This window comes from Melospiza georgiana, chromosome 24 (assembly GCF_028018845.1).
Source record: "Melospiza georgiana isolate bMelGeo1 chromosome 24, bMelGeo1.pri, whole genome shotgun sequence".
In the NCBI taxonomy this organism is placed as follows: domain Eukaryota; kingdom Metazoa; phylum Chordata; class Aves; order Passeriformes; family Passerellidae; genus Melospiza; species Melospiza georgiana.
This window is the reverse complement of record NC_080453.1, coordinates 5,861,088-5,929,589: the sequence shown is the minus strand read 5'-3', so window position 1 is coordinate 5,929,589 and position 68,502 is coordinate 5,861,088. Positions and strand designations below refer to the sequence as shown.

Below are 68,502 nucleotides of genomic sequence, written 5' to 3'. Positions count from 1 at the left end.
TGTGTTGTGTCTAATAACAATGTGAGCCATATGGTGCCTCCAGCGCTGGGACTGCAGCCATGGGGTAACAGATGCAAAATGGCCCAAGATAATAGATGGAAAAGTTTGTATTCTCACTTCTGAGGAGCTTGAAGAGCTACCAAAAACATCAACATGAAATATTCAGCAAGTTAAACATGGCTGGAGTACATGAAGTCCAGCCCAGCTGGAAATTAGTTCTTCTGGGGAGCCTTTCTAGGACACTTTGGAGGCACAGCTCCAGAGCCATGTCTGCAGGATGCACTGCCTGAGAGCTGCTAGAACATCTCCTTCACTGATCCTTTCAGGAACTACCCAAAAATGTCCTTCAGAGCCAGCTGGGCAGGGCCTGGAGCAGGGAGAGGGCTGAGGTGGCACTCTGAGGTCCTTCCCTTGGCTGGATTTGAAACTCCCAGACTCTTTCCCTAGGCAGATGCTGGCCTTGCCTACAGCACACAGCTGAGCTCTGCAGAGTCCTGCCTCACCCAGACAGCCAGATCCCATCGTCCAAGAATTTCCAAATTTGTTGGCACAAAATGAAGTAAAATGAAAGTTAGATTCCAAGGGATAACTTTTAGAGCTCCTGCAAAGAGCAGAACTGGTAGAGGACAAGTCAAAGCAGCTCCCAGCCCATGTCAATACTGCGCTGAGACCCCACCAGGGCTTGGCTTTGCTGGCAGCTCTCTCAGCCCCTTGGCTGCTCTGACACAGGGAAAGGAGTGGAGTGGAAGGCAGGAGTGTATTGAACACCAAGGAAAGCTCCTGAGGATGCTGTGTTTGGGTTCACTGCTCTCAGGGCACAGCCTCAGTGCTGAGGAGCTGGTGTTGCTCATTAGAAAGGCATTAAAACACGATTTCTAATGACTGCGGAGTTCCACAAATGCCACCGCCCCATCAAACAGTTATTCAGTTATTGATTTGCATTAAACAAGTAGATAAATACTTAATCTGAGTAGCAGCAGCACTCTCATCATAAAGTGAATTAGTGCCTAAAACGTCTCAGGCTCATTAGCAGGCTCAGAGCTGTGTCACTGCTCCCAGAGCTGCAGCCAGAGCTGTTCATGACCCACATCCCCCCAGCCCCATGGCTGAGCCCCCCAGGCTGCAGGACATGAAATGAACTGCAGAAAGATTCTTTTTTAGAAGGGTAAACTGACTGAAGGTTTTTTCTCTTTACATTGTTGGTGGAAAGGAAAGAAGTGCTGGGGGGAGAAAGGTGTTCTAAAAGCTTATTTAGTTCTCATCATTCTTCTTTTCATTCTGTTAATAAAGTTTTCTTTATATCCTTTAAAGTTTTGAGCCTGCTCTGTCCCTAGAGCATTTTCTCCTAATCCTTATCTCAACCCCATGAGCTTTATTTTAACTAGTCTTCCCCTCCTCTTGTCCAGCTGGAGCAGAGGAAGATGAGTAAATGATTTTTGTGAGTGCACAGGCCTTTGGCCAGAGGTCAGCCCACCACACAACCTGCTTTGTGCAGTGCCTCCAGAGGATCCATGGGCAGCAGGAGCAGCTTGGGGGGACACAGCCTGCTGAGGCACCTCCCATCCTGCCTTCTCTGAGCACCCCAAATCTGCTGTAATGAAGTGTGGAGTGCCAGGGCAAGGGAACAGCCTATAAGAATCAGCCTATAAGAATCATTACATGACCACACTGGGTTACATTTTAAACCCTAAAATCTCCTCTTTGGGCCCTTCTGCCAAGCTGGCAGGGTCTGCTCTGAGCCTTGGGCCTGTCTGCAAGCAGAGGGGATTGTTTGATCCAAAGGGGATCACCTTCAGCTGGCCATGCCATTGTTTTCCAGTTGTTCAGTAACTGAAGGATCTCGAAGCTTGCTTTCATTTCAATCTTGCTTATAGTTTCTATATTCTCAAAATCTTTTCCAGACAATCATATTTATAAGGCTTTCTTGTTTCATCTTCCCCAACAGGGTGGGATGTTCCCCACACTGACACCGTGTCCCGGCACGGGGCAGGAGCAGCCTGTGCTGATTTACTCCAGATTTGAGCTGGGAGTAAATTGGAAGGCATGAATCATCCTGACGCAGCCGCTGCGGAGATGGATTACCTGCTTTGGCAGCTTGCTCCTCTCTTTCCACAGCCCTGCTTTTCTCCTCTCAGTGAAGTTTCATTTCCCAGACACAGAAGCTTCCTGCTCCATGCCCATGACCCAGGGAGCCCTGTGTCACTCTCCAGGTGCTCCCATGGCCAGGCTGGACCAGTGGTTGGGAGGCACTGGGTGATTCCTGCTAGTTGAAAGCTGGTGTCCCACTCCAAACCCAGGCTTAGGGCCCCCTCCTTCCATTGGCACCTTCAGACTGTCAGCCACAAGCAGCATTGGGCTGAAATAGTGCCACATTAGCTCTGTCTGCTACAAAAGTGGGTGCAAAGCGCACCATCTCTTTCTGCCCAGGCTGCTACAGTTGTTCAGCACATTCCTTCCCAACTTTCCCCCCAAGAACTGCATCTTCTTTTGTCCCAGATTGCAAGGCAAATTGTATTCTATTTACCATTTATGGCAGTTGTTTTCTGTTCAGTGGGCAGTTTTCCTTATCTCTTCCACAACTGGGGAGACCCCTGCTGATAACAGCTATTGAATGTCCCTGCATGGCTGATAAGAACTACAGCATCCCATTGGGAGATGGGAGCCCAGAGGGAGGAGCCAAGCATTCCTACCCGGATAGAATCTGGAGATTCTGGAACACCAGCACGGCTTCTGCACTGGATTGCCCAGAGGAACAGCAGCTGCCTCTGCCCCTGGATCTTCAGAGGCAGAGACTGCACCTTTCTCCAGGATCCCTGCTCCAGCAGAACCAGCCCTGACACTGCAGGAGGGCTGAGCCACAATTCCAATGGCACTGCTGCCACCAGCCTGACCCACAGGGTGTCAGGTTGGGTTCTGACTCGGGCAGTGTTGGTTTAGTTCACTGCATTGTTTATTTTATCCTTTTATTTTCTTCCCTAATAAATAACTGTTATTTCCTGCTCCCATATTTTTTGCCTGAGAACCCCTTAATTTAAAACTAATAACAATTCAGAGAGAGGGGGCTTACATTTTCCATTTCAAGAGAAGCTCCTGCCTTCCTTAGCAGACTGCTGTTTTTCACAACCAGAACATCTTTCAAGATCTGCAGCTGAGCAGCCACGTGCAAGGCCACTTCCTTTGCAAGTGACTTTTGCCTTCTCCATCTCTGTGGAAAGCAAAGCTGGGTGCACAGGGAATAATGCTGCTCCACATTTCATTCACCAGGCAGACTTACTCTCCCTCTGTGATCCCCGGGGCTCCAGCAAAGGGCAGCACCCCTGAGAGAAATCTTGACTCACTTGTATGATGAGGCAGGGCTCAGCCTTGCTCTGGTGCAGTAGGCCTAAATTCCCACATAAATACGGTCCTGACACCTTCTCACCTTAAAGAATTCAGCACTTCAACACCACAAATTATGAGCTAAACAGGCAAACAAGCCCCAGCCCCTTTTTGCAGTGATTGCAGCAATCAGAGCCCAGCTCAGGTTGGCTCCCAGGGACTGTAAATCCTGAACTCTGCAGGCACAGCCCCGGCTGATGGTTGATAGCAAGTGATTAGCCCTAATTCCACTCTTCCTCTCTTTTAGGATGGTTCATCTGGAGCCCCCACGGTGTTCCTCTTTTCACAGCCCTGTGCAGGAGCAGCACAGGGGGCAGAGACACCTCCAGCCTCCCCTTCCTGCTTTCCTTCTTGTCTCCAGCTTAACTCCTCCTGGAACAGAGGTTTTCCTTGGTGGGAGGGGATTTGGAAGCAGAGGGAAATCTGGGGATGGAAGCAGCCCTCTCCTGAAGGTGTTAGAGCAGCCCTGCACCCGACACAAGCTGCTGCTCAGGGGCAGGTACACTTTGGGAATCAACTTCTCCTGGCACTCACAGCATCCAAGCCCTGGCTTGGGACATGCCCAGCTCTCCCCAAAAGCTGGCATTCCCAGACTATGCAATCCCCCAATGTTCCCACCTGGCCTGTGCAGCTCTGGAGTTAACAAGCAGGTTGGCTGCATTTATTTTTAAGAGGTGGTGGATTTTTGATCACAGCCTTGCTTCCACCCTCCTCTCCATCCCCTTCCCAGCTTTCTTTGAACAAATCATTCCATTTGCAGAGTCCTGTTGTTTAATTTTGCCAGTTGCTGAGTCTCAACCTCCCGTTAATTGGTTTTGCCCGTCTTTGTGCATTCCGTTAAATGAGAAAATGCCACACATAAAATTTTAATTTTGAAAGCCGCCTTGTTTGTTTTATATTGAAATTACCCACGCCACGTCGGCCCACAGAAACAGACGCTTTCTCATTTCATTAAAAACTCTTTGTGATGATAAAAAAGCAGCAGAAATGAGATAAAGAGTGGTGTTTCCTTAAAGGCACATGAAAGTGAGAGAGATAAATCCCATGTATTGTGGGGATCAAATGCAGCGCGAGGCTGCGAAGTGGCGATACCACGAAGGAGGCTGTGCCAGCAGCAGTGCAGCAATAGCTCCTCTCCCAGGATGCTGCAGGCTCTGCCTGGCCTGGCCTCTGTCACCTGCCAGTGTTTCTGCCCCCTCTGTCACCCACCAGTGCTTCTGTCCCCTCTGTTTGCCCCCAGGTATCTGCAATGAGACACGCGGGAGCCCCCCAGCTGTGTGTCCCCAACCCTGTGTGTCCCCAACCCTGTGTGTCCCCAGCCCTGCTGATGGCTGGCATGGTAAAACCACCAAAAGAGGGGCCCTTTTCTGCCTGGCAGGTGGGTATGGGGAAGAGGGAGCAGCTCCTTCCCCACCAGCCTCGTGTTTCAGACCGGCTGTGTGAGCACACACAGGGGATTTAACCAGCTCCTCGTGAGGGATCCTCAGCAGGACCAAAGCCCTTGATGCTTTAAGTTTTAGGTTTTATATTTTTCACATTCTGTGCTGCTTTAGTGTGTACTTCTGAGCTATTAAGGGATGGTGAGCTCCCTGCACAGAGCAGGGAGACAAAACAATTCCTTCTCCAGCTGGGGACAAGGCCAAATGATCCAAATCTCAGGCTCAAGAGCGCAAACAACGTGGGCTGAGAGAAGAGAGAAAAACAAGAAGGATGGGACTGCCTAACCTAAAGCTGTAATTAGACAATTAACTACAATATGCAAATGGACCAAAACTTATAAAATGAGAGACCCCGTGACCGGGTGTCCATTTTGTGACCATTTTGGTCCATCTTGGGTGTAGCCCTGGCTGGGTTCTTGTACTGCCAAAGTGGATCCATTGAGGCCTTTTAATAAATCCCTATTTATCCTTTAACTCAATCTAGCCTCTGTTCTAGGTCAGCCTTCACCAGGCATCGCCCTCAGCACCTTCAACACCTGCTGGTCACGGCAAAGCAAATTTGTTGTCACCACTCTGCTGTCCCCTGCTCTGGGGCAGATGTGACCACTGAGGGAGATGTGAGATGTGAACACAAAGGGAGCCGAGGCCACTGGAAGCTCCTGTGTTCACTGATCCCTTGGGTGCTCAGTGTTCCCATATTTATTCTGCCCAATGGGATTTGTAAATCAGCACAAATGAAGAACAAACTTCCAGCTTCAGACTTGATTGCTTCACTTCCCTTTACATCAAAGTGCGTTTTTTCTACTCGATTTTCAATCTTCTTCAGCAGTTGCTGAATTGCTATTCAGCTTTGCACAATTTTTCCACCCACTGCCATTTTAAAGGTCATTTAATTATTATTACAGAGAACTACAAAAAGATAGAGAATTGTTTAAATACCTTAAGCTACAACAGGTTATTGGCATGGATTTTTTTATAGTCATGTTAAATGGATCAGTATTTACTGCTCAGGAGTCTTTCATTGGAAAGACTAATTTCATCAGTATATAATTGTGTCTGTTAAAGCAAACTGAAATGGGAAGCAAAAGCCTGTTTTTTTTCCTGTTTTCATGAAAACGTTTTCTACCAAAATGAGCAACTTTCCACCCTCACAGAAACACTGCATGGAGCAGGGAGGAAGAGAAGGAGGTGCTGCTTGTCCTGGTTTGCAAAGAGGCAGGATTGCAAACAGGGACAGGGGTGAGGCACACCAGGTCCACCTCCTGCTCTGAGCAATCAGAATTTGGTGGTAGTTGCTGTAGAGAGAATTTAAGATTATAAACCTAAGTTTCCATTTCTGCACATCAGAATGGACAGACAAGCCCAGCAAAGAGCATTGGTTTGCCAGCAGAACTGGAAGAGACATTAACCTGCCTTGGCCAATCATTAATTACTGCTTTCAACTGCTTTTTGCATCTCATCATCCTTCTCATCCCAAATGCTCCTTCCACAAAGCTGAGACGTTAAATCCGAACATTTAGACAAAGCTGTAAAGCCTCGCTTAGGCCTCTAGGTGGAAGGCTGAGAAAGCAAATCTGATTCTTGGGAAAAGGGGTAGTTGTCCCAAAGAGGGAAACCAACTTGCAATCGCTTCTTTGCCCCTTTTCTTGATGTCAGCTGTGAATCAGGTGTGTGGGCTTGGGAGGATGTTAAGACTGGCAAGGTCTTAACAGAAACTGTCTGACAAACAGACCTCAGATCCCACACACTGAATATTGTGTCTCCTGAGCCTCTGCTCCAGAAGCTGTTTTGCAATAAATGCATCACTCCTGCACACGGTTGTGTAAAAGTGGAAAGACAGGCTGGGGCCGGGCTGGGCTCTCCCGTGGCACAGCAGGGGGACCGGGATTTGGGCTGGGGGCGGCAGTGTCCCAAGGCTCCAGCCACAGCATCCTGAGTTCCGTGCTGTGCCAGGGCAGCTCCCGCGGCCCGGCTAGCGCACAAACAAACACCAAACCCACAGCTCCGGCTCTGCTGCCGCCCCACAGGAGCCCCACACGCCTCGCAGCGGGGAAATCCCCAGCCAAGGGAGCGAAAGCACGGTGTTGCCTCACTCCGCTGGGTGTTCCCGGAGCAGGACGGGAGGCCGGGGCTGCTCGCTGGGCTGAGCGGGGAGCGTTGCACAACTGCGGAGAGGGCTGCTCCGTCCGCTCCGGCACTGCTCAGCCCCGCTGTCCTGCACGGCTCGGCTCGGGTGCCCGGCACGGCTCATCCCTGCACGGCTCATCCCGGCACGGCTCATCTCTGCTGCCCGGCACGGCTCAGTCCTGCTGCTGGCACGGCTCGGCCCCGCTGTCCGGCGCTGCTCTAGCCGTCCGTGGGCAGGCTAGCACACTCACAGGTGGAGCCGGAGCAGGTGGGAAGCGCCTCCCGGCCCCTGCCTGCCTCCCCTGAGTCACAGCGCAGCGGCCGCTGGCGCTGACATCACGGCAGCGGCGAGAGGGCTGCGGCTGTTTGTCTGTCTGTCCCGCTGACACACATCCGTCCCGACCCGCGGGACGCCCGCCGCTGCCCCACATTGCGCAGGCCGGCGGGCAGCGGCACGGCCCCCACGACCACACGGACCCCATGACCCCATGGCTCCCATGACCACACGGTCCCTACGATCCCACAGCCCCCATGACCACACAGATCCCAAAACCACACGGTCCCCATGACCACACGGACCCCACGACCACACGGACCCCAGGACCACACGGATCCCATAACCACATGGTTTCCATGGCCACCCAGACCCTATGATCCCATGGCCCCCATGACCACACAGACCCCATAACCACACAGACCCTATGATCCCATAGCTCCCATAACCACACAGACCCCATAACCACACAGCCTCCATGACCACACGGATCCCATAATCACACGGTCCCCATAACCACACGGAACCCATAACCACATGGACCCTATGATCCCACGGCCCCCATGACCACACAGATCCCAAAACCACATGGCCCCCATAACCACATGGCCCCCATGACCACATGGCCCCCATGACCACATGACCCCCACGACCACACAGATCCCAAAACCACATGGACCCCATAACCATACAGCCCTCATGATCCCCGCTCCCCATGACCACACAGACCCCATAAACACATAGCCCCCATGACCCCACAGCCCCCATGACCCCATGCCCCATGGCTGGAGTCCCCACTGACCCCGCTGGCCCACAGAAGGAGGAAATAAATTTTCTGACGGCCAATGTGTGGTGAGAACCAGGACCTTGCATTCCTAAGAAAAGCATTGGGGAAGTCCAGCCTGTCCCCCAAGTGATTCACCAGCCAACTTTGCCAAGAAGGCCCCATAGTTGTCCAGGAGTTACTTTGGGTTTGGGATTTCGGAGGGGCTGACACGTCCTTCCCTGAATTCTTGGGTGCCCAGGGCAGACCCTGCTGCTCTGCTTTTCCATTCCTTAGAGAAAACACTTCCCAGATGGATGTGACTTCTTAGGACGTATTTGCTTAGCAATAGGAATAAATCTTCTGCTCTTCACATTGGTCTGGGTGAGATAAAATATTCTGTGACTGTCTATTTAAACATCTTATGTTAATACCATGAAGTGTTTGTTCAAGTTTCATTATTCTTTTCGTTCTGAAGTCGCGAATGCTCCCAGGCATGTCAGAGTACAGCAAACCCAGAGCTGCAGACACTGCATCCAAACTAACCTGGGGTTCAGCAGGCAGGATATTTCTGGACAAGGGGAGCACTGACATTTTCCGGCAGAGAGGCCACGGCTGGGAAGAGCTGAGCAGAACAGTAAATGCTGCTGTCACGTCCCCTTGCGCAATCACTCGGTTTTCCCCAATCATTTATTACTTGAATTTGTTGCTTCTCTCTGCTCTTGATCAGGCTGCTGGGAAGCTGAGGTTGCCTGGTGAGCCAGGAGCGCTGCTTCAGAATGGAGAGGGTGCTGCTGCTGGACACGGTGCTGTGGGATGAGGTGATCACAAAGGGAAAGTATCACCAGATATTGAACCCCTGATGCAGCCTGGGCAGGGACACTGGGACTGTTCCCCCCGGGGGTGTCAAGGAACTGCTTTCAGCTGAAAGTCCAGGTGATGGTGGGGCTTCTGCTGCCTCTGTCACTTCAGCCCTTCCCAGTGACAGATTTATAGCCCAAAAGGCTGTCAAAGGACAGCTCTTTTCCTTGACAAAAGCACATGAGAAATAATTGTCAGGGTGTGCCCAATCCATCTATCATTGAGGAGATAGGCTCATCCTATAACTTAATGCCATCAATCACTAAGAGCAAAGGCAGAGATCAAGGCTGCTTACTCAGAGGAGTACCTAAGGCCGTGTCTAGTCAGGCACACAGTGACAGCCAAATAAATTTCCTTGGTATGGTCCCTGGGGAGCCTGCACTCTCCTCCAGAGCTCAGAAACATGCCTGCTCTGCAAGGAGCCCTTGGGCCACTCAGGGAGTAGTTACTCTGCAGAGTGCTTACAAGGATCTCCTCAAAGCCCATGGAACAAGTTTAAAATAGAATGTTTCAGAGAAAAATCCATCTACTTGTCTGCAGCTGCATAGGAATCCCATACTCATGGGTGAAGGCAGCACTGGGAGGACCACAAGCAGTGTGACAAGGACTGCAGGTATACAGGCTCCAAACATGAGTTCTGCACACTCTTGATAAGCTCCTCCTCTACTCCTTCTTTCCTACATTTACCTGTTTTCTGAGCAGAGCTGAGCTTTGTTTCTCCTCTGGAATCACTACAGCACACAGCACCAGGGTCTGGAGGCCAGGAGCTCTTGCCCAACACACGAGTGGGAGGAATCTTCACTCAGTGCCTCATGGCACTGGGCACGTGTCCAGCCTGGCTTTGCTCAGCTGGCAGCTTTCCCTGCAGCAACCCGTGATGGTTCTGCCACCAGACCCTTGTTCATCAAGGCCAGTCAGAGCAGCAGATCCCTCAAGTGCCATCTCCATGAACCTGAGTGGCTGCACTGTAAAAAACAGCCATAAAGGGATGACGTTGCTCAGCTTTGCTTCCAGCATTACTGCTCAGCTTTCCTCGTGAGGCATGATGACCCTCTTCCAAAGAAAGGGATTAAATCATCATTTGTTTTCCCTTTCATTCCAGGATGTGCTGAGTCCTCTGTAATAAATTATACTGCTCGCTGTGAAAGAAAACCCAGAGGCAGCTCTGTGAGCCTCTTGAGTTGCAGGTGATGGGAGAATTCAGTTCATCACCAGAAGCACCTGTGGGTGAGTGCAGTGAGATGAACCATCAGGTCACTATGGATGAGCAAGGCATTGAGGACACCAAAGCTGCTGGAAACACACAAATCCTAAGGCAGCTCCCTGAAAAGCTGAGGAATGAGCTCAGCTTGAAGCAGGTGCCTTAGTAGATCCCTCATTTCTCAGGGTTTGTCTATACAGGATTCTTAAGAAAATTAAATTGAATTAACTAATTCTAAAGTAGAACATTAAAATTCTGCATAAAATTCTCATTCAGAATTAAAGCAGCCTTAATTCAGTTTAATTTACTCCCAAATGCTGCTAAATAAGGCCATTTAAGTTGTCTTTAATTAACATAATGGTCCCACATAGGCTTTTATAAATGAGATTTAATTAGGCCTTTTTTAGAAGTGAGTTAGCTGCCTTGAGCTTCCATAGGAAAGCAGCCAGGTCCAGGGCCACTGTGCTTACAGGGCTCCTGGTTGTGGCTGGTTAGCAAGGAACTGGCACAAGGCCAGTTTCTACCCCACCAGCAGATAATGGGAGCCTTGAATATCAACTATTTTGGCTGTGTTAAATGCATCAGTGGGAGATGAAAGGCTCTGCCAGAGGATGAGCTCTTCCTTTAAAATGTGGGACATGGGGGTGGCAATCCCTAGGAAAATGTGACATCAAGATTTTGAGGACTTGTTCAATGAACAAGGAACCAGGCTGGAGGAAAGTCAGCAGAGAAGGGGATGGAGGTGGAGGACAGGCAGGGACTGACCCCATCCATGGGCTCCTGCTGTCACAGAGCACTTTGGGGTCCCTGCTGTCTCTGGATGCTTTGGTTCCTTTTTTGCCTACCAGAATTCCCAGCTCAGCAGGAGGAGATGCTGCTGGCTGCTCTTAATGACCATCCTGAGAGCATCTGGCCCTGTCCTCCCCTTGGCGTCACAGGTTCCTCCTTGGAACAGCCCAGGGCTTTCTTGTGCTCTGATGGGGACTTCCACCTCTTTCCTGTGGCCACAGACGTGTCACAGAGGACAGAGGTTCAGCAGTGCCAGGTGGCAGCCTGTCCCACCACAGAAAGGGCACGATGCAGCTGTCCTCCTGTTGGCACTGCATCATCATCATCATCATCACTGCCTGAAGCTGGAGAGCCTCAGTGCATCTGCAATCCCAGCAAAGTTCTGTGAATCTTCACATCCTCAGAAACTGCAGCTTCCACCATAGCCCTTGCACTACCAAAAAAAGAGAAGTACTGTTCAAAGCAGTTTGCAGCTGTGGAAAAGGAAAAAAAAAATAGTCAAAATCACCCATGAGGAGCTCTGAGGTGTGCCAAGCATGTGACTCCCTCTGACTTTTTGGGTGGAGAAGCCAACAGCCTCCCTCTCTCCTGGCTTCTCTTTCACCAAATTGGAGCCATGTGGCTGCTGCCACTGCTTTGCATAAATCTGGAGATTCAGCTTTGTTCCTCTTCCTTGGGGTATGGCCTATAGGAAGTACGTCTGTGGCCATACTTTCTGGTGCAATAGTCTTTAGCCTGGAAGCAAAAGCACACAAACAATACTAAATTCATGCTGACTGGAGTAGATTCCAAGGGAAAGAAGTGTTGGGAAAGCACCTACTTAAGAACTGAGTAAGGATTATCTCTGATCTGAATCTCGCTCTGTGTGTGTGTTACTGTTGAGCACACAGTGCGGTTTCAGACACGGCCAGAGACAAGGAAAAATGATTGTTTCGGGGTAACCACAAGGAAGATGAATGCAAATGCATTCCTGTAACTGGGAGAGTTCCTCGCTCCTGAGCTGGGCTCCGGTACATGGCCTGGGGGAAGCAAATTTGCAACTACCTTCATTAAATTGTTTAGGCATGATTAATCAGAAGTCAGAGATGTGAAGTTTTTGCGCGTTTCACAATATAGATTTAACCCCTGCGTTTCCATACAGGTGCGGTTTGGCAAGGCACAGGCACCGGTGGGTGACAGATGTTTCCTGCCAGCTCCTATCTCCGCACGGCCGCGTTGATAAACCACCAGCGGCTGAATCACGGCCGCCTGCATCGCTGGGACCCAGGCGGTGCAAGGGCCGCGCGTCACGGAGCCACAGCCCGGCAGCACAGAGCTGGGCTGGGCGGGCCGGGCCGGGCCGAGCCTGCCGCTCCACCCCTCGCTCTGCCCTTCCGCCCTGCGGTGCTCGGTATAAATAGCGGCCGCGCCCGCCCTGCTCCGGCCCCATGGAGAGGCAGCGGCAGCCCGGCGGTGGCAGCGGCCCGGTGAGCGCGGGGGGCTCGGGGCGGGGGCCGAGGTTGGGCCGGGAGCGGAGTGTAGCCGAGGCCGAGGTTTGGCCGGGAGCAGAGCCGGGGTTTGGCCGGGAGTGGAGCCGGGGATCGGCCGGGCTGCTGGGCCACTGCTAACGCCGCTGTCGCCCCGCAGGTCCCGGCGGCGAGCGGAGGCCGCGAGTCCCCCGCCGGGAGCCATGAGCGCGGGCAGCGTCGCCCCGGGCTGGCCTGAGGCGCTGCCGGCCGCGGCCCGGCCCGCAGCGGGGATGAGCGGCAGCGAGAGCCCCGAGGGGCTTGGAGACGGCCCCGAGCTGCAGCTGAAGGTGGATTTTTTCCGCAAGCTCGGCTACTCCTCGGAGGAGATCCGCGTCGTGCTGCAGAAGCTGGGCCTGGGCGCCGACACCAACACGGTGCTGGGGGAGCTGGTGAAGCACGGCCCGGCCGAGCGGGACGGCCCCGAGGCCCCGCCCGAGCCCGGCGAGGCCCCGCTGGTCCCTCGGGGCGGTGCCGGCAACAAATCCCCCGCGCCCGGCCCTGAGGAGACGGAGAGCGACAACCTGAAGCCCATCGTCATCGATGGCAGCAACGTGGCCATGAGGTGCGTCCGGGGTGGGCGCGGGGCTGTCGGATATGAGCTCTGCCAGGGCTCGGAGGTGAAAAGCGGTGAGTGCCACGCTCAAAGCAGCCGCTTCTGGGTGCTGCGAACGGGGCTGGTAATATTTTCCAAAGTTCCTCTCCGACACACGAGGACGAGCATCACGTTTGCGTTTGCGGGCCCGGCTTGCACTGCTCTGCCTGCCCAGAGCCGCCAGTCACGGGGCAATGGTGAGGGCAGCAGTGCTTCCTCTGAAACCAACACTTCCTCCTGGGCTCTGGCGATCAGGGGATAACTGAGCAGACGTTGTCCTCTCAGCTAGTGGCTTTGTGTAAGTTTCCGTAGCAGGAAGTTGCTCAATAAATAATTACAGGGTTAATTAGGGAAGGGTTTGTAATATGGAGCTCCGTTGGAGGCTTGTCTCCGAATTGTGCCTCTTGTATATTGGTGAAATTCTGTACGAGGTAGAGCACGATGAGATGTCAGAGGTGTCACCAAGGCAGGGCTGTGACTCATCCTCGCCGTTTCACGTGTCCCAGTGTTGCTGGAGCAGGTTCTCATGGACACTCACCAGAACCCCTAGTATGCATGAAGCATTCAGAATTTCAGGGCTAGATATTTATGGGTGTGATGTTCTCATTTTCACCCTGGCTTTGCTCCCACTTTGGTGAACATTGCTTGCCCTCACCCCACCCCCAGCAGTATGTGTTCCCCACCTCTGCATAGCACACACTTGAAATTTAACACACCAGCTTCTGAACTGGGCCCTGAAAGCGTTTTTCTGTTGCAGCTCAGAAGCCGCCTCCTTTATTGTTTATGTTTGTGTATGCAGATTTTATAAAAAATAACCCTGGGTGCGGGTGGAGCTGCCGTGTCGGTTGCAGTAGGTTTGTCTGGGGTGAAAGTGCTGCGTGGAGGTTTGTTTGCAGGTGTGGTTTTTGCCAAGCCCTGGCTGACAGTTCTGAGAACAGAACAGAAAAGATGGGGCACAGGTGAGCCCCAGGGTGAATGAGGAATGGTGGTGGCAGTGGAACAGGGCAGGAGAGTGAAAGCCGTGCCTGGCACTCCTGAAGAGAACCTTTTCCAGTTCCTACCTTCTCTACAGCTCTGGGAACACTGTGGGAAATTGCCTATTGTGAGCCCAGGCTGATAAGTGACTCTGGCAACAAAGTTTACCTTGGATAAGTGCTTGGGCTTTAACAGCAGGATTGGCCGTGTTTGTTGGTGAGGAGCCTCTTAGTGGTGAAAGTTACCCCAAACTGCAGAGGGGAAATCACAGCAGCTGTGAGTCAGGGCAGGCCAGAGCCCAGGGTCTGACATGAGAGAAGCAGTCTGGCTTTTTTTAAGCAATTCTCTAGAAGGGGAATTCCATTCTGAAACTTCCTGTATTGATGGTGTGATGTTCCCTGCTGATTCATTTGCAGTATGTACAGCGGCCTCCCTCAACAGCTCTTGACAAACTTATGCAAATCATAGTGGAAATTAGCTTTTACTTCCTTCTAAGGGAATTTTTCCTTGGCTGCTGCCAAATCAGATCAGCCCAATTAGCTGCCTTCTGGAGGTTTGAGGTTGGTAGCAGAGACTCAAAACATAAAAACAACCAACAACCCAAAACAAAGACAAACCAAAAAAATCCACCAAAAGGGATTTTTCTTCCACACTTGTCTCTAAAAAATTGTAGTAACCTGTGCTTGGCTATTTATAGCTAAATCCATCTGATATTGGAGAAAACTTTTAGAGCATCTTCTGATGGTGATTTTCGGCCTTTTGTAATTTAGGATTCTCATTGAAGGTGTGTTAGGTGTCTCTTTAGGTGTTAGTTCTGTTGCCAAGTGTTTAGTTCTTCTAGAATAAGTACTTTTGTACAGCTCTTCAACTTCCTTTGTAGTTTCAAAGAAAGGGTGAGGCTGGGAGGGGAACTGAAACTTCTCTGTAGTGGTGCTGCAACAGTGCCACTGCAGGAACGGGGCTGACGGGGGCTGAAATGCTGTTCAGGTGCTGATGGAAGGAGGAAAATTTGGGACAGGTAATGCCCAGGTGAGGAGAACCTTCCTGGATTGTGAGAGCAGCTCCCCTTTTGGTGTAGTGCATTGTCACAGAACATGGATCCCCACAGTGACATATCAGGCAGGAATAGAAATGTTGGAAGTTTGCCAAAACCACTATCAGAAGAAGAGCTGATTGCACTGTAAATACTACTGCTTGTAAAACAGGAGGGGTAGTTTCCTCCTAGAAGTTCTGGAAACTTATTGATGTGACTTAATGAATAATTAAGAAGCTTTTTGCATCAGTACATGGCTTCTGACAAGGTTGTCAAACTTTGTTCTCTGGCTGCCGTGAGCTGTTCTCTCATCCAGCACTGATGACAGGAGATGATGCCATTTTGTGCAAATAGTGCATTTGTAGGTGAGGTTTGGAGCCATCATGGAATGAATCATCTTTCCTTGGGATGGCAGTGCACATAAAATACCTTGTTTTGCTGAAGTGATCAGAACAACTTTGCAAGAAAAGGCCCAGTGCGGGTACAGTGGCAGGAAACAGTCACTGGCGTTGGCTGTCAGAGTAGCACAAAGCGCTTTTAGGTCACATTGTGCTCTGGGCTAAAAATAACATCAGAAGGCTTGAAGCAGAGACTGTTTCAGAGCAGCTGCAACAGTTCCAGCTGCTGCCTCCCTCCCAGTGAGTATTTGGGTGTTTACTGGTGTCCTGAGGTGCTGACACGAACAGGGGTGCTGGGCAGGTCTGAGTGAGGGTGTTGTTACACAAGAAAAGCATCTGTGTTTGCTGCCTGTGCTCCTCAACACTTCACTGAAGCTTGTCCTAATTGCCAGTTCCCTTTGCTCTGTGCACTGAATCATGAAGGGATTAAAGTCTTAATTTTCTCCTTTGCAGCCATGGGAATAAAGAAGTGTTCTCCTGCCGAGGTATCCTTCTGGCTGTGCAGTGGTTCTGGGACAGGGGACACAAGGACATTACAGTGTTTGTGCCATCATGGAGGAAGGAGCAGCCCCGACCAGATGTACTCATAACAGGTATGAAAATATGGAAACCAAAAGCAGCTTTTCAGGCTGACTGCTCTGTCACTTAGTGAGCTTGCAGAGTTCTGGCTAAGTCAGTAATTAACTTCAGAATGGAAAGTCTGAGTAGTAGGAGCTGCAATGAGCTGAACTGACCAGGGATATTAGTCATTAACTTCTCCCCTAAGCCAGCTTTTGCCTGGATCAGTTGCAATAATTCAGAAAACAAGGAATGTAATACTGCTCTGCTTCCTAACTTCTTGTCTTTTATTTCTTGATGTTTTTCCTCTTGCAGGTACATGTTTTGTATTTAACTGAAGCATATTTAGCCAGAATTATTCAAATTGAGGGGAGCTTGCAGAGTGCTGAGATTTTAATAACTCAGAACAGCGATGAACAGGAGGAATGATGACTCTGACTCCATGTTCTTAGAGGCTAATTTATTATTTTATGATACTGTATTGTATTAAAGACTACTATACTAAAGAATAGAGAAAGGATACAGACAGAAGGCTAGAAAGATACTAATGAATCTCGTGACTCTCTCTCCAGAGTCTGACACAGCTTGGCCCCTGTTGGCCAATAAGTTGAAATAATTCACAGCAGAAACAATGAAACAATTACCTGTTGGATAAACAATCTCCAACCACATTCCAAAGTAGTAAAGCACAGAAGTAAATGAGATAACATTGTTTTCCTTTTTCTCTGAGGCTTCTCAGCTTCCCAGGGAAGAATCCTGGGCAAAGGGATTTTTCCAGAAAATATGACTGGCACAATAACACTATTTCATCTGTGTGAAGGGCTGTGCAGGTGTGTCACTGTCATATTTTCTGGAAAAATCTCTTCACCAGGATTTTCTCCTGGGAAGCTGAGAAGCCTCAGCTTTTCCTATTTTGCTGCTTTGGAATGGGGTCTGGACATTGTTTACCAACAGGTGCATGTTTGATTGTTTTCATGTGAATTTTTTACTTAATGACCAATCACAATCAGCTGTCTTGGACTCTGAGGAAGTCAGTCATGAGTTTCTCATCACTCTTGTTAAGCCTTCTGTCTGTATCTTTTCTCTATTCTTTAATATTGTTTTAGTATATAATTCTTTAATATTGTATAGTATAAAATGAAAATAAAATGAAAATAAAATGAAAATAAAATGAAAATAAAATGAAAACATTAGAAAAATAAAATAAATTAAGCATTTATATATAATATATACTTTATTTATATTTAAATAAAAATATAATGAAAAAATAAAAATAAATAATAAAATGTAGAAATAAAAATAAAGAATATAATATAAAAGTAATATTAAAAATATAAAAGTATAAAAAATTAAAATAATATAAAGGTAATATAGAAATAGAGAAATATTAAATAATATTAAAATAATGTGGAAATATAAAAGTAGGATAGCTGCGTCAAGGGAGATGCAAGTTAGAATTAAGAAGGAAGTATTTTACAGAAAGAGTGGTCAGATACTGGAATCATCTACCCAGTGAGGTGGTGGAGTCATCATCCCTTGAAGAGTTCAAAAAAAGACTGGATGTGGCACTTGCTGCCATGATCTAGTTGGATAGTTAGAACATGGGTTGGACTTGATGATCTTATAGCTCTCTTCCAGCCTTGAATTTCTGTGATTCTGTGATTCTGACATCAATGGAGTCGGATTCCCTCCTCTCTTCCCTCATCCTGTGTGGGATCTCAGCACCTCAGGACTGAGGTGCAGAGTGACCGAGACCACCCTTGGGGGGCTCGGGAGTCCTGGAATGTTGCCAGAAGTGTCTGGTGGCTGGACTTTGATCCTGCACAGGAGACGACACCTGTATGAGGATGGGAGGATTTCACTGGGTGAATGGTGAAGGGATAAGTTAATTAGTGTAAGACACAGGGTTTAGGATTTCTGTACAGGGGGGTCTAAAGAAGTAAGATGGAGGAATTGGGGCGTGTCCTGTTCTTCTTCTTCTTCTTCTTGGCCTCCATCTTCTGTGGTGATGTTGGCACTTTGGGATTGGTTATTACTAAAAGTGCACTGGTCAATAAGGGTAAAAGGTATTGGGGAAAATTGATAAATATTGTATACGTAGTTTTGGGTATAAAGATAGGTGACCGCCCCAGGGGCTCTCAGTGTGCTCATGGCTGACATGCTGTGCAGACCTCTGTCGGGCCAAGAGAAAATCTTTTAGATAAACAATTAATAAACACCGAGACCGAGAAAAGATCAGAAGTTTCTTCTCATCCTTTGAAGCGCGGGCTGTCCAAGGCCACCTCGGGCCTTTCCAGGTCACCCAAACAGCCGAGAAACCGACGATCCTGGTGCCCCCATGAGTCCCCCCAAGGTGTGCTGACCGCTGTGTTTGCCCCAGACCAGTACATCCTGCGGGACCTGGAGAAGAAGAAGATCCTGGTGTTCACGCCGTCGCGGCGCGTGGGCGGCAAGCGCGTGGTGTGCTACGACGATCGCTTCATCGTCAAGCTGGCGCACGATTCCGACGGCATCGTGGTGTCCAACGACACCTACCGCGACCTGCAGAGCGAGCGGCCCGAGTGGAAGAAGTTCATCGAGGAGCGCCTGCTGATGTACTCCTTTGTCAATGACAAGTAGGGCTCCTGCCTTGGTTTTAGCTTGGGTTGTTTTATTTCTTGTACAGAATCAGCGCGTGACTCTAAACTCCGTATGGAGTGTTGGTAAGCTCATCGCGTGTTGGTCAGTATTGGAATATGAATCCCAATATTACCAGTTAGATTGTGCCTGGGCCAGTCTGACCCTTGCTGCTGGGCCAAAGGCAGCAACTGTGGTGTAATCACCCCAGAGATACCTTGGCTTGCTGGTGGTTGCAGCTGGGCACTGAACAAGTCCAGGCTTGTTAGGAACTCTGTTTACCTCAGGAGGAATGGCTTCAGGCGATGGTGAAGAGGAAAAGGAGAGGATTCTGCTGGAGGGTTTATATCCAGAGGTTTATTCCATGGGTACAGAGGTCTGAATGTGAGCAACTGCTCCAACAGAATCTCGACCGCATGGCCTGATCACCTTTTTAAGCTCAGGGACAGGGGGAGGGGAGGTACAGGTGAGCCACCAACCAGGTGAGAGGGGCAGGGTCTCAGGGGAAGATGACACCCAGACAGGCCAGTGACCCTGGGCCTGAGGGGCATCCTTTGAACTTGACCAACCACACCAGACACCTTGCTGGAATGTTCAGCCTGATTGACAGCCCAGCAAGGGGCAAGGGGGGAAGGGGAAGAGAGGCATTGGCACACCTGGGGAAGGAAGTTCACGACACACTGCAACAGGTCAGATCTTGTATTTGCAGGGTTCCCAGAAAAAGGGAGGAATGATGCGTCAGACTGTGTTCTTAGAGAGCTTTGTATTTAATTGAAGCATATTTAGCCAGAATTTTTTTATATATTTTAATATAATTTTTAAAATTTTTATATCTTTTAATATAATACTTTAATCCTACTTAGCCAGAATTTTTTTCAATTTTTCACATTGAAGAGATCTTGCAAGGAGCTGAGATTTGTATAACTCAGAACAGCGATGAGCAGGGTTGAATACAGTCGGGGTTGTGGAGAGACAGAATAAATGGTTTTGTTTATTTATAATGTCTTGTATTTGTGGAGTTCCCTAATGAAAGGGAGGAATGATGAATCTGACTCCATGTTCTTAGAAGGCTAATTTAGTATAGTACTCTTTAATATAATATAGATCATAAAACAACAAACTGTATTAAAGAATACAGAAGACAGAAGGCTAAAAGATACTCATGACTCTCTCCAAAGTCTGACACAGCTTGGCCATAGTTGGCCAATAAGTCAAAACAATTCACATGAAACCAATGAAACAATCTCCAACTACCTTTCAAAGCAGCAAAACCCAGGAGAAGCAAATGAGATAATATTGTTTTCCTTTTTCTCTGAGGCTTCTCAGCTTCCCAGGAGAGAAATCCTGGGCAAAGGGATTTTTCCAGAAAACATGATGGTGACAGGCAGACAATCCAATCATTCTGGGTCTGAGAACCAAGGGCACCCTCTGCCTCAGGCTCTGAAAAGTATAAGCAAAATTGAATTGGAGAGAGAGGAGCAAATTGGAGAATATGACTTCATTACCTGAAGCTGTAATTGGATAATTAACCCCTGATGTGCAAATAGACCAAACTTAATCTAAAAAACTCATGACCATGGTCCATCTTGGGTGTAGCTTGTGCAAGGCTTCTGCACTGCCCAAAGTATACCTGTTGAAGGCCTTTAATAAATCCCCACTTTATTCTTCTGACTCTGGCTAGCCTCTGTTTTAGGGAGCCACTCCAGAGCATCATGATCACATTTTCCTGGGCTTTTAAGAAAGATTTGTGTGAACACACTGGCTTGTTCTAATGAAGCAATAGCAAGTGCTGCATGAGAAGAGCAAAATGCTAGTGAAGAAATAATGAAAGCTTTTCATTATTTCTTCACTAGCATTTTGCTCTTCTACAAAGCATCATCTCAGCAGCTGCTGAGATGCCACCAGCTCCTTTGGCTTCTACAAAGGCAAAAGAAGTTGGTGGTATCTCAGTAGCTGCTCCTAATTTGGAGCTAGGAGCTCCAAGGAGAGCTCCAGGCTGTGATTTCCTCACAGGACAATTGTTAGCAGCAGGTAGTAATTCTGGTTGGCAATCAGGCATTGAGCCTCCTCTGTGCCTGAAGGGAAGCATTTTGTGCTGGTGTGGACTGGGTGGCAGGAGGATTATCTCTGCAGGAAATGGGAGAGCTTTGTAGGGCTCAGAGAGCTTTTGATCTTCAGTGATATGGGAGGCTTTGAGAAGAAACCAAACCTCAACTCAGGAAAGTGAACAGCTGCTGACTGAAATTTGTTTTTCTTTAGGTTTATGCCTCCAGATGATCCCTTAGGGCGTCATGGCCCCAGCCTGGATAACTTCCTCAGGAAGAAACCTGTAGTTCCAGAACACAAGAAACAGCAGTGCCCTTATGGTAAGACTTGCCCTTCTTAATGAGGAGAACAAGGTGCCTGTGCAAGTATCACTCATAATCTAATCAAATCCAGCTGGTCATTCCATGCTCTGGCTTTCCTTACAGGGAAAAAATGCACTTATGGAATTAAGTGTAAGTTCTACCACCCTGAAAGGATCAACCAGCCGCAGCGCTCCTTAGCTGATGAGCTCCGTGCTAATGCCAGGCTGTCCCCAACCAGAAGTACCAGTGCCAAGGAGGAGAAAAAGGGGAAACGGGGTTCCCAGGCAGAGCTCTTGTGCTCTGTGCCCGCAGAGAGTGACAAAAGCTCTGTACAGAAGGTCTCTGCAGAGAGGAAGAGCTTGGCCCACAAAGCCAAGCCCAGTGACGTTGTGCTGCAGGCCAAAGGCTGCGTGTCAGGCACTGTCTCTCCTGATAGGTACCAGCAGCCCCCCATGGATTCTCTGTCTTACATCTCTCAGGAGCACCTCGACTCAGGCATTGGCTCTCTGGAGAACCAGCTGTCTGACATGTGGCCTCACAGATGTACCAGTCACTGTGACCATTCCCACGGGGAGCAGGTGCCCGTGTGCACCTGTGGCAGGCAGAGACCCATCTACCCCCATTCCCCCAGCTTGGAGCAGAACGGGCTGCTCTCTTACAACCACAGCTCCCACAAATCCTCTTCCTCTGGTGCTAGCTTCTTGCAGTACAGCCCTGAGATGCCTCGCTCGGGGGCACCCCACTCTTTCTCAGGCTTTGGGGTGCCCGTGGGCGCAGCAGGGCAGTACAGCCTGCCCGGTGAGTTTGGCGCCGCCCTGCCGCGCTCGCGGGAGTTCTGGTCCGAGCCCTACCCCCTGCCCCAGGTGAGATCCCCAGGTGTGCCTGGCCCACACCCCATGCACGGGGCCCCAGGGCCCCCCTACGGGGACTCGGGGCCCTGGGCTGACCCGGAGAAGTTTGCTGAGGAGAGGGCCAGCGTGCACGTCAAGCTGTGCGGCATCTTCCACCCGCACCTGGTGAACGCTGTCATGAGCCGCTTCCCGCGGCTGCTGGACCCCCAGAGGCTGGCAGCTGAGATCCTCATCTACAAGGCCCAGAACCCGGGGGTGTGAGGCAGGTGCTGAGGGCAGGCAGGTGTGGGGAGAGCTGGAGGGGCTGGGATTGCCTCTGCAGCTGCCACAGATGCCTTCGAGTGCTCCTTATTCCTTTGGAAGTACTGGGTTCCAGCTGGAGGCTGGGTGCCAGAGCAAATTGTGCTCACAGCAAATTCTGCTCCAGCTATGACCATGTGTGTGTGGGAGAGGTGAGAACATTCCAGCATCCCACCTTCCCCAGGGGCTAAGCAGGAAGGGAGGCTGCAGCTCTGGAGCAGGACTGTTCCTTTGGGGTTCATGGGAGTCTGGCACACCCTGAGCTCCTGCAGTTGTCCATAACTGGATGTGAGAGAAGTGGGTGCTGCCTTTGTAGTGGCCTAAGGCTAGTTTCTGAGGACCCAAATACCTTGTCAGTGCTGTTGTTAGGTCCTGACTAAGCCTCTTTACGAAATCCCACCATTTAGATCTGTGGCAAATACTGGGTTCTAACTGTAATCTGGAGCTGGATTTATCTGACTGGTTTTACTGGTGTACTTCTTGAATGATGTTTTCCACACCTCTCCCACCTCAGCTGACTTTCCTGAGGTAGTTGTGCCCCATGGACCACAAGTGCTGGGTGAGCTCTGAGCTCCCAGGAGCGCAGTGCTGGCTCTGAGGAGTGGCTGGACACTGCTCCAGAGCTGGGTGTGGGTTGTGTGTTGGGTGTGTGCTGACAGCTGCAGTGTCAGAGCAGGTGGGTGAGCTGAGCATGCTGTGAGTGCTGCTCTGGAGCTGTCTCTGTCCCAGGCTGGCTCTGTGCAGCCCTGACAAGGATTTATTATGTGCCTTTTGCCTTCAGACAGCAATAGAACAGCTGCAGTCACATCTGGACTGCTGCCAGGGGCCTTCCCGAGGAGTCTTTAATATTTTGTGTTGTAAAGCTGTTGCTTTCTCTTCTTCCTTACCAATATTCCCCTGTCCCCTTTGGCTGTGCCCAACTAGAGCAGCATCCAGAATTGTAGAATAAGAATTATTTGGCAAGACTGTTTTTGTTTAATTTCCTCTTACTCTGTAAGATGTTTTCTATTGTAGGTACTGTAAGAGATTTTAAATATGCAAAACCAATTGCTGTAGTAATTGTTTCTGGTCCTGGAATTTTGCTGTGCCAAGGGATGCAGAAATGTTCCTGGCACTTGCAGGCCAGAAGCAGTTGATTTGTTGATACACATTGTATCTGTGTGTGTTGTTGTTTTCTAAATACAATACGCCCTTCTGTGGTTAAACCAAGGTTATTGAGTGGCAAATTAGGAAGGGGAGAGTGGAAGGCAGCTGGTCCTGAAGCCCTCCTGGGAGCAGGGTTGTCTGTTCTGCTCTTCCCTCTGCTGTCCAAGGAATGACCTGCCCAGACTGGCACCATGTGCCATGAGACCACAGGGACACAGGAACCTGTATACCTGGTTAATAATGATACATTACAAATGAGTAATGTTTCGTGTTAGTAAGCAAAATGCTTCTTAATTTTAAAGTAACCTGATACTTTGCATATTTGTAAATTACAGATAAAATGGTTTTTAATGTTACTGTTCAGCACCTTGCTGCTTGCAGTTTTTAATCAATGCTGTCCTCACCTCAGCCATGTGTTACTTGGCAAGGTGGGTTTGGGTTTCTGGTGGAATGCTGGTATCTGCTGCCTCTCTTGCAATGAGAAGATTTAACATTTTGTACTCCCCAGCTGACACTTGCTGAACTTTCTGTATCACTATGCAGTATAGCCATGTACTGAATAGCCATGTGACAGCCCTGGCAAAGAAAAACTGTGTTATATAAATAAAAACTGCTGAGTTGACATATTTGGTCTCTGGTGGCTTTGTGGAGGAACATTCAACATTCAGGGAAGCCAGAGAAATGATCCTTCCTCCCCGGGGTTCCTCTGACTGGCTTTGATCTCTGTGTGCAGCCTGAGGCTGTTATTGACAGGCTGGCAATCGATGCAGTGACACCAAAACACCCATGTGCTGTGGCAGATAAGGGCATGAGCTGTGTCTGCTGCTGATTTGGGCTTGCTCAGTGCCCAGGGCAAGTGGCATGGGCAGCAGCACTGGCTCTCACTCAGCACCACAGTGTGGGTGCCCTGGGTGCTAAAGCAGCATTTATTGCCATTTAAAGCAGCAGAAATGCCACACTCCTGGCAATTTGGGAATCAGCATGGCTTTAAGGGGCAATTCCACACTACAGCCTGGAAATAAATATGTATTTTATCCAGTTACAGTACATCTGTGTCAGATACTGACTGTGAAATACATGAATGGTAACATGTCCAGGTTTTGCTCTGAAGATTTGTTATGGACTGAAGTGCAGCAGGAATATCAGTGCTCACCTTGTGGAGTAAAGCTTTTCCCCTCCCACCTGCTCCACTGCAGCACAGCACGTTCTTATCTCACTGGTTAAATAACTTTATGGTCTGTATTGAAACTTGTGCTCTTCATTTACCACAGGGCAGTGACTCTGTAGTTAATGAGAAACCAGGCAGGCAGGTGCATTTCCAGGGACCAGCTGCATTTCAAAACAAACCTGCAGCTCTCACTCTGAGGTCTTTATTGACTGTGGGAGAGGAAGCCTCTGGGCTGTCACTGCAGTGACACAGCTCATGTGGGGATGGAGAGGTGTGTGGGATCTGAGCTCACCTTTAGCCAGGTGAGGACTTTGCTGCTGTCCCTAGTGGGATTTGTAGTTGGAAAACGCTGCAGGATTTTAAGGCTGGTGTTCCTGTGAAAGACAATAGGTAATTCTAGTTTTACAGGATGTGTAAAAGGGTAAATGTAGAGGGGTTTGGGTTTTGTGTCTCAAAGCTGCACTGACAGACAATTAAAGGAATCAGTATGTCGCAGACATCTTTTCATGAAAAATCTTTTCCTTAGGATTTTCCCTCTTGAGAAGCTGAGAGGCCTCAGGAACAAAATGTAAACATTGATTATCTGCTGCTGTGGAATGCAACAGGTGTACCTGTGATTGGCCCATCTTGGATGTTTATAATTCATGGCCAATTAATGCCCAGCTGGCTCAGAGAGAGAGTGTGAGACAGCTGCCTTTGTTATCATTCCTTTCTATTCTTTTAGTATAGTTTTAATGTAATATATATCATAAAATAATAAATCAAGCCTGTAACATAGAGTCAGATCTCAGTCTCTTCCCTCATCCAAAAACCCCTGTGAACACGGTCACATCAGTGCAGGGGTTCATTATCACAGCCAGGAGAGGAAGAGCTGGAGCTGACTGACTCTGGTTGTGATGTTTTGCTGCAGTGACAGTCCTGGGGCACATGGAGTAGTTTGGGAGGGTCAGGCCCTAGCACAGATCATCTGGGTTTCTTCCCCAAACTGCTGTGCTCTGAGTTTCTCCTTCATTCACACAAAGTTCTGTGTCCCGTTCCCCAAGCTCACTGTGGTGCCATAGATTTGGGACATGGGAATGCTGACTGGAACTGTTGCTGCTGCACATTTTTTCCCCTACACACTCCTCAGTGCCAGGGGTGGTGGGGCTGCCTGCCTGCACACCTTGGAGCCCTGCTGGGGCTGTTCAGGTGAGGTTTTTGGGGTGCATCCTCTGGTTTAGCACTTCCTGGGGCTGGGGGGTAGAGCCTGCTGTGATGCTGGGTGTTTGCTTTTGGGTGTTTTGCCAAACTGGGTCAGATCTGTGTCAGCTCTCTGGGCTGTTGGAGGGAAGGAGGTCACACATGGGCCTGCTGAAGGTTTCCTGTGCTCAGGGGCTTCCCAGCCCTCATCCTGTCAGCTGTGTGCCACTGCAGCCTCGTGCTGAGCTTCGGGAGGGGCTGCTTCCTCCAGGCAGGCCAGTCTGCTCTCCAGGGCTGGCTTGTCACAGACATCTTTTATGGCAAATCCTTTCCTTAGGATTTTTCCTCCTGGGAAGCTGAAAGGCCTCAGGAACAAAATGTAAACAATGTTATCTGCTGCTGTGGAATGCAACAGGTGCATCTGTGATTGGTCTCATGTGGTTGTTTCTAATTAATGGCCAATCACCATGACCTGGCTCGGACCCTCTGGTCAGTCACAAGATTTTATTATCATTCCTTTCTATTCCTTGCTAGCCTTCTGATGAAATCCTTTCTTCTATTCTCTTAGTAGACTTTTAATATATCATTTTCTTTTCATATAATATATATCATAAAATAATAAATCAGCCTTCTGAAACATTGGGTCAAGATTCTCATCTCTTCCCTCGTCCTGGGACCCCTGTGAACACCACCACATTGTTGATGTTGCCTGTTCCATTTCCTCTTACTCTCTAAGATGTTTTCTATTGTAGATACTCTAAGAGATTTTAAATACCTAAATTAAATTACTACAGCAAAACCAATTGCTGTAATAATTTGTTCTGGTCCTGGAATTTTGCTGTGCAAGGGATGCAGAAATGTTCCTGGCACTTGCAGGCCAGAAGCAGTTGATTTGTTGATGCACAAACATTATATCTGTGTGTGTTGTCAGGATGCTGTCAGCAATTGCCTTCCAGCCACAAGCTTTCCAGCTCTCACATATTTTCCTAAGAGCCCTGAATACCCCAGAGCCCCCCAAGGCCAGGGGCTGCCCCTGGGAGCCAAAGCCCTGTCTGGGGCAGCAGCAGCCTGCTCAGCCCTCCTGCCAAAGCCACCGAGGGCCCTGCCAGGGCTGGGGAGCAGGGTTGCACAAGTGTTGGAGGAAATGCAGCCTCGGGTTAAGCAATAGGTCAGGAGCTTTGGCCGGGGAAGGTTTCTGTGGCTCCTGCCGTGCTGCAGGTGCTCCATGGGGGTGCAGAGCTGGGGGCTGCAGCTCATCCTGCTCGGTGTCACCCTCCTCCTCCTGCTCCCTGTGGGCTGCCTGGGGATTTCCAGCCCAAGGATTGCCATGGAGAGCTGAATGGAGGCTGCAGCAGGAGCAGGACCTGGTCACTGTCTGGTGTTCCTGTGGTCCCAGCATGGAGGTACTGTGATTCCTGCAGAACTGCGTGTCACAGTGTCCACAGGGGTCTCAGGATGAGGGAAGAGATGAGGATCTGACTCCATGTTTCAGAAGGCTGATTTATTATTTTATTATATATATTATATTAAAACTATACTAAAAGAATAGAAGAAAGGATTTCATCAGAAGGCTGGCTAAGAATAGAAAAAGAATGATAACAAAGGTTTGTGGCTCAGACTCTTTGTCCAAGCCAGCTGTGATTGGCCATTAATTACAAACATCCAACATGGGCCAATCCCAGATCCACCTGTTGCATTCCACAGCAGCAGATAATCATTGTTTACATTTTGTTCCTGAGGCCTCTCAGCTTCTCAGGAGGAAAAATCCTACGGAAAGGATTTTCCATAAAAGATGTCTGCGACAAGTGGGGGGCCAGCTTGGGGCTCCCGTGGCACTGCCAGGACCTGGTTTTCTGTGCCATTTCTGAGCAGCACGGGGCAGTCCCTGTGTGCAGGGTGAGTCAGGCTGCTGCTGTTGGCGTTGCATCAGTTCCCTGCCTGTGGGAGCTGCACGGGCACGTTGGGAGCACAGATCCCTGCCTGTCCTGCTGCTGCTGGAGCCCAGCCCCTGCTCTGCTCCAGCCACAGCTCATCCTGACCCCCTCCCAAGGAGCCTGCAGGAGCTGTCCTGTAGGGGGACACAGTATGGGTAAATGAAGCTGGTATAGAATGCAATCTTATCCCCTAAAGAGTTGCAGCTGAACCAATTACTAAAGATTAGGAGCAGGCCTGATCTTAACAGGCCACAGCTGTAGCCAATAAGAACAGTGGTGTGAAAGAGTGGATTGGTGGGATCTGGAGTCAGATGGCTGCTGCAAGGACCAGGAACAGTCAGTGCTTAGAGGAGCTGCCTGAAAGAAATGTGGAGGAGATGTGAGACTCAGGTGCTATGGAATCCTTGCACTGTAATGATAACAGAACTCTTGATCTATAAGAGAACACTGTCCCAACCCTGCTGGGGAAAGACCAAGCACACGCAAACAATGGAGAGCAGCTGCCTGTATTGAGCAGGGGGAGCCTGGGGCAGGGTGCAGCCCCTCAGCCCTGCAGGCTCCTGGGCCAGGTGTTGTGGCCAGCACAGAGCCCTCAGCCATGCCTGGGGAGCTGGCTGTCCTTGGCCGCTGTCTCAAGGAGCCAGCCCAGGGTTGTGACATGCACAGGAGCAGCTGGAGAGGATGGATCTGCCCTATCAGGAAGCCAGTGGGTAAGTTCTGCAATCCCTCACCCCAGTGCAAGGTGACTGAAGCCGCTGCTGACCAGACTCTTGTTCCTGGAACCCCAAAAGCAGCAGAGCAGGAGGATGCAGCAGAGCAGGAGGATGCTCCTCAGTGGGCTTCACCCAGGCACAGTCAGCCCAGGGCAGGAAGGGCTGTGCCGTGTCCTGGGGCAGAGCCAGGGCCAGTGGCTTGTCCTGAGCTGCCTCCAGCCGGCTCCTGCTCCTGGGGAATGGCTGCAGCTCTGCTGGATGGGGCCAGGCCCAGCCAGCACCAAGGGATGGATGGAGGCACATACAGGGGTGCAGCAGCCTGGGCAGGGAGGGATGTGTGGATCCTGCCTGGTTTGCTGAGCCCTGCTCACACCTTCACTCACATTTTCTGCCTGTCACGCTGGATGGAGCCACGTGCTTGCTGAGGTGCCTCCATCCACGGGCGACCTGGAAAAGAGCAAAGGAGAGAGGGGACAGCAGTGGGAGCCCCCAGCCAGGCTCCTGCTGGGAACAGAACTGAGAACCTCCCTCCCTGGGCTGCCCAGTGCCACCCAGTGCCCAGGTGTGTCACAGACATCTTTTATGAAAAATCCTTTCCTTAGGATTTTTCCTCCTGAGAAGCTGAGAGGCCTCAGGAACAAAATGTAAACATTGATTATCTGCTGCTGTGGAATGCAACAGGTGCATCTGTGATTGGCCCATGTTGGATGTTTGTAATTAATGGCCAATCACAGTCAGCTGGTTTGGACTCTGTCCGAGACAGAAGCTTTTGTTATTCATTCTTCCCTTTTTTTCTGTTATTAGCTAGCCTTCTGATGAAATCCTTTCTTCTATTCTTTTAGTATAGTTTTAATATGATATATATCATAAATATACTGAAACATGGAGTCAGATCCTCATCTCTTCCCTCATCCTCAGACCCCTGTGAACACCGTCACACAGGTGGCAGCTGGGGGATCACCCACACTGCCCATAGCAGAGCTCAGCACATTGCCCCCTCCCCACCACTGCCTCCCCGAGCCCCTCCACCATCCCCGTTCCCTCCACCATCCCCGTTCCCTACCTTCTGGGCTCTCTCCCTCACTCCCACTGGCACTTGGGTCCTCTGCTTCCCCCAGCAGCTCGGGGCTGTCCCTGCTGTTCCAGGGCAGCTCCTGCAGCTGGAGCAGGGTGTGAGGGTCCGGGGGGTCACAGGGGATGTGGGGGCTCGCACCCCCTGTTCCCCCCAGCGCTCACCCGCTGGCGCAGGCTCTGCTGTTCCCGCAGCAGCTCCAGGAACCTGGAGCTCCACAGCAGCTTCTCAGCCCCCAGCTCGGTGCACAGGAATCGGACATCGGCCTCCAGCGCCTCCAGCCTGGCCAGCACGGCCTCGCTGCCCTGGCCACGCCACTGCCCTGGCAGCACAGCTCAGCTCAGCTCCTGCCACCCCACGGGGCACTGCCAGCCCCAGGGGCACCCCGGGCCAGGCACCCACCTGTCTGCGCAGGCTGCCACGCAGAATCCGAGTCCACATCCTCCTCCTCCTCCTCCTCGCTCCCCTCCAGTCTCAGCTGCAGGGCTGTGCCGAGCTGGAAGCCAACACGGACAGTGGGCATGGGCAGGTGCACGGGCACCAGAGCCCCCCGGTGCCACCCAGCAGGCTCTGTCACCGGGCCCGGCTGTCCCGGGGCTCTCCCAGCCGGGCTTTACCTCCTCGGTCACCTGGAAGGCGCCATCCCAGCAGCTCTTGAAGCACATCAGCAGCACCTGGGCGAGAGGACGGCTCACACCTGCCCTGAGCGGTGTCCCTGCATCCACAGCGCTCTCCCTGGGCACAACCGCACCCGCCCAGCGCCTTACCAAGGAACGGGGGTGCCGCTCCCGCACGGGGTGCTGCGGTGAGGCAGCTGCAACACCCACAGCAGCAGTGCAGCGATTGCATCCTGACCCCAGCTGCAACACCCACAGCAGCAGTGCAGCGATTGCATCCTGCCCCCAGCTGCAACACCCACAGCAGCAGCAGAGCAGCGATTGCATCCTGCCCCCAGCTGCAACACCCACAGCAGCAGCAGTGCAGGGATTGCACCCTGACCCCAGTGCAACACCCACAGCAGCAGTGCAGGTACTGCATCCCCCCTCCAGCCCCCCACAGCAGCAGCGGTGCAGGGATCGCACCCCAGCACGCCCCATTTGGAGCCGGCCGAGGTTCGGGGAGCCCCCCCGGGGAAGGGTCCGTGCGGTACCGACCCAGGCCAGGCTCCAGAGCCGCCGCAGCCCCCGCAGCGCCGTCCCGCAGAGCGCCAGGAGCCAGCGGCCCCCGGCGCGCAGCAGCCGCGTCCAGCAGGGCCCGGCCGGGGCTCGGTGCCGGCCCATGGTGGGCACCTGTGGGCCGGACATGGAGCTGATCAGGCCCAGCCATGGCTCGGTGCCAGCCCATGGTGGGCACCTGTGGGCCGGACATGGAGCTGATCAGGCCCAGCCATGGCTCGGTGCCGGCCCATGGCGGGCACCTGTGGGCCGGACATTACCCTGATCAGGCCCAGCCATGGCTTGGTGCCGGCCCATGGTGGGCACCTGTGGGCCGGACATGGAGCTGATCAGGCCCAGCCATGGCTCAGGGCCGGACACGGGGCTCAGCCTCGGCCGGGGCTGCACAGCAGCGATACCGAGGGTGGTCAGGCTCTGTCCCGGCTGGCCGCGGTCAGCACAGCGAGAGGGGAGCGGACACGCGGGACCCCCGCCGCAATCCCCGCTCCCTCCCCGTTCCCTCTCCGCTGCCCCCTTACCCAGCCGTGCACCGCGCCCCTCCTGCCCCTCGGCCCCCGGATGAACTCCTCCTGCCTAATCCTCTTGGTGACGAGGCTGGGCAGGGATTAGCGCTTCCCTAACGCTCCACCTTTAGGGTCCATAAGGACAGGGGTTGCTCTTCTGCGCTTTCCTTTGCTCAGGATTCATCTTTCACAAGCAAAGGACTCAGGACGTATTTCTAAGCACTACTTTTAGCTTTAATTAGCTTTCAGGTAAAGGCTGTGCAGCTCTCTCTGACGCCTGTGCCCATCCTGGGGATCTTTAGTCACTCAGGCTCTTTAGGAAGTAAAACAGAAGTGTTCAGAAGTCAAATGGGAGTTTTTAGGCACAACTGCTGGAGTCAGGACCCAGTGGGGAACAGCTGATCCTTTGACTGAATCGGGTGTGTGCCATTTCTCTTTCTGCCCCATCAATGTGCAGAACAGGCTGTCCCCTCCTTCGGTGACAAACACAGCCAGGGCAGGAATGGCTGCACTTCACATTGTCCCTGCAGCACCCAAATGTGTCACAGGGAATGCAGAGCTGGCCCTGCCTGCACAGAGGCTCTGAGCTGCACCAGTGCTTTGCTGCTTCTTCAAAATGTTCCACCCAAAAACGTCTGACAGCTTTCCTCGAGGGCAGAGGTGCAGCAGAGACTTCAGCCTCTGAAATCCAGGTGCTCCAGCCATCCCTGCTCAGAGCAGCAGCAGAACTGTTTTCATACCGAGGCCAGGGAACCAAAACCATCAGCTGGGAATTCGTTTTTCCAGAACTAAGTAGGAGCAAGGCCTTGTAGTTTATGCTGTTTCCTAGATCTTCCACCCCCCTGTACTTAAACTGTAGCTTAAAACACACAAGCAGGCCGGCTTTGCAGCTTGGCCTTTAAGCTGCTCTATCCTGATCCCCCTGAGGAGAAGCAGCCACCAGTCCCAGCTCCCTGCAGGATAAGCCAGCTCCCTCCAGGAACAAACACAGAGCTGCCTTGATCCCCAGATCAGACACAGCCCAAAGCAGAATTCTGCTCCCTCACAATCCCAGACCCAAAACCCAGGGGAGCAGAGGGGCAGCAGAACATCTGAACTCTCAGATGGTTCCACAGTCTGTGCACACTCTGGGGACTCAGTGACATCCCTGTCCCATGCAGGGGTTACACAAACACATCCCAGCACTGATAAAGCAATTCCCCACAGCTCAGTTCAACAGCAGCAATAAGATTCTGGCATGGTTGCTGCGAGAAGCATCCAGCCATGATTCCTGTCCCTCTCCAGGGACAATGCAGCTGCCTCATCCTGATCTGTCAGCAATATTCCCTCACCAGCACAACCATGGACATTCCAGTCATGCCTTGCAGCAGGATCAGCCAAGCTGGAGATCAGAGCCTGGCACTCCCTGCAGAATTTAGGAACAGCTGCCCCAGGAGAGAAAGCACCAAGAGAACACCCAGGGACAAGGAACAGCTCCAGTGCCAAAGGGGAAGAATCCCAGCAAGTCCCCATAGAGCAGGTGGACACTAAAAAGCAGCAGGAGTCAAAGTCTGGACTGAATAAACCATGAGAAGAGACAAACATGGAACTTTTATTGTTTATGTACAAATGACAGAGGTTTGTATTAAAAAGAGAACCCACCCAAAGTCAGCGACAGTGAAGAGCTGGCTCTGAGCTCTGTTCCTTCCTGCACCTAATGCACTGAGGAATATTGGGAGATGGTGTTTAAAATGAAAGAGAAAAGGGTTAAACTGCCTTCTTCTCTGCTTGAGTAAGAATCAAAAGCTGCTCCACAAAATGAAGAACCTTCCACTACACGGACTAAACAAAGAAACCCAAAGTCAACTTGTAACTGTACACTTCAGCTTTAAAAAAGGCACAACAAAACCAACAAAATAAAACAAAACCAAAAGAAACCAAACCTGCAAAGCTAAATATCAGCAACAAAAGTTATTTAAGTCTCACAACATGGATGGGACACACTGAATCCTAGCCCAGTTCCAGTGGAAAAGGAAATGCCTCTGTGTGGGTCTGCAGGTGACAGGGGGCAGCAGTGTCAGCCTTTCCAGCAAGATCCCGACCAAGGTGGAAGCACAGAACAGTCAGGAACTCAGAACTACTACAACTACTGCACCACCTTTGTCCTCCTGCAACTCAGGTGATTTCAAAATGATGCAAAGTACATGGTCCAGGATTTCCTCCCCCCATCCAAGTCCCTTAGAGTGAGTCACTCCTGCTGCAGCTGCCATCCTGCTTCAGGGCTTCTCAGTGGGGAGTCACAGACCTAAATCCCAGGAGCATCAGCACTGATGGCTCTAGTAGTCCTGCAGAGAAAGGACAGCACATGCACATTAACACCTTCCCACCTCCATTCTGCTTTTGGAGCTGGGGGTCTCAGTCCTCTCTCATCTCACACACCACTAGCTGCAGGCAGAACAGATCTTTCTCTTGTAGCTAAACATTGAAAAGCAGGACCCTTCCAACCTCGAGTATCAACTCAAACCAGGTGCTTTTGATGCTCCAGATCATGACAAGAGGATGCAAAGCAGCTTTTTCCATGAGAAGCACACAGGAGTTATCTGTGACCTGGGCTCAGCTGCTGCCACAGCCAGGGGACAATGCTGACCTCACACTGCGACTCCTCAACCATGACAATAAGAACTCAAATGACAGCAGCAGCAGCAGGAGGGTTTTTAAAGCTTGTGAGTCAGCCAGCCCTTCCAGTGAGCAATGAAAACACAGACAGAGCACGGATACTTACGGCTCTTGGCTTTTTGTTTAACTTGAGATCAATCCTGTGGTTGGAAAGACAAGAGAAACGTCCATGTCAATACCTGACCCAACACCAGAGTTACTGCACAGGGCACAGCTAGACAGAGACTATGGTTAATCCATCCACTCCCAGCTGGCTGAGCCAGGGGCTGTGCCCAGGGTTACTGGGCACCAGAGCAGCACAGGAGAGCCGAGTTATTATTTGCCAAAAAGCAGATTCCATCCACTCCCAGACAGAGTTAATCAAGGGGCACAATCAATCACAGGGCACTTAGGCAGTGAACAAGGGGAACTAGGCATGCTTTATGTTAATTTAATCTGCCAGAGGTGTAACTATGCCACAGGTAATTAGCCAGACACAGCGTGAGAGTTATTTACTTGGATAGAGAGAGGAGTTAGGATGACAGGGATTATATGAGCCAAAATTACTGAGTTAAGTACATTTTTCCAAAAGGAAATATCCAAGTCTATACTTATCTCCTTAAGCAGCAAAGCCAAAAGAATCAGTTTTTATACTAAGTTTTAAAGTTAAAAAGTTTTATCTATTCAAATATGAAACAGAAAGGTAAAGAAGAGTGAAGTTAATTTATAATTTGCTGAAGTTATTAAATAAAATGTTACCTCCATCACGCTTTTCTGTTTTTAAAAAATACTTCCCAGCCTAACCTAATATACATACCTACAATTAAACAGATAAACTAGGGGTTAGCGAGGTCTCAAAAGGCACATCGTGTCTACACACTAACAACACAGCACAAGTACTAATTCAAGTCAAACTTACTCAAAGTCATAATCAAACATGCCAGACGGGCTGAGGGGCAGCATTTGAAAGGAAGAAAGCAATAGAAATTAATATACTAATGAATTAAATCAATTAATTGATTAGCCACCCTAGCGAGTTTGCTAAAAAAAAAAATAAAATGAAATAAATAATAAAGCCAGCGTTCAAAAACCATCAAGTTCTTCAGATATCTTAACCAGGACTGGACACAAAAAGCTCTCTGGCTTGGCAATGCAGAGTCCCCCTCCCCAGTGGATTTTGGGAACAAGAGGTGTTAGCAGAGAGCTGGGTTTGGTCACACAGGGGATTTCAGGAGCTGGAGGAGGGGCAGCTGCCACACCCAGGGGCAGGACAGGAACCCAGGAGGGCTTGGGAAACCAAAGTGAGGGGTTGGAAACCAAAGCTGGGCTGCCAGGCCAAGGCAAAGCTGCTTCAGGCAGAGGTGACACAGAACTGGGAGCCCAACCTGCACCGGGCTGCTCCTCCCACACCCCAACAAGGCTGCTGTCCCCAGCTGGGCTACCCAGGGACACTGGGCCAGAGCTGTGCACTTTGGGGACTGTCCCACCCCCCAGACAAGTGGCCTCCAGACACAGCTGTGCCCACAGCTGGCAGGACTGATCAGGGAATCCCATTCCAGCACTGCACTAAGAGCAAACAGCACTGGGTTTGCTCAAACCCAGCCAAGCACACAGAAAATCTCCACCTGGCCTTGCTGCGGTGTGGCAGGGAGCAGAGGGACAGCACAGCCCCTGCAGCCACACCTGAGGCCCTGGGTGCACCTGAAGCCAAAGGGAGGCAGCGAGGCTCCTGCAGGGCCCTTCCCCAGCACCTCCCAGAACGGGGCAGCACAACCCAGAGTCGTGCTGGCAAGAGGAAAAGCTTCTGAATAAAGAGAAAAGCCAACATTCCTTTTATTTTTCTCTTTTGACCCCTTCAGGGGACAGACCCACAGGTCTGGCTGGAGCACCTGTGGGGTTGTAGGGCCTGGAATGCCCTCGCTGCATGTTGTTGCTGGGGGGTTTTTAACCTAAACACATTCGAGAAGTGTTTGGTCTTGTCTGCCAAAATTTAGGGGATACTCAGTAACAGCAATCACAATTTGAACAGAGCTTTTATTACAGACAAATTTAATGATCTTTTTATGGTTTTTAATTCTCTATCTGGCCCTGCTAAGCATTACAAACAGTCAGTTCCTGCCTTGCTGAGCCCCTCGGAGTGTCTGAAGGGGCCTGGGAACACAGAAGCTGCCACAGGTGAGCAGGGCAGGGCTGCTCTGTCCAGCCAAAGCTGCACAGGGGATATGAGAGGGAACCCAGAGCCACACAACCTGTTGGGGGACAGCTTCCCCCCAGCTCCTGTCCCTAAAGTCCAGGTCAAGGACCAGAGCAAAGAGATTTGTGTCAGTTCCAGCACCTGCCCTGCACCCCACCATGTTGTTGGCCATGGTTTGTGCAGGGAGAATATTTTATAATTTGTCTGAAATGGCAGTTTTCTTAAGCTGTACTTCAGTTTTACAGGTTGTTTCTCTGGACTTGTTCACGGATGTGGTTTCCTTGTGTTATTCCTGAACTTCTTCCAAATATCTACAGGCAAAAAAAGAGATTTGAACTTCTTTGGATTCCCAGCTCATGGGGAACCAAAGGGACATCCAGTCCTTTTGGATATTTGCCCAATTCAGGCTGCTGCAGGAAGGAAATTCTGACCTAAGAATTAAAGACATGCTAATGACTCAACACTTAATGAAGGCAAAAAAGGAGTTAAGCATTTTTCAAGCATTGTACCTACCTCATGTCCCCACCCCACCTGTCCCCAGCCCCCCTTGTAAATTTTACCACTTTAAACCCTTTCTCTAATTGCATGGCAGGTCCCTTCAAGAGGAGAGCCAGGCAGAGCCAACAGCTCAGAGCCAGCACAGACTGGCTCTGAGAAAGCTTTTAAAACTAGAAAGTTTTAAAAGCTCCATTACTTCTATGAAATCCTTAAGCCCCAGCTTCAGCAACCTTCCAGACAGCTCTGCAGGGTCTCCTCTCCAGGGTTTTTCTGCCTCAGGACCTGACTCAGGCACTGTCACAGCCAGAGCCTGGCTGAGGGCACAGGGACCAGCTCACTGCCCTCATTATGCCTCAGGGGCAGAGCTGGACAGGTAAATCCAACCAGAAAAGAGTTCAAGGAATCTGTTCCACGTGAATTTCAGGTCAGTTTAATAACAAACACTCTGAGGTGAAGGTGACACAGCAACTCCTCTATGCCAGCACTGAGACTCGGTTGGGATGTGAGAGCTGGAAGGGGCTGGAGTGGAAATCCAGACACAGGGAGTGTCCAAAACTCCAAAAACATTCCCACTTGCATTCCACCCTCCCTCAAAGCAAGCACTAACATTCCTGTCCTCCTGGGCTCTGCAGAAACCAAGCAGCAAGCTCAGGAGGTCAGGACCTGCTGGAAGGAACAAGCTTTATCCTGGAGAGATGGGAGAGCTGGAGAAGCTGCCCAGCTGTGCCACAGCTGGAGTGAGCACCCTGTGCTGCTTATTTAACCTCCTCAGCACTCTCCCCTCCTCTTCCAAAAGCAGGAAAACCCCCAAAAAACTAACCCCAGCTGCCTGTTGGTTATTCCAACGTGTTCCCCTCAGGCAATAAATTCAATCCAGCCCCAGCCAACTGTCCAGGTGTGGTGAGCAGGCTGCTGGTCCCACTGACCTGTGTCTGTTTTTGTTCTTTCTCTTTTTGTGGCTGCTGTGGTGGCTCCCAGAGGAAGTGGAGGAAGCAGCTTTCTGGGGCTTCACACCCTGCACGGAGCCATCCAGCTCTTCAGCATCCTCCTGGTTGGGCTCATTCTCCTGGTTGTGGAAGTCTGGAGAAGTGTCACTCTCTGTGCCACTGCCCGGCTCCCCTAGAGCAGGACAAAGCCAGGTGAGCACCAGGGTGAGCTCCTGGCACAGCCCTGAGTGGGGGAAACAGCCCCAGAACAGCAGCAGAGGCACCTGAGCAGCACCAGGTGAATCACAGAGCCCCTGCAGGATGGACACGAGGCTGCTCCCCAGCACTGAGGAGCCACATCTGATTTGGTGCTGGTCACAAAAAGGTTTCTCAGTGTCCTGGAGGTGAGTGGTCCCTCCCCAGGCCTCCTGTGACTGACACATTTATAGATGCAGGGCTTCAGCTCCTCCAGCCTCTTCCTCCACAGAGCACCAAAGCAAATTCAATCCTTTTCACACACAACAAAGCCCTCTGAGCCTGGAAGGAACTTGGGAAGCCAGGAGCAGCCTGAGGGCAGCAGACACAGGGGCTGGGCAGGGGAGCCAGACTCCAGACAGGGCAGAATGGTGGGGAGAGTGTAATTCTCCCCAAATTCAGAGCAAAATGACAAAGGGACTTACGCTTCTCAATGAGCTGGTCCTGCACTCCAGCTAATGCACTGACAGCCTGCAAAACAAACAGGATGTCAAGGCAAGCAGGGATTCACTTGCCAGGGCTCAAAGCACAGAGCCCAGGTCACACAGACACATCCCTCTGAAGTGACCGATGTGGCACCGGGGCTCTGGGGCAGAGACAAAGCCAGGGGACAGCAGTGACACCAGGAACAGGCACCCTCCCACCCCTAAACACTCTGGAAGAGGCTGCAGGGTGGGATAGGGATGCTTAGGGCAGGGAGCCAGGGCAGGTATGGGATTTCAAATGGGGAAGTCATTCTGCAGGTGATCCCAGCAGGACTGAGGTACTAAGGGACAGGGATGGGATGGGATGGGATGGGATGGGATGGGATGGGATGGGATGGGATGGGATGGGATGGGATGGGATGGGATGGGATGGGATGGGATGGGATGGGATGGGGATAAAACAGGAACAGGAATAGGGACAAGGAGAGGGATGGGGATAAAACAGGAACACAAATGGGAACAAGGAAAGGGATGGGATGGGGATAAAACAGGAACAGGACTGGGGACAAGGAAAGGGATGGGAATGTAGACAGGGATGAGGACAGAGATGAGGAGAGGGGTGGCCACAGGGACGGTGATGGGGTCAGGGCTCACCCCAGCACTCACCGCTGCTGAGGTGACCGAGGACTTGCTGAAGAGCCTCTCGGCCTCCTTGAACTTGCGGTTCCTGCGGTCGTTTTTGCTGTTGGAGTTCCTGAAACAGAGACAGGCGCGATGGCGGGGCCGGGCGGGCGGAGGGGCCCGGGCGGGCGGGCAGCGCCTCCTCCGCCCCTCACTCACTTCTGGTTGGTGAGATAGCGATCCCAGCCGCGGATGATGTTGCCGTACATCTGCGTGTCCTCCAGGTAGCTGCCCTCGAAGGCGTAGATCTGCCGCTCCAGGTTTGCCAGCGTCTCCTGCCGGGAAACACCGCCGCGCATGGAGCAGGCCGGGCCGCGCCGCTGCGGCCCCGCCGCTCCCCCGGCCGCTCCGCCGCCACCCGCACCGCACCGAGCCCTTCCCCGGTGCTCACCGCCAGCTCCTGCTTGCGCTTCACCAGCTCGGCGAGCTCCCGGCGGGTGTCGGGGATCTGAGGGGGCCCGCCGGCCTTGGCGTGCAGCGCGGCCATGGCGGCGCGGCCTGCGCGGGAGGGGCGGGGCGGTGCCGGCAGCCGCCGCCAGGGGCGCTGCTGAGGCGGGAGGGGCGGGGCGACAGCCTCACCCTCATTAAACCCTGCACTCCTAATTAATTATCCTGACTATCCTGGGAGGATGAATGGGGCTCAACCAAACACGAATCCGAAAAATCCTAGCTTTTTCTTCCATCTCTCACCTCATTATCATCTACAACCCTAAACTTACCCTCCTCAGCTTCTACCTGGCTATCCCCTCAGCAGCCCTGGGAGGATGAATGGAGCTCAACCAGACACAAATCCCAAAAAATCCTAGCTTTTTCTTCCATCTCCCACCTCATTATCATCTACAACCCTAAACTTACCCTTCTCAACCTTCTACCTATACGCTATAATAACTGCAACCGTTTTCCTCACCCTAAATGCAATCAAAGTCCTAAAGCTTTGTGCCCTAATAACTGCATGGACCAAAATTCCATCACTAAACGCAATACTCCCAAGGGTTGGAGAGTTCTGTGGTTCTGCTGCTAAAAATTCTGCTAAAAATTCTGAATTTCCCTAAGTCTGCGGTCTTTAGGGTCACTCTGAAAGGAAGGAGGGGTTTGTCTTTACAAACAACCTGTGGGTAGATAAAACCAGTGCTGAGAGGTAACAGAAGCAATGGGAAAGATTCTGCTAATTGATAAATGATTCCATTTTGAGAGGGATTTGTCTTTACAAACAACCTGTGGGTCTGCTAGTAGATAAAACCAGCACTGAGAGATGAAAGAAATAATGGGAAGGATTCTACTGATTGATAAATGGAATGAGAGGGATTTACACATCTACTGTAGGTCTGCTGATAAATAAAATTGGATACTGAGAGATGAAGGAAACAATGGGAAGGATTCCACTGATTGATAAATGGAATGAGAGGGATTTGTCTTTACAGACAAACTGTAGGTCTGCTGATAAATAAAACTGGAAACTGAGAGATAAAAGAAGTAATGGGAAGAAGCATTAATTCCATAGGACTTCCACTGATTGGCACAAGGAAAATAAAAAGGGGGGTATAAATTAGAAGGGGGTCTCTCTTAGGTGTTCTGCGAAGTTTGTACCTCTCAAGTACCTCAGTCAGTGGGGAAGAGAGGGAAATGCAGCTGGGAAATTGGGATAAAAAGGAAGCTATGTCCTCTAACAACTTGAGAGACCCCATGGGAAATGTCCCACGGCCTCTCCCTTTATTAGGATAAAGTTCCAGGACTCCTCTGTCTCCTGTTTGGACACAAACCTCAGGAGTTAGTGGATTAATTTTCCTGACACCTCCAACCCAAACCCCTCTGTGATCCTATTAAACTGAGTCACTCTGATCCTCTGCAGTGACACTGGGGGCCAGTTTGCCCTTTTGCAGTACAGCAATTCTGTCACCTCCCATTCGTGTGAGAACCCTGTCAGGGCACACAGAATGATCCACCCTGGGGTGAGAAAGGGGAGCAATACAAACCTCCTGTGCTCACAGCTTCTCCAGGATGCAAATTGTGCAGTTTTGAACTTATTTGGTTTCTTTACTACAGAAACAACTACTGAAACTTCAAGTCTTCTGAGGAAAAAAGAAAAAAGGACGCTAGAAAAATATTACAACTGAAAGCAATCAAGGCTAAATTTACAAATTGTTTATTTAAAAACCCTTGGAGTAGATATAAAGGAGCTCCTCCTGCTCAAACCCCATCCTACCCATCTGAAACCCCAGAGCAATGCCCCATATTTACACTATCCATGTGTACAACAAGCACCTTTGTGTACAGTCTGTACACAGCAGGGACAAACAGGTGAGACCACAAACACCCAGGTGAGTCAGTGAAGTTTGGGACACACACATTGAACATAAAGCAACGTTGGAGAGACACCAAAAACTCTGCAACTCCCAGTGAGTGGGACTGGTGCTTCTCTCCCTAAACACTGACTTCTTCACTGTTAAACAAAGGACTTGGGTACCCAAGTTTTTATAAAAAGAGAACTTAAATAGTGCAAACGGGTTAAAACATGTCACCCTATCGAAGGTGTTTCTTCCTGACACAAACAAACCCTGGGGTGGGGTCAGGAAAAAGGGTTCTAGCTTACAACCCAGACACTCCACATCCAGGGCAGCTTCAGCATCATGTGTGGGAACAGGGAACTTGGGTCACAGTCTCATCACCTGAAATTCCAAGAACTGTTTAACTTCTGTTTCACATTCTCTTGTGATTTCCAGGCGGAATTCCAGTGAAATGCCCGTCCCTCAGTCACCAATGAGACAAATTAAATACTAAAAACATACAAATACATGAGAATCTTTGCCACATTTCTGCCATTTTAGCAGTGATCCAGGTAAATTCTCCTGTCAGAACTCCCAACAGGCAGAGGAATTTGGCAAACTACTGAACAGGACGTGCATCAGGTACTCTCTAACTAACCTTTCAGTCTGTAGCATTTTCAAAGGGCTACAACAAAACAAGTCATAAAAATAATTTTCCAGATGCTGTCTGTGTTTGACATGGTTTGCTGGAAGAGTCTGGCAACATCTGTGGAGGGTTTCCAGCACCAAGAGTTTTCACATCCAGGTGCTCTTCGGCTTCTTGGGAGAAAAATAAAATAAAAAATAAAGCTGTATTTCCTGATATGCAAAACTATCAAACACAAATAACGAGCAAAGCTCCTCAAAACAAACTATGGGAACAGACCAGCAACAGAGAAAGGACTTTAAGGCAACAAGAGGCATCAGTGCTGCAATGCTCCACGTTCACATCCCAGTCCCGTTCAACCACAAGGAGTTTCCCTCCTCTGCCTCTCCCCAGCTTCTCCCTCCTCTGTTAACTGTCAGACTCCTCCTCCTTCTCCTCATCCTCATCATCGTCCTTGGTGTTGGCCTCAGATTTGTCGGAGGACTCGTGGAGCAGCACGTACTCCCTGCTGCTGAAGCCGAACTTGAGCACGTCCTTCTCCTTGAGTTCGTAGTAGCGCTGGGGCTCGATGCGCTGGTTGTTGAGGAAGGTGCCGTTCCCCGAGCCCAGGTCGATGATGTAGGGCCTCACCCTGCGGCCCACGGTGCCATCAGCCCGGGTGTACTCCACCAGCCTGCAACAAAACCACTGCTGAGCCACCTGAGACACTGCAAACGGGTTCAACAAAGCAGCAGGGGCAGAAATTGTGCTCTGCGGGGTGGTGGGAAGATGGCTTATAACTAAGGGTCTTGTAACTTTTGGACCTAAACTGTAAAAATGTGAACTAAACTCGCTTACCTATGTAAGAAAACAAAACAAAAAGAACCCTGCATTGTGAAAAACAATTAAAAAACCTTAAATTCCTTCCAAATTCCTCCCACTCCCCAAGCTCTCACTGGTACTGGAAGACGGCTCATAACTAAGAGCCTTGTAACTTGTTGACCTATACTTACAAACACCAACTAAACTCACTTTTCTTACTTATGTAAAAAAAAAAAAAAAAAACCCACCAAAAAATGGCATTACCAAAACCAATTCAAACCCCTTAAATTCCTTCCAAGCTCCTCCCATCCCCGAGCTCTCACTGGTACTGGAAGACAGCTTACAACTAAGTATAACTTGCAACTTTTAAACCTATACTGTAAAAATGTGAACTAAACTCTCTTACCTGTGTAAAAAAAAACCAAAAACCAACTGCACTATCAAAACCAATTCAAACCCCTTAAATTCATCCCAAATTCCCCCTGCTGAGCCTCACCGGTACTGGAAGACAGCGTGCTGCTTGGAGCAGGAGGGGTGGTTGATAGGGACGGGTTTTATTAATCAATAAATCTTTAAAAAGACTTATACCTGAGTGCCTAGTAACCTTTTAACCTATACTGTAAAAACATGAACTAAAGTCAGCTTTCTTTCTTATGTAAAAAAAAAAACCAAAAAATTGCATTATCAAAAATCTCATCAAAGCTCCTCCCTTTCCCCGAGCTCTCACCGGTACTGGAAGACAGCTTACAACTAAGTATAACTTGCAACTTTTTAACCTATACTGCAAAAATGTGAACTAAACTCTCTTACCTATGTAAAAAAAAAACCCCAAACCAACTGCACTATCAAAACCAATTCAAACCCCTTAAATTCATCCCAAATTCCCCCTGCTGAGCCTCACCGGTACTGGAAGACAGCGTGCTGCTTGGAGCAGGAGGGGTGGTCGATGGGGATGGGTTTTATTAATCAATAAATCTTTAAAAAGCCTTCCTTATAACTGAGTGCCTAGTAACCTTTTAACCTATACTGTAAAAATGTGAACTAAACTCTCTTACCTATGTAAAAAACCAACCAAAAACCAACTGCACGATCAAAACCAATTCAAACCCCTTAAATTCATCCCAAATTCCCCCTGCTGAGCCTCACCGGTACTGGAAGACGGCGTGCTGCTTGGAGCAGGAGGGGTGGTCAATGGGGATGGGTTTTATTAATCAATAAATCTTTAAAAAGCCTTCCTTATAACTGAGTGCCTAGTAACCTTTTAACCTATACTGTAAAAACATGAACTAAAGTCAGCTTTCTTTCTTATGTAAAAAAAAAAACCCAAAAAATTGCATTATCAAAAATCTCATCAAAGCTCCTCCCAGTCCCTGAGCTCTCACCAGTACTGGAAGACAGCTTATAACTAAGAGTCTTTTAACTTTTTAACCTATACTTACAAACACGAACGAAACTCACTTTTCTTTCTTATGTAAAAAAAAAAAAACAACAACCAAAAAATGGCATTACCAAAACCAATTCAAACCCCTTAAATTCCTCCCAAACCCCCCCTGCTGAGCCTCACCGGTACTGGAAGACGGCGTGCTGCTTGGAGCAGGAGGGGTGGTCGATGGGGATGTCGGCGATGCGGCGGTGCCGGCCCAGCAGGTAGGCGCTCTGCCTGTGGATGTACATGACGGGCAGGAACTCGTCGTTCTTGAAGGGATAGAGGCGCCAGCGCGTCTTGGGGATGCGCGCCTCGGGCGGCTCGCTGTACTTGATCACCACGCCCCGGAAGGTGTTGCTGTCCTCCAGCAGCGCCCCCGACAGCTCGAAGCTCGGCTTCTCCTTGTTGGCGGCGGGTTTTTCTTTCTGCTTGCTGTCTGACTGCCAGGGCTCAGCGTCGGGCTCGCCCTGCCGGTGCTCTCGCCTCCTCTCGTTGTGCAGCTCCCTCTCCGCCTGCTGCTCCCGCAGGTTCTGCGCGTCCCGCTCGTGGCTGCGAGCTCCAGGGTTCTTCTTCCTGTCTGAGTGCTCCTTGTGCCTGTCCCTGTCCCCGCTCCTGTCGCGCTCCCGCCGCTGCTCCTGCTCTGCTGGGTGCCTCTGCTTCCTCTCCTCCTTCACCCTGCCACAGTGATCCTCCCGCTCCTGCAGGGACAGCCAGAGTCAAACAGCAGCTCAGCTACTCGGCCTTTTGGAAAATCAGCACCTTATGGCTAAGTAGAACTTGTAACTTTTTAACCTATGCTGTAAAAATAGGAACTAAACTCATTTACCTATGCAAAAACCCCCCAAAAACTAAACTGCATTATCAAAACCCTTAAATTCCCTCCAAACCCTGCCCACTCGCTGAGCTCTCACTGGTACTCGAGGACAGCTTTTAACTAAGAGCCTTGTAACTTTTTAACCTATACTTACAAACACAAACTAAACTCACTTTTCTTACTTATGTAAAAAAACCAACTGCATTATCAAAACCAATTTAAAAATAATTTTAAATTCCTTCCAAACTCCTGCCAGTCCCCGAGTTCTCACTAGTACTTGAGGATAGCTTATAACTAAGAGCCTTGTAACTTTTTAATCTAAACTGTAAAAACATGAACTAGATGCTCTTACCTATGTAAAAAAAAACAAAAAAAAACAACCAAAAAACAAACTACATTATCAAATTCAATTAAAAACCCTTAAATTTCTTCCAAACTCCTCCCAGTCCCAAACTCTCACTGGTACTGGAAGACAGTCTTGTAACTTTTTAACCTATACTTACAAACACAAATTAAACTCACTTTTCTTACTTATGTAAAAAACCCAACTGCATTATCACAAACTAATTCAAAAATCATCTTAAATTCCTTCCAAGCTCCTGCCAGTCCCCGAGTTCTCACTGGTACTGGAAGATGACTTATAACTAAGAGCCTTGTACTTAAATTCCTTCCAAACTCCTGCCAGTCCCAAACTCTCACTGGTACTGGAAGACAGCTTATAACTATGAGTCTTGTAACTTTTTAACCTATACTTACAAACACAAATTAAACTCACTTTTCTTACTTATGTAAAAAACCCAAAAAACCCAACCGCATTATCACAAACTAATTCAAAAATCATCTTAAATTCCTTCCAAGCTCCTGCCAGTCCCCGAGTTCTCACTGGTACCGAAAGATGACTTGAAACTTTTTAACCTAAACTGTAAAAACCTGAACTAAACTCACCTATGTAAGACAACAAAAAAAACCTCTGCATTATCAAAACCAATTGAGAAATCATCTTCAATTCCTACAAAACCCCTCCCACTGCTGAGTCTCACTGGTACTGGAAGATGGCTTATAACAAAGAGCCCTGTAACTTTTTAACCTGTAAAAGCATCAACTTGTAAAAACATAAACTAAGAGTCTTGTAACTTTTTAACCTGTAAAAACATGAACTTTTAAACTGTAAAAACACGAAGTGAACAGCAGCTCATCTACCTCGGCCTTTTAGAAAATCCCAATCCCACACACTGGGATACTGGGATGTCCCTCCCTCTGATTTGAGGCATGGGGAGGCACATCTGTGGTTGTGCACACACGGGAAATAAATGAGGGTGCAGTGCTGAACCCACCCTTGGTGACCCTGCAAATGGCATCGATGCAGACACACAGGGAGTATTTATACAGGATGCAGAAAGGGTTTTGCCATCTTGCTGGGGTGCAGCTCTGACACCACCTGGAACAGATTTCCCTGCCAAACCACTTGGGTTCCCGCACTTTGCATGGAATAAAGCGCCACAAACAGGCAGGGCAGCCTGCTCTGGGGAAAGGACGCAGCTCCCTGTGCTGTGGCACCGGCAGGGCTCTGAGAGGAGCTCCAGGCACGGGTGGCACAGCTGAGCTGGGCAGGGGGAGCTCCTGACTCCCCAGACACGGCACACCGGGCAGGGCCCTGTCTGAACCGACCTTCTGTGCCCGCCAGGCCGAGTCCCGGGAACCGGGCCCCGCTGCACCGACAGCCCCGCTCACCTGCTTCACCCTCACGGCGCCGTGGTGCGGGCTGTGGCTGCGGCTCCTCCTGCCTCGCGGCGAGCGGCTCCTCCTCCCGGACCTGCTCCTCCGCCGGGGCGACCTGCGGAACAACGGGAGGGGTTGAGCGGCGGGGCCGGGCCGAGCGTGGCGGGGCCGAGCGGCTGGGCCTCCTCACCTGCTGCCCGGGCCCCGCCGCTCCTCGCTCGGGCTGCGCCGGGGGCTGCGCCGCTCGGCCTTCACCGCCACCTCCCGCCGCCGCCGCCGCTCTCTCCGCCGCTCCTCCGCCGCGGCCTCCATGGCGCCCGTCCCGACGGAAGTGCCGCCACTTCCGCCCCGCCGGTACTTCCGGTCCGCCGGCGCTTCCGCCCGGGCGTTGGTGCGCGGCGCGGTCGCCATGGTGACAGTGCCGCGGCCGCCATGGCGGCGCCGCCGGAGTCGCTGCTGCGGTACTGCCCGCCCGTGGTGGTGTCCCACCGAGACGACAGGCCCTCCGCGGCGGTGAGCGCCCACGGGGCACGCAGGGGGGCACCGCGCCCCGCCGGGGCTGGGCGGGCCGGGGACGCGGTGCCCTGCCCGCTGCTACGGCGCTGTCGTGTTCCCGCAGGGTCAGGCTCCGCGCACCCCCGCCGGCTTCGCCACGCAGCAGCCGCAGGAGCTCCTGAACCTCATCCTGCCGCCGCGGTGAGCGGGGCCGGGCCGGGGCCGGCGGTGCCCGGGGGGCGCCCGGTGCCTCCGGTAACGGCCGGTGCTTGTCTGGCAGGGAGTGGGAGGAGGCGCAGAAGCTCTGGGTGCAGGAGGTGAGCACCGCGCCCAGCACCCGCCGCGACGTCGTGCAGCTGCAGGAACAGCTGGACCGGCAGCTGCAGCAGCGGCAGGCGCGGGAGACCGGGCTGTGCCCCGTGCGCAGGGAGCTCTACACGCAGTGCTTCGGTCAGTGCCCGACACAGCTCCCACCCCGGGGACAGCCTGCACACGAAAAACAGCCTTAAATACTTGTAGTTACCCTCTTAGCTGCGCTTCAACCGAGTTTTGTTAAAGTAACTTATAGCCGTTTATATGTTACAGACCCTAATGACAGTGCTAGGCTCCCAAAGGTGAGGGGTTGCCTTCACATGAAAAACAGCGTGAAATACTCGTAGTTACCCTCTTAGCTGCACTTCAACCAAGTTTAGTTAAAGTTACTTATAGCCATTTTTATGTTACACTCCAATGACACAGTGCTGAGCTCCCAAAGGCGAGGGGATGCCTGCACGTGAAAAACAGCTTTAAATCCTCCTAGTTATCCTCTAAGTTTCACTTCAATTATGTTTATCTAAAGTAACTTATAGCTGTATGTGTGTTACACACTCTAATCGCACAGTGCTGGGCTCCCTAAGGTAAGGGGTTGCCTGCACATGAAAAACAGCCTTAAACCCTTGTAGTTATCCTCTTAGTTTCACTTCAACCAAGTTTATTTAAAGTTACTTATAGCTCTGTGTGTATTACACACTCTACAGTGTGAGGGGTTGCCTGCACATGAAAAACAGCCTTAAATCCTCATAGTTATCCTCTTAGCTGCACTTCAACCAAGTTTATTTAAAGTTACTTACAGCTGTGTGTGTGTTACACACTCTACACTATGGGCTCCCAAAGGCGAGGGGTTGCCTGTGAAAAACAGCTTTAAATCCTTGTAGTTACCCTCTTAGCTGCCCTTTAACTAAGTTTTATCTAAAGTAACTTACAGCTGTGTGTGTTACACACTCTATGGTGTGGGCTCCCAAAGGTGAGGGGATGCCTGCACATGAAAAACAGCTTTAAATCCTCATAGATTTCCTCTTAGCTGCACTTCAACTAAGTTTATTTAAAGTTACTTACAGCTCTGTGTGTGTTACACACAGTGCTGGGCTCCCAAAGCTGAGGGTTAGCCATGGGTTGGAGAGCAGGGTCCTCTGAGGGCTCCCCCATGACTGCAACAATCATTACACGTTTTTAAGTGTTTGCTGTTGCAGATTAGGGGATCAGCTAATCACTGGCATTACCTGGAGGGCTGCACCACCACTCTGCTTTTACCTGCTGTGCTCAATGTAACAAAACACTGCACAAACCAACAACCCATCAAATTCCTCCTCCTCCATAAAACACTGCAAAACAACAAGTTATTTACACAAACCGTGTGAGCAAGTTTGTTACAGGAATATAAACATGAGAATGCTTAGAAAATCTTGAATGATCAGCGTGACAGCGAGATGAGCAGCCGTGTCCCTGGCAGAGGCACTGCAGGCTCTGTCCCTCCTCCCTTGCAGACGAGCTGATCCGGCAGACCACGGTGAGCTGTGCCGAGCGGGGGCTGCTGCTGCTGCGCGTGAGGGACGAGCTGCAGCTGACGCTGTCGGCGTACCAGGCGCTCTACGAGAGCAGCGTGGCCTTCGGCGTGCGCAAGGCGCTGCAGGCCGAGCAGGGCAAGGCCCACCTGGAGAAAAGGGTGAGACACCTGCACTGAAGGGTCTGAAGGACACGGGGTGGAAGCAGGTTTCCTTGCTGTAAGAGCCTGAATGAGAGATGTGGAGCTGTCAGCTCCAGCTGCAGGCAGGCCTGGAGTCCTGCATCCCTCATTCAGGCTCTTACTAATGGTGCCCCACGTTGGGCGCCACTCTGAGAGCTTAAATGAGAGATGTGGGACTCCAGGCTGCTCTCCAAAGTGCAGTTTATTGTATCCAAGATTTTCAGCAGTCCAGCGTTGTGGGTGATAGAGCCTGTGCCTACAGCTGGAGTCCTGCATCCCTCATTCAGGCTCTTACTGATGGCGCCGCACGTTGGGCGCCACTGTAAGAGCTTAAATGAGACATGTGGGACTCCATGCAGCTCTACAAAATGCAGTTTGTTACATCCAAGAGGTTACAGCAGTCCAGGGTCATGAGTGACAAACCCTGTGCCGACAGCTGTCAGCTCCAGCTGCAGGCAGGCCTGGAGTCCTGCATCCCTCATTCGGGCTCTTACTGATGGCGCCTCACGTTGGGCACCACTGTAAGAGCTTAAAGAGAGATGGGCACTCCATGCAGCTCTCCAAAATGCAGTTTATTCCATGCAAGATGTTACAGCAGTCCAGGGTCATAGGCAACAAACCCTGTGCCTACAGCTCTGTCAGCTCCAGCTGCAGGCAGACCTGGAGGCCCTTTAGTTTAGGTTACAAATGCATTCTATACTTTTCTTTTGGTTACAATGCATTCTATACTTTTCTTTTGGTTACAATGCATTCTATGCTTTTCTTTGCTGAGTATCTTAATACAGAAGAACCAATCTATACCTTAACTTTTATCTATAGCCTGTCATAACTACTATAATTACCATATTCATGTTACTGTTCTCCAATCACTAAAAGTTAGTACATTACAGTTTAAGCTAGAAGTTGGTTTTCAGTTTTCTTGCAGTGGAAAGTTTGGAGACCTTTTTTTTACTTGCAACATTGGCAGGCTTGTTTGGCTGTGCTATCTTTCTGCTTGGTAAAAACATCTTCTGTTTAAAGTGAGTTTATTCTTTGCTCTAAGCCATGAAAACCCCTTCTAACTAACACACCCTTTGCCTCCTTGGTTATCCAGTAAGACTGGCTCAGCAATTCTTTTCTTCTATATCAAAACTTGCTTCCATCCCTATTCCTTCATCAGACTCTACATTTAAAAATCTTTCTGCTAAACATACACATCTGTGAGACTTTCTTGTCAAACTTTCATCCTTCCCAACACCTTGCCAAACTACTTGGGTTCCTGTGGTGGTGTTCACAGGGGTCCCAGGGTGAGGGAAGAGATGCGAATCTTGACTCCATGTTGCAGAAGGCTGATTTATTATTTTATATTAATATATTATATTAAGATATATATTACATTAAAAGAAAATATATTAGATATATTAGAACCATACTAAAAGAATAGAAGAAAGGATTTCATCAGAAGGCTAGAAAGGAATGGAATGGTAATAAAATCTTATGACTGACCAGAGACTGGACTTTGATTGGCCATTAATTAAAAACAACCACATGAGACCAATCACAGATGCACCTGTTGCATTTCACAGCAGCAGATAGTTATTGTTTACATTTCGTTTCTTAGGAGAAAAGATCCAACTAAAGGATTTTTCATAAAATATGTCCTTGACAGGTTCCCACTAGGCGCTCTGCAGGCACTGTGCAGACTGTGGGAAAGCTGTTTCCTTTCCCAAAGTCTGCACAGTGGAATTTTTGTCTGCTATGCTAATTCCAAACCTCCACCTTGACCCCTTCCTGTTTGCCTTAGTGTTTATATCAAGTTTCTGTTGTGGTGGGTTATTTTATGGGAAGAACCTTCTTTGATAGTGTTTAGAGCATTTCTTATGTCAAGTTTCTGTTGTGGTGGGTTATTTTATAGGAAGATCCTCTTTGATAGTGTTTAGAGAATTTCTGCTCTTTAAATCTTTACAGCTTCCCATTGTACAAGAGATTCTAAAAAATTATTTTAAAAACATAGTCTGCTGTCTCTGCTTGCCATGTATGAACTCTGATACTGAATTTCTTTCTCTTTTACTGTTGAAAACAATGCAAAAGCAGAGTTTAATTAGTGCTAGTATCCCAATTAATGTAATACAATTATTTTACTGAAACCTGTTATCTTTTTTCAAGTTTTGACTGTAAATTAAAGTGAGACAAGGTGAATGACGCCTTGGGGCCCCGTGATGGAGCTTTCTGCACATGAACATAGCAGATTTTATATCCTTAAATTTATTGTTTCTGTTTCCACAGGATGGCAGCAAAGACCATCAAAATACTCAGCTCACTCTCCTTGGGCTTAGCTGCTCTTCTGAAGCTTGTTGTACAGCTTTAAAGACTGCACCACACTCCACTCTCTCCTGATGCCTTAAATTTTTTCTCTTGTTTTTTTCAGATTCTGCACTGCATTAGTAAATAACTCTGAACTTCATATAGAGTGTTAGCAAGTTCTCTTTACAGTTTAGTTAGCCAAAACAATCTTTTTTCCATTCCTGAGAACACCGTTATAGCTTCAGGCTCAAAAAGTATGAGCAGTAAATTGAGGAGAGTAAACTGGGAGGATGGGACTTCATAACCTGAAGCTGTAATTCAGCAATTAACTCCAATATGTAAATGGGCCAATACTTATAAAACTGTGAAAACTCTTGACCCATGGTGCATTTTGGGTGTAGCCACAACCAGGCTCATGCACTGCCAAAGGTGTATCCTTTGAAAGCCTTTTAATAAAACTTCCTTCATTCCTTTAACTCTGGCTAGCCTCTGTTCTAGGTAGCCTCTCAAGGCATCAGTCCCATCTGAACTAAAAATTGACTATTTTCCAACAAAACCTGAGACATCTATACTCTTTCCCAAGATTGCAGAGCTGGAAGAGGAGAAGGAGGAGCTGGAAAAACAAGTGAGCGAAGAGAAAGCGAAATGTGAGGCCATTGAAAGGCAAGAAACAGAACGGAGAGAAATAGAAGAGAAGAAACACAGTGAGGAGGTTCTGTTCCTCAAACGGACAAACCAGCAGCTGAAGGTCAGTACAAATCCAGAATTCCAAATACTAGTGGTAAAATTCTCATTAAAACCATTAAAGCCCTAGTAACACAACACACCATTTAACATTAAATATTACCCAAGAACAACTGTGCAGGGACTGGATAATTATTTGTGCTTGTGGCTTTGGGGAGAACAGAGCTGCTGCTCTGTACTTTGTTTTTAAAAGGAAAACAAAACCCCACATCTTTTAAGTAAGGAAAGAATGTCACCCTGAACAGCATCAAATGTTTCTGGCTACAACTACAAACATTTCCCTTAGAGCAAGCTGCTTTTCCTGCAGATTTTACTTTTTAACTCAGATTTTCAGCTGCCTTGGAATGTTTTAGGACACAAAATCTTAGATCAGATGTGTGTTGCCCCTGAATCAGATTCTTCCTTGAAGTACCTGTACTTGACCAGCTGTGTGTGCCACTGCTGAGGGTTATTGTGGCTGCTCCCATCCATCCACTAACTGGCATCAAATTTTCTCACTAATCACAAAATTTGCTGTTCCCAGCTACTCTTGTCCTGGAGTCAGTTCATGTTCCAAATGCTAGAGAGCCAAATACTTAATTTAGCTCACATAGTCCAGCTTCAAATCTGAGAATTCAGACCACTGTTTCAACAGCTTTTATTTAATTTCCTCCTCAATGCTTCACATTCTAAACAGAATCTCTCATCGTACAGAGCCAAGACCAGCTCTCTTCTCCTCAGAATGTAACAAATTTCATGCCAGGAACGACAAACTAATTTATAAAACATGTAGGAACGGAATTGCTGGGGAACAAACCTGGCCTGGCTCTCCTGGCAGCAGCACAACATCCCTCAGCTCCTTGCTGTGAACATCCAACAGAAAATTTAGCCCTCCACAGCACTGAAGGTTTATTTTTTAGGTTAGGAAATCTAATTTGTCTCACTGTCTCATTTGTTTTTCAGGCCCAACTTGAATGCATCATTGCAGCAAAGAATTAATTGTTTTGTTGTCCTCAAGGCAGGCTCAGAAGAGCTGTCAGAGCAAGAAGCTTGCAATTAGTGACAAAGATTTGTCTTCCTAAAATGATCTTGAGTTTTCACTTACCAGTAACAGCAGGCAGTGTAACTGTGTTCTTTCTTTCTCTCTTGAAGAGTTGAAATTCAAGAGCTTTTATTAATTACTGCTCCCTCCTTCAGAGCCATCTCAGCAGTCAGCTCTTTGAACAGAGAACTTGTCTGGAACTTGCCTGTTGGTAATGTGCTAATGACCTTCAAAGCAATAACTAATAAATATTTTTAAGTGCAAACATCTCTCTGACATTATTAATTTGAAAATGTTGTAGAAGATTCAGAAATATAGAAGTGCCTACAAGCAAAGTAAGTCACATGCACCAAGAAATGGCATCTCACTCTTGGACAGGTGTCTTGGGGGCATTTCCTTGAGTATCTGCTGGTGTCAACTGTTCATGGACATCCCTTGCCAGAACCATCAGCAGTGACAGCACAGGCAACAACAGAGCTCTGGGTGTGACTGTTTCTGGTGAAATGAAGGGGCACAATGGCACTCACAGATTCACTTCTCACTGGAAGCAAATGAAATCCCTGCTTGAGGTACCTCTGTGAGCAGCCGGTTACACTGAAGGTGAACAAGGCAAAGAGAATTCCCTGTAGTCATGTGAAAAACCCCACAAAGCCAGTTTCCAGAACTGGAAAAACTGGGTTTCCAGAACAAAACCCACCCAAACCCCACCACTGAGCAACACTGGAATAGCTGCTTGGCTACTGCAGTGTTTGCTGGCCTGGGACAGCGATGTGGAAATACCACCAGCTCCAACTGCACAAAGAACTTTCAGATGATGCAGAAACAAAGACAGAGATGCTGCTCCTGGGGCCAGGACAGACCGGTCACACTGGGCTTTGAACAGGAACCGCAAGTTTTATAGTAAAAAAAGCCACCGCATACTAGAGATGTTTTATGTAAAATTTAATAGAATAAGCAGCTATTGCTTATGGTTGTATTTTTTGTGCTTTGATCTTTGTCCCTCCAAGCCAGTTTTTTTCTTGTTCTTATTCTTATTTTTCACGTTGTGAGTTTCATAATAGCGGACTCCGACTTTCTTGGAGCGCTGCTGCCTCTCGGCTCGTCTCCTCTGCAAACACAAAACACATTAGCAAATCCCCAGCATCCAGAGCCTCAGTGTCTGCAACTCTCCAATGGTGTTCACTTTGCATTCCACACACGTTAAGTAAAATAAATAATTTCAAACAAAATGTTACTGATGTGATTCTGCACAGAACCCACCCGCCCTGCTCTTATGGGAGAAAACTCCATTTCAGTCTTTGCAGCAAGACACAAAATTCAATCTGGTGTGCGTAGTCAGGTAAGAGGGAGGTGACAGAAGTTGTCACATTCATAACAGAATTCAGATTTCACTCCCCTTCTGTTCATGCCCAAAGTCTCAAAGCTCTTTAGTGATATGGCCAAGGATAGAAAAGCCAGCTGATTTCCCTGCTCAGTTGTACTACAGGAAAGAACACTTACTTCTTTGGATGTGAGTTTCTTACAAGGCTGTTTACCCAACTGGTCATCATCATCACTTTCCTCTTCTTTCATCTTTCTTTTCTTCTCTATGCCTGCAAACAGCAGAGATCATGCCCTTGGTATCTTCCAGAACATTCATTTGTTTGAAGAACTGCAGGCTGAGGTCACCATTTCAACTCCTTGAGCAACATATTCCCTTGGCTGTATTTAAGAGCTTCTACCAAAACAACATGAATGTTCCTCACAAGAGAATCACAGCTATTACTGTGAAAACTGCTCTTGAGCAGCAGGTTGCTCCAGCCTCAGCCAAGTCCAGGAGAATTCCACAATCCTGTCAGAACAGGGCTCTCACACTGGATTGTGCCTTTACTAAAACTGACAACAACTCAGTAAAAACTTATAGCTTGAAGTATCTCTGCTTTTATAACATCCCAAATCCCATCCACTCCTTCCTGTAACACCCAGGGCTGCTCTGGCTGCGGCCTGCTGGGAGCCCAGGCTGCTGGAACTCAAAAATTGCCTTCACTGTATCCTCCCTCACTGAGAGGGACACCTCCCATCACACACAGCTGTTCCACAGGAAGGCTACATCAGGTCAGCAGCAGCCCTTGGGACAGCTAAAGGGAGATTTAAGTAGTTTTAGGGGAAAAGATCTTGCACACAGGATCCAGTGGATGCTTCTCCCCTTAATGCCATTTTTTTCTCTACTAATCTTATTTTACCTCTGTCTCCAGTTTCTTTGGGTTCTTCAGCCTTCTCCACGGATTTTGCAAACACTTGGTCACTCAGTCGCTTGGGGATTCTATGGAAGATAAAACCAGCAATAAAAGATTGTTGTTACACAAACAGTGACCACCTCTGAGAAGCCATCAGACTCCAGCAGATCCCAGTCCCCTGACAGCATCAAAACCAGTCTTTGCACCAGAATATTGCAATACCCTTGTTGCTGGAGTTGTTGTGCTTGTGTGCTATATGAGAGAGAAAATGTAGCACTTAAACCTTGAAATCTCCCTCCTCATAAAGCTGGTGGGTGAGCTTTGCTAAAACTGGGCCTGCTGTATGGGCCAGGACTCACTGCACATGCATGAACACCCAGGGATATCCAACCTTGGGATTACCCAACATCAAGGAGAGATCCAAGGATGCAGTATTGCTGCCCAGTTAACCAAGATAATGCTAACTCCAATCCATAGTTTTAAGAGGCAGCTTTCCAAAAGTGAGAACATTTTTAATTTGCTGGTAAATAGCAGCTCCTGGAATAATCTTTCAAAAACAAACTGCTACTTGGCCCAATTCCCAACCCTTATAGCTAAGCCAGATAAGCTGTGGCAACTTATGTGTGTCAAGCAAGTCAGAAATGGAGTCAATCTACAGCAGAGCCTCATCAACCCTTTCCCCCCCTGCAATACATTGGACAGATTCAGGTACCTTATTGCTGAGAATCTCTTGGCCTTAGCTTTATCCAGAAATTTTCTGTATTTTGCAATCTTGTCCTCCAAAGCTTTAAGAACTGCTTTAGAGCTCTCCTGCACATCTGGTGCCATCTGCAATTCCTCCTCTCCTGGATGTTCCTCATTCTCCTCATCCTCCTCTTCCTCCTCCTCTTCCTCCCCTCCAGTGGATTCATGGTCAGTGTCATCAAAGCCTGGCACATCCACAGGAACCAGGTCTTCTTCTGAGAACTGAGGTGCCACGTTAATCCTGCCGAAGTTCTGCCGCACGTGGGACATGAGCTGCCTGATTTCATTGTTTGTGTTGTTCCCCTCCTCTGCTGCCTCCACAGCTGGTGCCACCAACTCAGAGACTTTCTCCTCAGTGATATCTTGGCTGGATGTCACAGCTGCTTCCAGCACAGGAGGCTGCAAGGAAGAGCAGGGTGTATTATCCCCAAAGTCTGTCCCACCATCTCCAGGAACAATTTTCATTTTCTCTCATCAGAAAAAGCCTAAGATGACAACATGATTACTGACATTTCTCATAGTAATAATGACTCAGACATCTCTGTAAAGAGCACTGCTACCTGGTCCTCACAAAATTCAGGTGTCACATGAAGGACCATGCTTGGGCAGAGCCCAGGACATGCACTGCCAAAGATCCATGGCACTCTGGGAGAAGCAGCAGTGAATACCATTAGGAAAATCAAATATGAAGGAAGAGGAGGCACAAGCATCACATTCTTACCTGGGGAGCTGGCTGACCAGCCACTGGTTCTTCCATTGGTGGCATCACAAAGAAAGGGATTCTGCCCCTCTGCCAGTCATTGAGAACCATCTTGCTCACAGTCTGCAAGTCAGGCTCACCACCCTGAGAGAAACAGAAGAGTTTATGTCCATGTTTGTGGGGCACACAGCCCTCCCATGCCCCATGAGCAACAGAACCATTGCCATTTCCCATGTTCAGAACAGGATCTTCCAGCCCACAAATGCAGGAAGCTGGCACACCTTTAGCAGTTTTCCAGTCCTAGCAGCAAGTTTCTCAAGGAAGTCCACTGTATCTGTCCAGCACTCAATTTTGTATGTCTTCCTGATGTACTCCTCTTTGGCTCTTTCCAGCACAGCACAAATATGGTCTTCAGGGCTCTTAATCTTTTCAACTTGAACCTGAAAAAGCACAGCAGAGCATCAGCAGAGGATCAACCCTCTGAGACCATCACAGTGGGAACAAGCAAAGCCTCTCAGCCCCCAGTGCAGGCACATACCACTCCCTTGAGCACAATGTCTGTCTCTGAGTCTCCTGATGGATAAACCACCCCGGGGCAGTCGATGAGGAAGATCCGCCGCATCAAGGTGATGTACTGCCACACCTGCAAGAGAGCAGCAGCTCCCATCAGCACCTCCACACAGGCCTTGCTTCATTCTGGCAGCCCAGAGCCAGAGAAACAGAGCCTGAGTGCTCCAGATTGCAAGGCAAGATGTGTTCCATTACCATCAGTATGGCACATTATCTTTGTCAAGTGGGCATTTAGCCTTATCTCTCCCTGAGTGATCACAATCACTCCTCCCTCTGGGAGGACACACCTGCTGATAACAGCTATGGAATGTCCCTGCATGGCTGATAAGAACTACAGCATCCCATTGGGAGATGGGAGCCCAGAGGGAGGAGCCAAGCATTCCTACCCGGATAGAATCTGGAGATTCTGGAACACCAGCACGGCTTCTGCACTGGATTGCCCAGAGGAACAGCAGCTGCCTCTGCCCCTGGATTTTCAGAGGCAGAGACTGCACCTTTCTCCAGGATCCCTGCTCCAGCAGAACCAGCCCTGACACTGCAGGAGGGCTGAGCCACAATTCCAATGGCACTGCTGCCAACAGCCTGACCCACAGGGTGTCAGGTTGGGTTCTGACTCTGGCAGTGTTGGTTTAGTTCACTGCATTGTTTATTTTATCCTTTTATTTTTCTGCCCTATTAAAGAACTGTCATTTCCTGCTCCCATATTTGTTGCCTGAGAGCCCCTTAATTTAAAATTTATAGCAATATGGAGGGGTGGGGAGGGTTTACATTCTCCATTTCAGGGGAGGCTCCTGCCTTCCTTAGCAGCCTCCTGTCTTTCCAAACCAAGACACTGACCCAGCATTTGGATCAGGGAGTGAGGGCAGCTGAGCATTCCCATCACAGCCCTGCAGTACAGCAGGGTGGGAATTGGGGAATGCTGCCAGAGCAGGGTCTCAGATCAGGGACTGTCCATGAGCCCCTCCTCAGGGTCCCACAACCTGTGCAGGCCAGTGCAGAACCTGACAAGGTCACTGGGCTGTTTCACACGAGCACATTTGTGTCTTTAGCACTGGGATGTTCCTACCTTTGTTTCCCCTGCAATGGGGGCCACACTGCAGACCTTCTTGGACCTCAGGGTATTGATCACTGAGCTCTTGCCAACGTTGGGGTAACCAATGAATCCCACACTGATCTGCTTCTTGTCAGAGTGTAACTGGTGAGAAATAACAGATCCTTTTACATCTTGGAGTGCGGGACAGAATTACCACTGCAGTCCTGAACCCCAATTGCTAACAAAGCAAAAGACCACACACAGTAACCCCCTCAAACCAACCACAGATCCCCAAAATCGTTTTGTACCTTTCCAAACTGCCTGAGGAGCTGGATGAAGGCACCTTTGCCGAATGGGTTTGTGAGGCTGGCATGGAAAGCAAGTGTTGGATACTCCTGGGAAAGGACAGTGACCCAACGCTTCTGCAGAGGCAAAGAGGACTGGGTTAGAGACTGGGGCTGGACAGTGACACTGAGCTCAGAGAGGAGGGCACAGCCTCTGCACTGGGCTCACAACTGCAACATGAACATTGCTAAGGAAGAACCTTTGAAGCACTTCCCCAGCCCAACAGTATTGTTTGTATTAAAGACAAACAATTTCCCAAAAACGCCTTCACTGCTAGCTAAAACTCATTAGTTTAACGACATAAAGCAAACCAGCTGGGGTGGATATGGATCCTGGGCAGACTAACATTTAGCACACTCTGGAGACAACAGCTGAACTGTTAAATCCAGACAGAGGAAGTAGGGAATTTGTGGCTGGCGTGTGTTGCTCAACTTGGCCAAACTTGGACAGATTTACATGGTAATTGTTACTTTTACTGCAGGCAAGCAGAGAACTCCCAGTGCCCCAGTTGCAGTACGCCCTTCCAGACCAGCATGGGGACTGGCACAGAGCTACAGCCACAACAGGAACAAAGAAGGTCCACAGAATAACAGGCAGGACTGTGCTTACAGTGGCCCAGGTAGGAATGAGATCACATTTGTTCAGGACAAAAATGAGATGTTTCCAAGGCTTCTCCTTTTTAAGGTAGGATTCCACGTGAGGGGAGCGAGTGCCCATGGGATCTCGGGCATCCAGAACTTGAACAACAACATCTGATGAGTCAATCACCTGAAAAATATAAAAAAACCCCACACAGAAATAATGGATTTTGCAGAAAGCAAGATTATCTGTACCTCCCAAATGAAAACTAGTGATATTTGAAACTATATAATTAATTTAAAAACCTTGTATCCTTCACAAACTGCTAGTTCCCCACAGACAAGTGAAGTTCAGACTAACATCCATTGATGCTCTACTCTCTCCTCTCCTAAATCCCCTCCAAATTCAGCCTGGAGAGCTGAACAACTTTTACCTGCTCTTATGCACCAGGGAAAGAAACCACTACACCCAAATGGGAAAACTAAAGTGCTGCAGCACACAAACCCCCAGTGTTCATCCTCCATTCAGCAACAACTCCCTTCTCCCATTTCATAATGCATCAGGGTATAAAGGATGTTTTCTGGACCAATATGAAACACACAACCAAGCAGGAACCTGCTGTTAGTCCACGAAGCAGCTACAGCAGGGAGCTGTCATTTATGACTTGTTTCAAGCCAAGTGAATTTGTTTCACAGCTTTTTCCTGCAGTTTTGGCAGCCTCTTACTGAAATCTGTTTTGCTGAACCATTCCCAGGGCTTTTAGATCCAAATGAAAAGGTTTTTAGCTACATTCAGAAATTCAGAGCAAAAAGTCAAACAATTTCACACCTAGAGAGTCACAGAGAGCACACAAACTGCTCATACCACCCCGATTCACTCAGTCTCCATTTCTCTGGCAGCCATGGTGGCTCATGGAGAATTGAGGGTCAGAGCTCTCCCAAGATGACCCCATCAACATGCCAGATGTTTCTAGCCTAAAGAAACTAAAGGGAACATGACTCTTTTACTTGTGGTGAAGACCCAGGAGTCCAAGAGAAACTGATACCTTCACTCTGCCAGTCCTCTTCTAGATCATGTATTTTAAGAATGTTTGTTCCTGCAGGACAAGAGCTCAAGAATCAAGCTCAGTCAGGCAGAGATTTAGAAATTAAAATCTACTCTTTTTGAGTTTTTCTCATTGTTGCATTGTTGTACAGGATTTCAGTGCTGTGCTGAAGCCCGTAACTGTGTAAAGGCTGACAGATGTGACTGCTGTAAAATCCAAGTGCCATTTACCTTGTAGAGCTCACCCCAGATTCTTTTGGACTGTCCTTTCTTAAAGATTTCCTCTTGTGCTTCATCCCTAGAAGACATCACCAGAAACATCAGCACCACAGATACAGAGTCAGGATCATCTTCTCTTAATCCATTTACAGACAAAAGAGGGGACAAAGCCCAAGTAACAATTGGTATTTAGCCAAAACCCCACATTCAGCTAATCTCCTTTTCCTTCCTCCTCACACAGTAACAACATTGATGGAGGTACCAGATCCACATTTAAAAACAAGGCTGGCTTTTCCTATATGTACACAATGAATAATTTTTCCTTTCCAGTCACCTTACACCAGTGTCCTCTGTCACCAGGTCTCGGTCCTTGCCCTGGTCATAAGACTCTGACGAGGCCTCAGCATTCTCCACCAGAGACTGCACATCACTTGCAGACAGATTTGGTCTTTTCCTCTGTGCTTTGGGGCCAAACGTTGTTTCAAATGTTTCTGTGTCAAGAATGTGAACTCTGGAGGTCTGAGGAAAAACAGGTTGGTTAAAAAAAACAAACCCCAAACACCATTTTTTTCCAATCTCTCGTGACACACAGGAAAAGAGCCCCAAGTTCAACACAGCCCTGGCAGCCTGTAAGTGACAGGCACTTCCTTAATAATGTTTGAGTTTTCCACTTCAAGCTTTGAGAAACACAAGAGTGGATACTTAATAAGCAACAAAACATTCTGCACTTGCCAACGAGCCATGCTTCAGTTCTTCCACCATAAATGGTGTCAAATGCAATTACAGGCACCGTGATGAAAATTCAGCTGCTATCTTTGATCACTGCTTGTTTTTCTAGCAAGAGCACAAATCTCGCCAAATTCTCAGATTTTTGTCAGGGATAATTACAATCAAAACTAGATTTTAAAGCTTGCAATGAAAGCCAGCTTGTCTTGGAACAGCAAACAGTGCATGGCTGAAAGGAGCAATTTGTTTTTGTAATGCATGTTTTAACACAACCTTTTCCCTAATTTAAATAATGTTCTTATGACATGAACTTGCAAAGTTTCCATATGACAAAACAGCTACCAATAGTCCAAAATAATGGTTTGGACACAGTGAAAAAATGGCAGTAACTAAAATTGGATGTACTAGAAATGAAGGCTGAATGAAGAAGAATTTCTGGTACAGGATAAAACACGTGTTTGAGTTGAAATTCATCATGTGAGTGTCTGCAGGGTGCAGCAGCCTCAGGAAAGGCACAGAAGCTGTTAGAGGCATTAGAACTTCAAAAGACCACACACAGTAACCCCCCCAAACACCCATTAACCTATCAGAAATCAGATCATAATATGACAATATCATAACCTGTCACAGAATCACAGAAGGCTTTGGGCTGGAAGGGACCTTAAAGCCCATCCAGTGCCACCTCTGCCATGGCAGGGATGCTTTCCACTGTCCCAAGTGGCTCCAAACCTGGCCTTGGGCACTGCCAGGGATGGGGGAGCCACAGCTGCTCTGAGTACCCTGTGCCAGGCCTGCCCACCCTCACAGAAAAGAATTTTTGGGGTCATTTCCTATTGGAAAATGAGAATTTTTATTAAATAATATATCTCTCTTTGCTCTCACACTTGATGGCCACAGTGACAGGGAATCAGAACCATCCTTCCCCAAGGAATCCACTCCAGCTGCCCCTTGTAGAAGGCAGCATTTCCCAGTATTTCCCAGACTGATCAGAACAGCAGAGCTGCTCACAGCTGTGCACACAGGGATACCCACGTGTGGTTTGATCCTGTCGTGGAACAGGGACATGGGCAGCTTCTTCTGCTTCATGATCACCCTGTAAGGATCCTTCATCACAGTCTCCATCTCCTCCTGGAATTTCTGCAGGGATGATTGCTTGATCACACGAGTATTTCCTGTAAAAAAAACAAACATCACACCTGGCCATTCCTGATCTCAACTGCTCCAACTGGGGACACTAATAAAACATGAGCTTTGCATCTAGAAACAAAAATATCAGTGAAAACAAAAAGGGTTTTACTTGAGACCAAGCCCAAAGAAGCAGCCAATCCCTTTCTTTGCCACCATTTATAGGAAATTTTAAAAGTATCTTTAGGATATTTACTAGCCATACACATGGGCAAACCTTGGGGAACAAAACAGGAGCCAAAATAACCCCCCTGAGGGAGAGCAAAGCCCCAAAGCACAGGTACAGGCAAGGGGTGACAATGATGCCTCAGGATTTCAGCTTTTATATTTTCCATCTATTTGTAATCCTGCAGTTCTTTAGTGTATAACTCCAAACTCCACACACAGTGTGAGCTGCTGCTTCCCCATTTTGGGCAGACACAACAATTCCTCTCCAGGCCTGGCAATCAAGGACACCTCACTGCCTCAGGCCCTGAGAGATGGAAACAAAAGTGAACTGGGGGGAACAAACTTGGGGTCAATGACTTCATTAGCTGAAGCTGGAATTGGAAGATGAACCCCCAATATGCAAATGGACCAAAATTATAAAAAAAGTGTGAAAACTCATGACCTGTCATCCATTTTGGGTGGCCCTTGGGGGGCTTTATCTGCCCTAAATGTAGCTGGAGGTCCTTCAATAAATAGAACTGCTTTTTATTCCCTTAATTTTGTCTGCCCTCTGTTTTTAGGTAGCCCCACAAGGCATCAACAACAGCAGGGGTCCCTCTCCTTCCCACACAGCTCTCAGATCACCATTGTGAAACAAACCCCTTCCATCACACTAAATTCAACAGCTTTGAAGCTTGCTGAGTCTGGAATTTGGACAAAAACTCACCAAACCATTTGATATTTGGTTCCACTCTTGCAACAGTGCCTGGTGCCACAGTTGACTGATACTGCAGAGGTTTGATGATTTTGCCACGTTTGTTCCTGAGGGACAAATGAAGAAATGTCAGTGCACAAAGGGCAGCACTGACCCCTCAGGCCCTGTGTGTGCCAGGCCAGAAGCAGAAGCACAAAATGCAGAGGGACTGTGATGGTGTTCACAGGGTTCTTGGATGAGGGATGAGGATCTGACTCCATGTTTCAGAAGGCTGATTTATTACTTTATGATATATATTACATTAAAACTATACTAAAAGGATAGAAAAAAGGATTTCACCAGAAGGCTGGCTAAGAATAGAATAGGAATGACAAAGGTTTGTGGCTTGGCTCTCTGTCTGAGCCAGCTGTGATTGGCCATTAATTAGAAACAACCACATGAGACCAATCACAGATGCACCTGTTGCATTCCACAGCAGCAAATAATCAATGTTTACATTTTGTTCCTGAGACCTCTCATCTTCTCAGGAGGAAAAAATCCTAAGGAAAGGATTTTTCATAAAAGATGTCTGTGACAGAGGGACCCTTCCTCTGCAGTGGTGAATGCTGCTGTGCATCCCTGAGGTGAGTTACCCAACCTGAGTGGCACTGATGGCAGTCACAGCCCTTGGTGTCACTCCAGCCTGGCCAGACCCTCCCTGCAGCTGCTTGTGGCAGCCAGGAAGGGCTCCTGGGGCTGCAAAAGGCACCAGTGCTGTTTTCTGGCAAACCCCACTGAGCTCTCTCACAAAGCCCTTTAACCAGCTCTGCAGGACTCACCCACACAGGATGTACAAGAGGAGACCTGGTGTGAACTCAGCAATGTCTCAAAATCCCTCCACGCCATCTGCTCCCCAAACAGGGGGGAATTTGGCACAAGAAACCAAAGAAGGTGATGTGAAACAGAACTGCCATGGCACAGCCAGGTGGGTGCTGCTCCCCTGCCATGGATGTCTGTGTGTGGGACAGGGGCACCCTCTGTGGAGATGCTGAGGGAGCTGAGGCTCTTCAGGTGTTTGGGGGCAGATTTTGAGCTTTGCTGCTGTGGGAAATTCAGGAATTCTGTGTGGTTTGGGTCTCTCCAGGCAGATGCATCAAGAGTTTTACACCTGTATCCTGGGTACATCGCTGGGCTGCTGAGAACTCAGGATCAGGCATGGGATCAGGATCAGGCTCAGGATCAGGCTGGGGTCAGGCTCAGATCAGGCTGGGATCAGGCTCAGGATCAGGATCAGGATGGGATCAGGATCAGGATCAGGCCTGGGATCAGGATCAGGATTAGGCTCAGGATCAGGCCTGGGATCAGGCTCAGGATCAGGCTGGGATCAGGCTCAGGCTGGGATCAGGCTCAGGATCAGGCCTGGGATCAGGCTCAGGATCAGGCTGGGATCGGGCTGGGATCAGGCTCAGGATCAGGCTGGGATCAGGCTGGGATCAGGCTCAGGATCAGGCTGGGATCAGGCTCAGGATCAGGCCTGGGATCAGGCTCAGGATCAGGCCTGGGATCAGGCTCAGGATCAGGCTGGTATCAGGCTCAGATCAGGCTTGGAATCAGGCTCAGGCCTCTGATCAGGATCAGGCTCCCCAGCTCACAGGGTTACAGAGCCCACCACAGAGCAACTCTCTAAGTTTCCATATGACAAAACAGCTACCAATAGTCCAAGATAATGGTTTAGACACCATGAAAAAACGGCAGTAATTAAAACTTGATGCACTAGAAATGAAGGTTGTATGAACAAGAATTTCTGGTGCAGGATAAAACACGTGTTGGAGTACAAACTCATCATGTGAGTGTCTGCAGGGTGCAGCAGCCTCAGGAAAGGCACAGAAGCTGTTAGAAGGATTAGAACATCAGCTGGCACATTAATGTATCACAAATCAAATCATAATATGATAGTATCATAATCTATCACAGAATCAAAGAAGGCTTTGGGTTGGAAGGGACCTTAAAGCCCATCCAGCGCCACCATTGCCATGGCAGGGACACCTTCCACTGTCCCACTGCCCTGTCCAGCCTGGCCTTGGGCACTGCCAGGGACCCAGGGACAGCCACAGCTGCTCTGGGCACCTGTGCCAAGGCCTGACCCTCACAGGGAACAGTTTTTATGGTAATTTCCTATTGGAAAACGAGAATTTTTATTAAACAATGTATCCTTCCTTCCCAGTGCCAGTCCCAGCCAGGGATCCAGGGACAGCCACAGCTGCTCTGGGCACGCTCTGCCAGGGCCTGCCCACCCTCACAGGGAACGATTTTTGTGGTAATTTCCTATTGAAAAACAAGAATATTTATTAAATAATGTATCTTTCCTTCCCAGTTCCAGTCCCGAGGCGTTCTGGGGCCTGTCCCGGGATGGCGGCCAGGCCAGGCCGGGCCCTCACCTGCGCTCCTTCTGCCGGTACATGTTGAGCCGCCGGATGGTCGCTCGGTCCCGCATGTTGTTCCCTCCCTCGCCCCCGATGCGATCTGCGGAGACAAGAGAACATCAGCCCCGCTTCGCTTCGATTCGCTCCGGTTCAGCCCGCCCGGCCCGCGGCCCTGCCCGTACCGGGGTTGGTGCTGGCGCGGGAGGGGTTGATGGAGCAGCGGCCCTTGTAGCGCGGCTTCACCATGGTGCCGGTGTCGGTATCGGTGTGTGTGAGGGTTCCGGTGTCGGTATCGGTGTGGATGCGGGTGCCGGTGTCGGTATCGGTACAGGTGCCGGTATCGGTGTGGATGCGGGTTCCGGTGCCGGTATCACTGTCGGTTCGGGTTCCGGTGCCGGTATCGGTTCCGGTGTCGGTATCGGTGCCGGGACAGGCCCGGAGCGCTCAGGCCGGGCCGCGGACACGCGCGCGGCACTTCCGGCGCTCAGCAGCGCCTGACGCAATTCCGGGAGCACCGCGCGGCGGCGCAGGCGCAGTGGCACCTCCGGGCCCGGTTGCCACGGCAACCTCGGCTCGGCCTGCCCGGGCCCGGGTCCCTTTGTGTCACCCTGTGTCACCCGTGTCCCCTCCGTGCCCCTGTGCCCCCGTGCTCTGTGTCACTGTGTCCCGTGTCAATGCCCGTCTCTGGAGTGGCGGTGCCCGCCCGGAGCGCCGCAGTGTGGCCGGTCCGGCCCGGGCCCGCGGGGTGGTTGGGAGGCCCGGCGGGGGCGCTGGCACGGGAGCCCCCATTGTTCGGGAATGGAGTTTGTGCAGTGACACATCATGGAAATGGTTCGGGAGAGCGGCGGGAGCGCTCCCTGCCTATCGCTGGGATAGGGGTGGCTGGCGTGACACTGGGGCTGCTGGCGTGACACTGGGGCTGCTGGTGTGACACTGGGGCTGCTGGTGTGACACTGGGGTGGCTGGTGGGATTCTGGGGTGGCTGGTGTGACACTGGGGCTGCTGGCGTGACACTGGGGCTGCTGCTGTGACACTGGGGCTGCTGGTGTGACACTGAGGTGGCTGGTGTGACACTGGGGCTGCTGGTGTGACACTGGGGTGGCTGGTGGGATACTGGGGTGGCTGGTGGGATACTGGGGCTGATAAAGGGGCACTGGGGTGGCTGGTGGGATACTGGGGCTGATAAAGGGGCACTGGGGTGGTTGGTGGGATACTGGGGGCGCTGGTGGGACACTGGGGTTGCCAGAGGACACTGGGACAGCCATAGGGACACTGGGGCTACTCATGGGACACTGGGACAGCCAGAGGGGCCCTGGCGCTGCCAGAGGGGCACTTGGACAGCCAGAGGGACAGTGGGGTGGCTGTTGTGACACTGGGGCTGCTGGTGGGACACTGGAGCAGCCAGAGGGACACTGAGGCAGTCAGGAGGACACTGGGGCTCCTAAAGGGGCACTGGGACTGCTTGTGTGACACTGGGGCAGCCAGAGGGACCCTGGGGCTGCCAGAGGGGCACTTGTACAGCCAGAGGGACACTGGGGTGGCTGATGTGACACTGGGGCTGCTGGTGGGACACTGACACTGCTAAAGGGACATTGGGACAGCCAGAGGGGCAGTGGGACAGTCAGAAGGACATTGGGGCTGCCAGAGAGCCACTGAGGCTGCTGGTGTGACACTGGGGCTGCTAAAGGGGCACTGGGACAACCAGTGGGACTGCCAGAGGGGCATAGTAGCAGCCAGAGGGGCACTGGGGCTACTGGTGTGACACTGGTACAGCCAGAGGCGCCCTGGGCCAGTCAGAAGGACATTGGGGCTACTAAAGGGGCACTGGGGCTGCTGGTGGGACACTGACACTGCTAAAGGGACACTGGGTCTGCCAGAGGGGCACTTGGACAGCCACAGGGACACTGGGGTGGCTGATGTGACGCTGGGGATGCTGATAGGACACTAGGGCTGCCAGAGGGGCACTCAGACTGCTGGTGTGACGCTGGAGTGGCTGGTGGGGCACTGGGGCTGCTAAAGGGGCACTGGCACAACCAGGGGGACAGTGGGGCTGCCAGAGGGGCATTGAAGCAGCCAGAGGGGCACTGGGACTGCTGGTGTGACACTGGGACAGCCACAGGGACACCAGGATAGTCAGAGGGACACTGCTGCAGCAGGGACTCGAGCACCAGGCCGTTTACTGGCACACAGGGCTGCTCTTTTTGGGTTACTGGCAAAGAATTTCAGAAATCAGCGATAACAACGCTGCGTGTTTTCATGTGCGAGTAAAGAACTGCGTGGATGGTGCATTACCAGAGCAAATCTGTGCAAGGTCTGTGTCCAGAGCCCACATCCCTGTCACTGCCAGACTGTAACAGCAATTTGAAATCCCCTCACCTAGGGGAAATGAACAAAGCTGAGCTGAAACTGTGTTAATTGATAGCAGAGCTTGGGCTGGGGCCAAGCTCAGCACCTTGGGGAATACTTGCCCAAAACACAGCTCTGGCCCATCCTTCCCAAACACTTATTAGCAGCACAGCAATGTCCTTCTGGTGCTGCTAATGCTCCTTTAAGCCCAGAACAATAACAGAGCTGCTGGGATTTTGTTCTCCTAATGATTTTCAGCGTTTTGCTGTGAGGTGCAGAGTCCCTGCTGCACAAGGGAGCCACGATGAGTCAGGCCTTGGGACATGTTTTGTAAGACTGAGTCTGGACTTGGAGGCTGTTTGGCTTAAGCCTCCACGTTCTGGTTTTTCTCTTTAATAGAATTATCTGTGCCTTGGGCATTGAAAAAGTACACATTGATGTGGCTATAAAAAAAAATCAATTCCAAATTGTAGATAATTGTTTAAGCTATCAGACTCGAGGCTCATGGAGAAGAGTTTTCCCGGGACAAGTGTGTTTTCTATTAGAGTCGATATCAATCTGTCAGAAGAGCCTTTTGATTTTCAACATTTTAGACTAAATAGTTGAGTAATACTTTTGCTCTGCTCTCCCCAACTCTTTCTTCCTTTCCCTAAAGAAAACTCCCTCTTTATTGTTAGCAAGACATCTTGGGGAGCAGCCAGAAAGTCGCCGTCTCTTTCTGTGAGGGAACAGACCCAGCCAGCTTTGGGCAGGAGGTTGTGGCAGGGAGAGCTTGGCTTGGGGATGCCCTGGAGTTGGCTGC

The 68,502-nt window shown here is 49.7% G+C and overlaps 5 protein-coding genes across 8 annotated transcripts; 2 read left to right on the top strand and 3 right to left on the bottom strand.

The window, feature by feature from the left end:
* The first annotated feature begins 12,501 nt into the window (after window positions 1-12,501).
* Window positions 12,502-23,765, top strand: ZC3H12A (zinc finger CCCH-type containing 12A). Its single transcript, XM_058040170.1, has 5 exons — window positions 12,502-12,902; window positions 15,792-15,931; window positions 18,277-18,511; window positions 20,772-20,878; window positions 20,984-23,765. The coding sequence occupies exons 1-5, from the start codon at window positions 12,502-12,504 to the stop codon at window positions 21,970-21,972; spliced, it is 1,872 nt and encodes a 623-aa protein (XP_057896153.1). The 3' UTR covers window positions 21,973-23,765.
* An 8,706-nt stretch (window positions 23,766-32,471) lies between these two features.
* On the bottom strand, window positions 32,472-39,028 carry MEAF6 (MYST/Esa1 associated factor 6). Of its 3 annotated transcripts, none has more exons than XR_009115553.1 (8): window positions 38,906-39,028; window positions 38,674-38,789; window positions 38,500-38,587; window positions 37,834-37,879; window positions 37,154-37,346; window positions 34,295-34,352; window positions 33,663-33,696; window positions 32,472-33,225 (listed from the first exon to the last, which is right to left on the bottom strand). XR_009115553.1 is itself a non-coding variant. In XM_058040401.1 (8 exons), exons 1-8 carry the CDS (start codon window positions 38,999-39,001, stop codon window positions 33,217-33,219), a joined length of 612 nt encoding a protein of 203 aa, XP_057896384.1. In that variant the 5' UTR covers window positions 39,002-39,028; the 3' UTR covers window positions 32,472-33,216. The 3 variants fall into 3 exon arrangements, 2 of the variants coding, with proteins under 2 accessions (XP_057896384.1, XP_057896385.1); XM_058040401.1 differs by lacking the exon at window positions 34,295-34,352 and adding an exon at window positions 34,455-34,484; XM_058040402.1 differs by lacking the exons at window positions 32,472-33,225; window positions 33,663-33,696; window positions 34,295-34,352 and adding an exon at window positions 35,254-36,040.
* Window positions 39,029-40,641: 1,613 nt separating this feature from the next.
* Window positions 40,642-46,496, bottom strand: SNIP1 (Smad nuclear interacting protein 1). The gene is given in 3 exon segments (XM_058040244.1): window positions 40,642-42,097; window positions 43,790-44,349; window positions 46,197-46,496. Coding segments are annotated over 3 exon segments (1,125 nt in total). The 3' UTR covers window positions 40,642-41,832.
* Window positions 46,497-46,602: 106 nt separating this feature from the next.
* DNALI1 (dynein axonemal light intermediate chain 1) lies at window positions 46,603-52,994 on the top strand. The gene is made up of 6 exons (XM_058040189.1): window positions 46,603-46,697; window positions 46,804-46,880; window positions 46,960-47,129; window positions 48,482-48,660; window positions 51,548-51,712; window positions 52,651-52,994. The coding sequence occupies exons 1-6, from the start codon at window positions 46,617-46,619 to the stop codon at window positions 52,684-52,686; spliced, it is 708 nt and encodes a 235-aa protein (XP_057896172.1). The 5' UTR covers window positions 46,603-46,616; the 3' UTR covers window positions 52,687-52,994.
* A 662-nt stretch (window positions 52,995-53,656) lies between these two features.
* Window positions 53,657-65,840, bottom strand: GNL2 (G protein nucleolar 2). 2 transcript variants are annotated; one of them, XM_058040416.1, is made up of 16 exons: window positions 65,537-65,840; window positions 65,370-65,454; window positions 62,965-63,059; window positions 61,938-62,077; window positions 60,514-60,698; window positions 60,192-60,258; window positions 58,947-59,105; window positions 58,301-58,414; window positions 58,026-58,154; window positions 56,928-57,032; window positions 56,671-56,829; window positions 56,411-56,533; window positions 55,658-56,088; window positions 54,952-55,031; window positions 54,230-54,321; window positions 53,657-53,837 (listed from the first exon to the last, which is right to left on the bottom strand). In XM_058040416.1, the coding sequence occupies exons 1-16, from the start codon at window positions 65,598-65,600 to the stop codon at window positions 53,688-53,690; spliced, it is 2,178 nt and encodes a 725-aa protein (XP_057896399.1). In that variant the 5' UTR covers window positions 65,601-65,840; the 3' UTR covers window positions 53,657-53,687. The 2 variants fall into 2 exon arrangements, with proteins under 2 accessions (XP_057896399.1, XP_057896398.1); XM_058040415.1 differs by lacking the exon at window positions 53,657-53,837 and having other exon boundaries at window positions 53,844-54,321.
* Between the last annotated feature and the right edge of the window lie 2,662 nt (window positions 65,841-68,502).

Bases quoted from the DNA above. Each gene is read 5' to 3' on its own strand.
- ZC3H12A (XM_058040170.1), top strand. From the start codon at position 12,502: ATGAGCGCGGGCAGCGTCGCCCCGGGCTGGCCTGAGGCGCTGCCGGCC. The intron at 12,903-15,791 runs GTGCGTCCGGGG...TCTCCTTTGCAG, and splicing joins GGCAGCAACGTGGCCATGAG to CCATGGGAATAAAGAAGTGT. The intron at 15,932-18,276 runs GTATGAAAATAT...TGTTTGCCCCAG, and splicing joins ACCAGATGTACTCATAACAG to ACCAGTACATCCTGCGGGAC.
- MEAF6 (XM_058040401.1), bottom strand. From the start codon at position 39,001: ATGGCCGCGCTGCACGCCAAGGCCGGCGGGCCCCCTCAGATCCCCGAC. The intron at 38,588-38,673 runs GTGAGTGAGGGG...TCTCTGTTTCAG, and splicing joins CGCTATCTCACCAACCAGAA to GAACTCCAACAGCAAAAACG. The intron at 37,347-37,833 runs GTAAGTCCCTTT...GTCCTGCTCTAG, and splicing joins GGACCAGCTCATTGAGAAGC to GGGAGCCGGGCAGTGGCACA.
- DNALI1 (XM_058040189.1), top strand. From the start codon at position 46,617: ATGGCGGCGCCGCCGGAGTCGCTGCTGCGGTACTGCCCGCCCGTGGTG. The intron at 46,698-46,803 runs GTGAGCGCCCAC...GTGTTCCCGCAG, and splicing joins ACGACAGGCCCTCCGCGGCG to GGTCAGGCTCCGCGCACCCC. The intron at 47,130-48,481 runs GTCAGTGCCCGA...CCTCCCTTGCAG, and splicing joins GCTCTACACGCAGTGCTTCG to ACGAGCTGATCCGGCAGACC.
- GNL2 (XM_058040415.1), bottom strand. From the start codon at position 65,600: ATGGTGAAGCCGCGCTACAAGGGCCGCTGCTCCATCAACCCCTCCCGC. The intron at 58,415-58,946 runs GTAAGCACAGTC...TTGCCTCTGCAG, and splicing joins TCATTCCTACCTGGGCCACT to AAGCGTTGGGTCACTGTCCT. The intron at 56,830-56,927 runs GTATGTGCCTGC...GTGCTTTTTCAG, and splicing joins ACATTGTGCTCAAGGGAGTG to GTTCAAGTTGAAAAGATTAA.